We start from the raw sequence: 72,089 nt of genomic DNA, 5'->3' as shown, positions 1-72,089 counted from the left end.
ACTTCATTAGGGAACATGTCATGCTGAAGCATATCCGGTTGGAATATGTATCAACAGATCAACAAGTAGCCGATATCTTCACCAAGCCTCTACAGGAAGCTAAGTTCTCTCAATTCAGACTTACACTTGGTTTAACCGATATTAGTCAGATCATCCCTAAGGTTGCTTAAAAGGGAAACCAGTTCGGACAGACAAAACCGGTAGTTCCTCCTAAACTGTCGGACTTCAAATTTTCCAAGGTATCTATGAAAGAACCGACTGGTCTATCAGACAGAGTAAACCGACCGGTTACTTAGTGCACGCACCAAATAACCGCATCAGGACGAACAACTGATAACTAACCGGTTCGGAAATAGGTTATCTTAGATTATTTGATCTTCGAACAAAAGTGGAATAATTATCTGTGTTTAAATTTATCTGTTCTGAAACATTGCCTTTTCAAAGTAAAATGGTCGCACCTAAAAAGACGTGAAGATCTGATATCTTTCATAGTCCAGGTCTATGACCAACACCCTAGGCTGTAGACATGCCTATTTCATGCAAAACTCTTTATCTTATGGTTAATAGACATTATCACCTGTGATATATCGATAATAGGCTTCTCTCTCCACTAGTATATAAGTTGAACAAACCTTAAACAAAACAATCACAACCTGCATAACTCTTTCTCTCACTAAGAAAAAATGTCTCAGTTTCCAAACATCCTTCAAGTGGATTTCAACTCTGCTCAAAGTACTGAGCATTATGAGGTCTTCAAGATGATCAAGTCACTTGAAGATACTGGTCTCCAACACTTTTTAGATGACAAACATGTCATCTATTCTGAGTCTGTCCTGGAGTTCTTCTATAACGCCAAGGTCTTTCGTGGAACTCCTCACTTTGACACTCACATCCAGCCAAAGGTTGGAGGAATTGTGTTTGACTTTACAGAAAATGACTTTTCCAGATGCTTTAACCTACCAAAGAAGGGGCTAACCGACCTCAACATACCGGCTGAACTAAAAGCCGAGATCTCCTTAGCCTTTGCCCGGTCAAGCCATCTAGTGGATGACCACGGTGCTAAGTCACTATTGAAAGCTGAATACCAGCGTCTCAATGATGTAATCGGTCGAGGCATCCTGGGAAGGGATGTGACCAACACATACTGCACCACTGCCTTCAACATGATGACTGCTATAACTACTAGCACACCGGTCAATTGGTCGAAGGTACTGTTCGACGTCCTAGTCTGGATGATTGGTGTTCAATAAGTCGGCCTCGTTCCTCAAATAAGTTGTCTGCTTCTAGATCTTGGAGTTCCAACATGACCAGGGGAATGGCTGAACCAAGCCCAAGTACTTACCAAGGAAGTAACCGACTCCTTCTATGAGCGGTTTGAGAAGGCGTGGAAGAGGAGGAACCGTAACATTCACTCCAACGGTCACACCAATTCAAGCGGATATTAGGTCACTCCCTCCTACAACCGGTCATTTTGCAGCACGCACCGGGTGTATCTTTGTTCAACCTCCTTATGATCATTTCGGTTTCATCTATGTTTTCTTCGGTTCAGTCTAAGCTATCTTCGGTTTCTATCGGTTACTTTTCAGTGTGTTGTTGCATTAGTCATTAATGAAAAGTAACATTTAATTAATGAGGTAACCCCCAACTACATGAGTAATCAATACCCAACTAACTTGGTTACTTTTCAACTAAATCCTACCTCGAGCTCCGCAATTAGTCAAAAACAACCTCTTCCCAACACACTTTGGAAACATAAATATTCTCTTCTCCAATAAGACAAAACTGACATTCAATGTTGATGTTTCCCTCCAAAACCGGATCTATATAAAGAGACCCTTCCTAATCAAATTAACACATCTCAAATCATAAATCTCTTAAACTCTTTCTCTCTCTAATAGCAAAGTTTGAATCATGCCGAGCAGAACTCTAGGAAACTTCTTGAGCATCAACTTCGATTCATGTATGGAACATTGGGACATAGAAACAAAGGAGGTCATGTTCGAATCTCTCATTGACACCGGTCTTCGAACCTTTCTCGAAGAATCCGGTCCCATACTTCTTGAGGATGTCTTGACGTTCTTCAGAAGTGCTTGCATCAGAGGAAACTATATCGTTTCCACGGTAAGAGACCATACCTTCTGGCTAGATGAAGCCGAATTTGCCCAGATATTCAACTTGCCCACAGAAGGGTTTTCCGACTTCCCAACCTGGGTGGGAAGCGCCGCAACCAATCACTCAATATTCTTCTCTGGAACCGATGTACCGGTGGAAATAATGGGTTAAAAACCCGCCTTGCTCACCACATTCAACTCCTTCTTGAGATTGTAAACTGCTCTATCATTTGTCAATCCCCGAATCAGCGTTACTCCAAGAAAACATTCGACATGATGACCTATATTGTTAGCAACACGGCCATCAATTGGTCATCGGTCATTTTTTAGAACCTGAAAACCATGGTGCTAACCAAGAAAGGTCTCGGTTATGCTCCTCATATCAATCGGATTATTCTCAAGTACCACCCAGAATTTGGACCGGGCACACCGGCATCTCCTTCAAACATCTTTGACATAGATGGAGTGGAAGAAAAGCTTTTAAGAGTCGTTATCACATAAGTTATCTTTATTTCTTATGTATTTCTATTTCCAAACCGATCCATACATCGGTTTCTATCTTGTACCTTCATTCAATGAAACTCTATTTCAGTCTAAATAACCGGGTCAACATAACAATCAGAATATCCATTTAAGTAACCGGTTAATATTATCAAGTAACCACTTTTTCATTGAAATATCCGATCAATATCAGAGAAACCGCGTCTTCGCAGTTAAGCACGGTATAAAAAAGAACCGCTTAATCAAGAGTTGTAAACAATTCAGGACATACTTCTAAATAACCGGTTAACTCGACAGACAAACCGGTGTTCATAGAATTTTCCGGTCAAAGTCAAAACACCGCATCACTGCGGTTCACAATACGGTTTCAAAAGGGGGGATTGCGTCATCAAAATCAAAATCTAAAAATTTGGAGGGAAATTTCCCGCCCAAAGAGCTCCCGCTCAAAATTCCCGCCTCTGATTTGGCGCCCATAGTTTGCCGCGCTTTTGGTTTACCGCCCACTGCTTCCCGCCTCTTGGATTACCGCCTTTTGGCTTCCCGCCCACTGTTTGCCGCCTTTTGGCTTGGAGGGAAAAATCCCGCCAAAAGTTGATGGGACGGTTGGGCTCCCAGACCGCGCCTATAAAAAGGGTCCTTGGCCATTTCATTTTCCTCTTACGCGAAACAGCTTTCTCTCTCTAAGTTATTAAACTCTCTCACATCGGTTATTCTCTTGCTCTCTCAAACTCTCTAAATCACCAACAATGGGTCGTGCTTCGGCTTTGTTCAAACATATCATTCGGGTGGATTTTGAGAAGATCCGACAAAAAGGGTCGGCTGCGGCAAAGGAAGTCATTACCCGGATCTCTGAAGCCGGACTCGAATATTTTCTAGGCGGTCCCTTTGTTCTCTATAGAGAAGCGGTTGAAGAATTCTTCAAAACCGCATCTCTCTCTGGCGACAAAATAACCGCAACTGTTGGCGGTAAACAATTCGAGATAACCGAAGAGTCAGTTGCGGAAATTCTACGTCTACCAACAGATGGCCGCAACGCTTCGATTGAACTGGATCCATCAACATTCGAGGCGGCTTGCCAGATTCTCTCGGCAACCGGGGATCCGGTAAAGGTATCCGGTAAAAAGTCCTTAGTGCGACCGGAGTATATACCGCTTTGTGACATCTTCACTAAGTCGGTTCAAGCGAGAGGTGGAAATTACGACAACCTCACCAAGGCCAAAATCGAGATGCTTATCGGTTTGCTGCACGGTATGAACGTCAACTGGGCAAAAGAGATTTTCAGAAATCTACAAGACATGGTGAAACCGGACTCCGCCCGGTCATGGGGATACGCCATCCCACTTGGAAAGATCATGCTGCATAACAACATTAACACCGGTCTTGGTGTTCTTCTCCCCTCAAGCAAAATAATAAGATCCAAACAATTTCTGGAGAGGAAGCAGCCGGCCCCCGGCTCTACAGGTGGCCGAAGGAAGAAATCTACCACCAAGACACCGGCTCCGGCAAAAGACAAGTCCGGAAGCAAGGATAAGGAACCGATAGTAGATGAGGAAGACTCGCCTTCCACGTCTGACCGAACAGGATCACAGAACACCGATGACAATCCATCTAATAAAGAAGGACCGAATGAAGAAGAACAATCTGCTACAAGTCCTGCCAATACCGGTGCGGCCGCAAGCCTTGAAAACACCGATGCCGATGCAGACGGCCGTGGGGAGGAAGAGGTTACCGCTGACAACGACCAGAAGATGGACGAAATTATAGTGCGCAGAATTATGGAGGAAATTGATCTGCGAGCTCAGGCGGCTGCTGAAGTATACAGTGAGTGGTTGGGTTACCGGTGCAACAAATTCTTCAAGCATATGCTACCGGGCCTAACCGATGAACAAAGTTTCAAAAGGCTGAAAGAGATAGAAGAAGACGTCATCAGCCTGACAAACGCCGAGAATCTTAACGAAGCCATGGACCGACAGGCATTAGTGGTACCGCATGCTCGGCTTCAAAAGCTAACCGTACGTATACGAAAGCTTTCAGAAAGGTATGTTGCGGGAATACCGAAGGCTAAATTACAGCTCTTGGTGTTGGATAAGCTTGAAATAAAGAAAGGAGAATTCACTGAAGAAATAGAGCGACTTGAAGTGGTGCACAGACAACAAAACACACCGCCCTCTCCAGCTCTTGAGACCGGTGACGGTCAGAATCCAGGAAATACATCTCCTCTGGCGGATCCGGTAATAAACGAAACCGACGAAAGGACGGAGACTCCTTTCACCGGGCCACTTGAAACCACTCAACCTAGGGATTCAGAACCGCCCATCATAGAAGAGAAAATCAAGACTCTTATTAAGGAGTTGGTCAAAGATGCGGTTAAATCCTTGAAGAAGAAGGCTAAGAGGGTCGCGGTTCAGGCATTCCAAATGGCCGAAATAACAAGGGATAATCTTGTGAAGACAGAGGCCCGGATCACAGACATCGAGGCCGACTACCGGGACGACACGGTTCTGCACAACGATCATCTTCAGCGAATCGAGGACTTGAAAGATAAGACCTCAAGGATAGTGGATAACATGGGTCGGTTTGAAAGGGAAACCGAGCAACAGCTCACAAAGGTCGATGAAGACCTGGGGCGGTCAAGCAACGAAGCCGCTTTCACACTCAACAGAGTCATCAGCCTCGAGGAAAAGAATGCAAGCCTTGAGGACCGGAATATCCAACTTGAAGCCGACCTCAAGGCGCTCACCGAACAGGTAAATGAATTAATCAAGACCAAGATTAATGCTGATACAGCGGTTGAGGAGGCAAACGCCTGAGCGTCTAAGGAAGTTCAAGATGCGTTGGACGAAGAAACGCGGAAAGCAAAGGAGGCACCGCGACTGTCTGAAGAGGAAATAGCCGTACGCGAACGAAACACAGCGGCTAGATATCCGGCACTTGCAAAGTCCATGGCAGCTCAAGCAGCCAAAGATGCAGAGCGGTTCAACGCACAAAAACAAGGGCTCGAAGAATATGCCAAGGCTCACAAGAAGACCAAGGCGGTTTCTTCCTCTTCGGTTCCGGCAAAACGAAAAAGGAAAACACCATCAAGGAAAGCTCAAGTAGCCGGGATGCTGGAAAGGATTACCGAGACAATCATTGAAACTCAACCGAACCCAGCTATGCACAACGATGATGAACTCGAAGAAAACCTCGAGCCGCGATCTACAAGACAGCGAGTCTCCACTGCAGTTCCAATTAGCACGGTCGGTCAACCGCAAGCTGGACGGTCATCTTCAAGAACGGCTCCACCGGATGAGGAACAACCAACCGCTGACATGATGGAAGGGTTCCTGCCATCCGAATCAGAATAGTGGCTCTCTTTTCTTAATCTATGCTTATTTCGGTGTCTATATATATAATATTTTTCCTTTCTTCGGTTAATTCTATATATATAAAGTTATTTTTGAAACCGGCATATACTTGCATTCTTACATGGTTTTGATAATTTTAAATAAAATAATCAAAAAGGGAGAAATTGATAAGATAAAAGATGATAATTTACAAAAATTTTCTCAAAATTTTTCCAAATTTTTTCGAAAAATTCTCCCAAGTCAGTTTCAAAAATCCGGTCAAATAAAGAAGCGGCCTACGTTTGCAATCTTACATGATTTTGATAATTTTAAATAAAATAATCAAAAAGGGAGAAATTGTTAGATAAAGTTAGACCGGTTCACAGAACTTAACACAAATAAACCTTCCATGCAGGAACAAAGAACCGGACCAGTCAAAGTACCCAACCGGATTGAGAAAACCGGCCGGTCAGATCACTCAACCGGTTAAGAAGATCCACCGGTCAAGTTATCAAACCGACCTGAAACATGACCGCTCAAAAGAAGGCTGGAAACACCAGAAAACAGTCAATAACCGGAAGTCATCAGGCTAAGTCAAATGACCGACCATCATAAGAAGATACTTCGGGTATCTGTTGAGAACGATATCAAAGGAACAGACTGAACATTGCCATATTCATACAAGTCTGAGGACAGTCTGCAGGCTGCAGAAGACCGTCTTACAAGATCTTTCTACTTCAGGATAAATCAGAAAGGAAATCTTCCAAGTATAGACAACTGTCTAACCAACAATCACCATATTGAGTAAAAGACAAACCTAGCAGGTTTGTCTTACACACTGGAAGAACAGACTACCAAGTCTGAAAGGTTGACCGCCAGGTCTGAATCACTGAACCTCTGCTCAGCCAATCAAATTCAAGGAAATGAAATATGACCGTTGGCATATTTCACCTATAAAAGGAGCAGCTGAAAAGGAGTAAATGCGGGATATACGTGGGACACAAAAGATTCTAAGGGGGACATAGTGAGCAATTAATCTACAAGTGATAAAAGTGTGTTCTCTCTCTAGAAAAGCCTAAGTGCTAAAGTTGAAGTGTGTATTTACAATTTCGGTGTAAATTGTACGGGTATTATCGAGCAGGAAATAAGTCTCGATTGGATTGTATTTGTATTCCTTAGTGAATAACCTTCTCACGGTTTCGAGAGGAAGATGTGACGTAGGAGTTTTATCTCCGAACATCCATAAAACCTGTCTTGTCATTTACTTTCTGCTGGTTCTACATTCTAACCGACCTGTACTAACCTACATACACCGCTTTAACCGACTCTACACCACCTAAACTGAATCACCAAGTTACAAAACCGACCCAGCAATCTCCAAACCTGTCCTATTCAAAAACCGGTTCTGCCTATTTTGTGAGTGTGCCACTTCAACCTGAAACAAACCTCTTCCGCGCTTGAACCTGGTTCAAGGGTTTGTGACAGTTTGTGTAGTATTGAAACCCCGGTGTTAATCTCTAACCGGATTAATCACCACCTTTTGAGTGAGACGCGCTTACCGGCCCAACCCCGGTCCTCCAGCCGCGACCTAGATCCTAACATTAGCCGTATTGTTATACAACACAGAATTAGACGTATGCGTCTAATAGACCCATCCGTCTAATAGACGTTTAGATATATGGATTTATGCAGTAAGAAAAACGTCTAACTACGTGCCAATTAAACTGATCAAGGACAGCTGTCCCACGTTGAGAGCTATTCATTTTTTCCGCTCAAAACATTAAACAGTCATCTCTTACCAACATGAAGACACATGTCTTTCAAGTTTAGAGAAAATGACTTATATACCCTCACTTCTAATGATGACTCCTTGAAAAAGGACGTCTAACATTTATTGATGGGCCATACCCTTAAGAAAAGTGACAGTTGTTCTGCATAACTTTTCTGTCTATATAAGGATATCCTTGCATGATTTTGAAAGCTTTTCATCTCTCGAAATCCTTAAGAACCCTAGTTTTCTTTGCATTTCTCTCTCTAAAACTCTCTGAAATCTTGTGTCTGTTCATATTCCTTCAAAATGGTGAACAAGAAAATCACTCTAGGTCATTGTACATTGCAGGTGGATTTTCCATCAGTCTACACTTTCGATTAGCCAGAAGTGGTGGATATGTTCATAACCCTAGAGTATTTTGGGTTGGGGAAGTATCTTGGTGGTCCTTTCATATTCTATGAGAAAGAAGTTCGCGAGTTATTCAAATCTACAACAATGGTGGGTGAATCCATCATAGCAACCTTCAACGACATGGAATTTTCTTTCGATCAATCTATATATGCGGAGTTCTTTGAACTTCTGACGGAGGGGCACACTCTCGACTTGATTCTTTCATCAGAAGTCATACTAGAGATGAAGAAGACCTTTTCTACCGATGGTTCGATGATCCATGTAAATGGAAACAAGAAGGTCCTTAAACCTCATTTCATTCTACTAAATGACGTGGTAGCAAAAGCGCTCCAAGGGAAATCTGGATCCTTCCAACTCTATAGTCAAGACTGTTTCGACTATATGTGCGCCATTTCAAAGGAAATCCAGGTAAACTGGGCATCTACCCTTTTCCAGAACCTCTACTTTTCTATCTGTCAAGCAAACAAGGAAAGCATAACGTATGCGGCTCAACTGAGTCGATTGATGGAGCATTTGGGGGTTCCAATAGGTGAAACTGAGCAGATCAACTCTCCGAGGGTATTCTTTGCCCTTACAGTTTCTAGTACCCTGATAAGGATGAAGAATAACATGAAATGTGCCTCTGGTGCATCTAGTTATCAAATAGGTGGTAAGCCTTCTACTCGATCAAAACAACCGTCTACTTCTGTTATGTCAACATCGGAGATCGAAAATAGTGAATGAACTAGGCGTACTTGCTGTAAATCCCATGTCCTCTAGTCTAAAAGGCTCCACAAAGAAGGACTCTGAATCAGTCAATTCAAGGTTAAGGCAAGATCTAGGCATACTTGCTGCAAATCCCATGTCCTCTCTGTCTTCTCCGGCAACCATCCTGAGAAAGACTTAGAGATCCTGTGTCTCAAAGGAAAAGAAGACGAAGGCGCCCCGCGCGTCTAAATCATTGAAGGTAACCTCCACTAAATCTTTGCCCTATGTGCCTAAGTTTGATGTTCCTGTAGTGGAACAAGATGAATCTATTTTTTCTCCAATAAGAGAATCTGCTGAAGGGCCCGCTGTTGAGTCAGCTGGTCCAAATGATGAAAATGCTAACAAGACTGTGTCTCCTGTTGTTCAACCCGATCAAGTAGCCGCTGGTGCTACAAAAAGTGCTCAACCAAAACAAGGTGTTGTTCTTACCCTTGTTGCTGGTGAATCTACTGAAAAAGATTCTTTAGTATCCGGGAAGGTTACTCGTGTAGAGCTCCCCGCCGGGCTGTGTAAGAAACCCAGATCGGCATACGAGTTGATGCGGTCCGTAAGGCTGTCGGGAGGAATTGTGTTTAGTGAACCCAGCCCTACTCCAAAACCCGTCGAGGTTGTTGGAAAAGATAAAGATATTGCAACTCCAGTTCGTGAAGAAGTATCGGAGGCAACAAACATTGTTGACCTCATGTTAGATCAAGTTAAAGCCATTGCGGCTGAAAAATTGGAAATCTTTGAATCATGGTCCCTAAAAAGATTGTTTGTTAAGTACAACGAAACCCTATCAAACTCTGCAATAGCCCATGAGTGGAAGAAACGTGTAGCCAATGAGAAGAAAGTTCTCAAGTGGGCTAAAACTTCAGAGGTGGCTGAGGCCCTGAAGATAAAGGATCTCGTTGAAGCTTGCTTATGTGGAAGGGCTTTATTCCCAATTCTTGAAGCCAGAAAGACTAATTTTAATCCTGTTGAGAAAGTCTCTGAGGTGGAAGTGAAAGTGTTGAAGAGGCTGGATGACATCATGGATAGCTACGTCTCGGTGGCTAACTGATACGTTCATGGTGTTAATTGCTCTAGTGCAAAACCTTTTGATATGATGAACCGATGGACATCCTTATGGACATCCTTGATGCTGATGATGATGCCAATGAGCTAGATGCTGCTCTCTTGATTGAATTCAGGAATCTTTCTGCTGAAGAAAGACGTATTCTGGATCAACCCATTCAAGAGAATCCTCATGAAGAAGAAGAAGTAATTGTTCAAGAGCCTGAACAAGCTCTTGTAACGAATGAAGAAGAAGTTTTTGAAGAAGATATTGTTGAGGAGGCTTCTCAAGCTCCTATTGAAGAAAATACTGTGATATCCTCTGTTGTTAGAATATAGGAAGCCCAAGAGAAGGTGGTTGAGGTTACTCAGCCAGAAATTATCAGATCTTAGGGGGAACTATCCAAAGATAAGGATGTTGAAGAAGAAAGTTTCTCATCTGATAAGGAACATGATCAATACGCAAGTTATGCAAGTCCCCTTCTATTCCCCAACACCATTGTGGGAAGTGTTCATAAAAATGTCAACAATCCTCTCCACTACTCTGGAAATCTATTTGAGAGATTTCAGAGAGCTGAAAATGAAATATTAGAAGAGGAGCAGAATGAAGCTGCTAAGGTAGCTGAGAAGGATCAACCGGAGCAATCCATGCAGATTCATACAAATTTTGAACCCATATAGAGTATGGCAGCAGAGTCTCAAGAGAATTCATCAAATGAAGAATCCTCTGCTGAAGGTAACAAGCTTTTAAAGTCTATGACTTTTGTGCTCTCATCTCTTCAGAAGAGCATGATAAAGGCCTTGAACACCCAGGAAGAAGAAAGAAAGGATTTTGCCGAAATTATCAAAGTTCTTACTGAATTGGATAACACTCTGAAGAAGAACACATATGAGACTCACGTCTCAAATTTAAACTTATCTAAGTTTGAAAAGAATCTCTCCAGCCGTCAATCTGAAATGATGGACCTTGAAAGGCACATCAATGATGACCGTCATAGGGAGACTTTGGATCAATTCAGTCTGGTGAAGAATCAGATGGTGGAAATTCAAGGTTGTTTAAGAAGAAATGATAGTGAACGACATGAATTTGCTGACTCTATTGCAAGGAAGTTTCAAGCAAAGGAGAACGCAAAAGCTAATGCTGAAAGAGATCAACCTCGAATCACCCAAGGCGAGCCATGTAGAAGAAGTGACGGTGTGTCAACCGACACTAGATCTAGATGAGCTCCAAGCAACGATGATAATACTAGGCCAACCAAGAGAGGTGGAGGTCGAAGCAGTGGTGGTGGTCGTGGTAGGCAATCTGGCTCTGATCAAAGAGGTCGTGCTAGTGGCGGTGATCGTGGTGGTATATCAAGTGGAAGAGGTCGTGGTGGTCGCAGTTTTCCTCCTTTTCTCAACATGTTAACCGGCTAAGACATGAGCCCAACCGATCCTCGAGTAAAAAGGGAAGAACAATAATTTCTTTTCTTCTACTTTGTTTAAATCTATCAAACAATGTTTCTTTGATAATATTCTGAATATTGGTTTTTGGAAGTTTGATGTAAGTGAACAAGGGTTTGTTTTTTATATTGAATGCATATTTTGGTATATATATGCAGGTTTTCAATTTTTTCATCAAAAAGGGGGAAATTGTTGTGTCAAATTATTTTGACTAAGTATTGAAATAATTTAACCATTGGAATTTTGATGATGAAATGATTTATGCGTTTTGATGCAGGAGTATCGAAATCATATTTCATGAGACTTGGATCTAATGAGGCTCATTAGACCAATTTTGACATTAGATGCACAGAATTAAACGTGCAGTCTAACTCAGCGGAGTTAGACGTGCAGTCTAATGAATGCAAAGAATTAAACGTGCGGTCTAACTCAGCGGAGTTAGACGTGCAGTCTAATAGATCTCAGAATTAGACGTGCAGTCTAACTCGTGGAGTTAGACCGTGCAGTCTAATAGATCTTGGAATTAGACGTGCAGTCTAACTCAGCGGAGTTAGACCTATAGTCTAATATATTTGGAATTAGACGTGTAGTCAAATGTATACGGAATTAGACGTTCAGTCTAATGTATACGGAATTAGACATGCAATCTAACTCAACGGAGTTAGACGTGCAGTCTATTGGAATGTCAAGGTTAAACGTAAGTCTAACTCCTTCAGACAATTCTGAAGTAGAATCGGAATTAGACGTGTAGTCTAACTCAGTAGAGTTAGACATGCAGTATAATGGTTATTGGATAATTAGACGTGTAGTCTAATTAGTGAAGGTTAGACGTGAGTCTAACTCCTTCAGACAAGTTTGAAGTAGAACCGGAATTAGACATGCAGTCTAACTCAGTGGAGTTAGACGTGCAGTCTAATGGTTATTGGATAATTAGACGTGTAGTCTAATTAGTGAAGGTTAGACGTAAGTGTAACTCCTTCAGACAAGTCTGAAGTAGAATCGGAATTACACGTGCAGTCTAACATAGTGGAGTTAGATGTGTGGTCTAATGGTTTGTAACAATTAGACGTGTAGTTTAATTAGTGAAAGTTAGACGTAAGTCTAACTCCTTCAGATTAGTCTGAAGTGACTATAATTAGACGTAAGTCTAATCCCATTAGACCAGGCGGTCTAATAGATTCTGCTCTTAGACGGGGATGTCTAATTTCATTAGACTGGTTTTCACAATCCGTCTAACTGAAATACGTCTAATGCTAAGCTTAAGCAATATGCTTGAAGCTAGCCCCCGCCTACCCACGTGCTATAGCTGTACCCTACTCCTGCTCCACTTTCTAGTGAACATCAGTACAACAACTATATGCAACCAACCAACAAATGCCACGTAAGAGAATTTTCCTCATATTACTTGTTTTGTAGGTACATCTCTGATAGAATATTCGGCGCACTACTAGTGGTGTACGACCACGATCCTTGTGCTCAGAACCTGCTGTGTACAATGGAGGCTTTCCAATGGAAGAGTGCCACGTATTATTCTAAAAGATTCAACAGTTAGCCTCTGTACAGTATTTATCAGATCCTAAGGACAACGGACGAAGCACTTGTTTTTCACAATCTTCCTAACGAACTGCAAAATTTACAAAGAGTCAATCTACAATTTTTCTTGCTATTCCAGAGAGAAAAATCAAGCCTTTTACTGTGAAGCTGCTTTCCTGATTGTATTGTGTGTGAATCAAGAGAGAGCTAGAATCAAAAACACCTTTAGTTGAGTGATATTCTTTATCTTGTAAATTGAACAGAGTGTGTTCTGTTCAATAGTGAGCTAAGTGTGTGCAAACTGTATTTGATTCTAATCATATTATAGTGAATCCTTTCGATGGTTGGAAGAATGGGTGATGTAGGAGAGTTTCTACGAACATTCATAAACAAACTGTATTTGATTCTAATCATATTATAGTGAATCCTTTCGATGGTTGGAAGAATGGGTGATGTAGGAGAGTTTCTACGAACATTCATAAACAAACTGTTATGTTCTTTCATTTCTGTCATCTTTTCATCATTCATCTTGAGCTTCAAACACAAGTAAACAATTCCTCTTTGAATCTGTTTCAAGTGTTTACAAGTGTTTGCGTAGAATAGAAAGTGAATTAAATCCTTAACATGATTTATTTCAAACCGTTTTTCATAAGCCTTCATCAATAGCCAGACCCCCGTCTGTATCGATAAAGCCGATCCTATCATGATGATCGGGCAAGAGATTGCTCGCGGTTTCGGGTTTGTGAATGATTTTCTGATCAATCAGGTCTTTACACTGATGTTTAAGGGCACTACAATTATCAGTAGAGTGCCCATTCATTTGATGATATGCGCACCATGCCCCTTCAAATCTACCAAGGGACTCTACCCTTCCCAAGGAGCTAAAGGCTTGATGAGGTTCCTCTGATGAAGGAGGGTAAAAGCTTGACTCAAGGTCATGCCTAGATCGTCAAAAGTTCTAGGAGGTCTTGGGACCCTCGGAATTGGCGGCTTAGGCGTCGTCGGGACATTTGTTTTGGCTAATACCGATTTGGTAGGATTGGGCTTAGGAGGAGTAGGGGCCTGTCAGGCCGTTGTGACTTGGTGAACTTCGGTTTTGTCCTTCCTCCGAGGTCGTGGAGGAGGAGCATAGGCCTGCACGTTTTTACCCTCTTTCCTTTCCTTGTCAAAGTCTTCGTGGAAGTTACTGCCTATTTTGAGGAGCTTCTTCATGTTTTGGAAAGTCTTGACGGAGAATCCAATAGAATAGCGACCGTTAACATTATCCAGAATCATGTCGATATATTTGTCTTTGTTCGCTAGGCAAGGAATCAATCTCTTCAGCAACCGCTTTCCAACGTACGATAAAGACCGCGAATTTCTCGTTTTCGCCTTGCTTGACATTCTTGAGCTTCTTCTCTGGCTGCTCTAAGCTGAGATGCATGCTGAAACGTTCTATGAAGGCTGACGTGAGTTCGTCGATAGTCTGAAGATAAACTATCTTCTTTTGGTGATACCAACGTAGGGCCGCACCATCTAAATATTGGGGAAATAGATGGAGGACTGTTGGTTCTCCCAGATATAAAGGTGTCATGGACATGGTGTATAGCTGGAAGAAAGTAGCAGGATCAGTCTTGCCTACATACTTTGATATAGAATGTAGCTTTATCCCGAAAGGGATCATTGCTCGTTCGGTAGTTTTCATGGAGTTTTTCCAATCATGGTGTTCATCCAAACTGCATTTGGTCAATTGATTGAGTTACTCTTGGAACTTGGCCTGGTTAGCATTTAATTGAGCCATTTGGATCTTGTATCCCATAGGAGGGATGATCGAAGGGTTTTCCCCTTCTTGGGCGTTGGGGTTGTCAGCAACTTCTGGTTGAGTCCTTGCTGGCATGTTATCATCTTCAGGAGGCTCTTCATAGAGAGAGGCTTCTTCCACACGACGATTCTGAGGATTGATCCTAATCGGAGTGGCAATAGGTGTAGCTAGTGGAGGCTGTCGTGACAAGGATGGTTGTTCCGGGACCGGGATGGCAGGCTTAGTCATCAAGCTCGTTAATATCACCAACTGTTTAGTGACTTGCTGAAGAATAGCTTTTATCTCAGCAAACCCAGTTGGGGATACTGTGTCCTTAATGCTCTTTGGAGTTCCCTCGGCAATGACTTGACGCACAAAACGTCAAGTTCTTAGATCTCTTTTCTGTGAAGCCGTACTTGTACGAAAGTGACTGGCGTACTATTAAGAAGATAGAGATAGATGAAGCTTTGTAGATGTAGTACAATACAAATGCAAAATGTGACACATGAATTTAGGAAAGCAAGGATCTCATTCATGAACAAACAGACAAACATAGAGTAGTATATAAACATACTCGCAACATTTGTTACAAAGAGACTCTCTTATTTATATTTTACAAAAGAGTCTAAATGGGAAAAAGTCTTAGATGAAAGTGAAAACTTCCTAAGTCCATACATAGTCTAGTTCGATATGAGCATTCTCCTCTGCTTCAACTTGGTGAGCTCTCTCATACTGGTTGGTGATAAGATCCTTGTATTTCCTACGTCTTTTCATGACATTGAGATGGAAGGCATTGTGCCACTAACCGAGGTACTCTACGTGGAATCTTCGGGTTATAGGTCTATCTGTTGCAACAGTAGGTTCGACATGGCTGTAGCCAAACTGTTTGAATAGTTCATGGGTATAGTAGTAGGTTATCCATTCTAAACCCAAAAGTAGGACAAGCGCCTTGTCGTTCATCATGAAGGTCATCTTCTTGATGGGGTACCATAGAAGGATGTCCCAGGCTTCATTATCATCCAGTATCGGGATTTCATGGAGAGCTTCCCTCATCCTTTGGTATTGAACAAAGGGGGATAGAGTGTTTCCATATAGGACTGACGGTAGACGCTTGAGCTTGTCAAGCAGCCAGATGTATAGGATCAAGGGAGAGCCCCTCTTACTCATGGTGGGAGATCGATATGAGCTATTCAGACCCATGAGTGTTTTTGCCAGTATAATGCCAGAAGGATCTTTGTTTCCTTTTCGCAACTGATGTGCCACCTCGATGACCCTTGAAGAAAGATTGTTGTTCGCTGGCCTAATGAAGTGGTGAGCAAGTAGGATAGACATCATGATTATGGATGATCCTGCTTTTATCGGGACTTCTCCGTCCTTGATCTCTAGTTCAGCCCAAGCCGAAAGTTGATGCTCATGCCAGAGATGATAGCATCAGAGGTTTCTTCAAAGTTGTGGTACTCCTTTTGCAGAAGTCTTTCGATAGACATTGAGTCTAGGAATGGCTTTAGATGTATAACATTCTTGTTATATATCATGAGAATAGCCCGGAATTCTTCTATAGTGGGGCACATAATAATGCTACCGAGGATGTAGGCTCTTTGATCAGGATTTCACCTTTGTTGCATTTCCATCATGAACTTGGGATTGACTTCGTACTTTAGAAACTTAAGGATGGAGTTGAGACCATAGTCCTTGAAGTACCACCGATTTTCACGAAAGTGCTTCGCCCAAGGGAGCAACTCGGCATCCGTCAACATAGACATCGTGGATCACTGTGACAGTAGGAGAGAGAAGGTATTGTAATTGTAACAACAAAAGAAAATGCGTATGCAAATAACATGACTTATAGATAAACATCCCATAAGGTTTTATACATATTTGCTTTCAAAAGAAAGAACTTCCGATGTTACATTTCAAACTTTTGGAGTTCTTTAGGGTTTGTCTAGTTGACTATACTAGGTCGCTTTGTGCAAAAAGGGTGAAACTTGGGGCTCCTCTTCAGGGGGAGCGGGTTCGACTACAGCGAGTGGAGGTAACAGAGTTTCTTCTTCTACTTGCTGGAGGTGGAATTCTTCCATGATCTTGTCGATGTAGTCCTTGCGATCCTTAGGGATTCCCATCTTGACACAATTATTCCAAAGATCCAGATAGTCGGAAAAGTCATTATGCTGGATTGGCCTATCTACGGATACCGCGCAGTCAAGGCCAGGGGGCATGTATTCGCGCCCGATCTGTTTAAACAGTTCACTGGTGTAGTATGAAGTAATACACTCAAGGCCCATGAGTATGATGATGGGTTGGTCGCTCATCAGATGGACCATCTTCTTAATATCGTACCTTGGTAGAAACTCTCGAATGGGATCATCGTCGTGGACAGAGAGCTCTGGTTTGATGTGTCTGAAGCGTCGATTCTGGAGGGCAGTACCCATCACGTTGTCAAGAAGTGGAGGAGGAATACTGTCCATCTTCTCTAGGAGCCAGATGTAGAGAATGATAGGAGCTCCTCTTTGATTGAGAGAGTATGAATAATATGACTCGTTGAGACCCATCAGTGTCTCTTCCAGAATGATCCCAGTAGGATCCTTATTTCCACCTCTAAGATTATAGACCACTTCTAGGATCCTTGCGGATGGAGGGAGATTGCTCGAAGGAGCGAGGAGAAAGTGAGCTACCATGATGGACATGGTGAGCAGAGAAGCGTCGAAGCTTAGTGGAGGGATTTCTCCGTTTTGGGTTGCCACTTTGACCTAGCGAGGAAAGTCCAAGTGAGTTATGGCGAAGATTTTGTTTACCACGGTTTTCGTGTATCAAGCTCATCTTGGAGGAGTTGTCTGAGAGACATGGACTCGGCCGAGGGTTTGAGCCTTAGGATGTTCTTGCTTCTGATCATCATGATGGCCTTGAACTCTTCAATGGTTGGGCAAATCTGGAGATCCCTAGTATAAAGGCGCGGTGCACCGGATCCCATCTGCGTTGCATATCCATCATGAAGTCGTGATGGAGACGGTGATTAGAGTAGTTGAGAGCGGTGTTGATCTCAAAGGAGTCATAGTATCATAGATAATCATTGAAGTGGTGAGTCCGCATGGAGAGGTCCTCGTTGTCTAATAAGGCCATTCTGCGCACATAATCAATTTTTACAAACATGTCGAGTGATTTTGATGAAAGCAAACATGCTTAGAGATGTTTTAGTATATCTATTATAAATGTATGCATGTATACTAAATAAGCACGTACTGAGTTGACTTGTCAAGCCCTTGCTGTTTGGGCACGTCCAAACAACGGTTGGATAGAGTAACTAGGTTTTGTGTGCTAAGGTTTTCTGTCGAGGTTTGGGTGGGAATCTCTCCCCATCATCGCTAAGATCGCATCCCGGATGATGTATCAAAGCCGACAGGAAGGATCCACTCCGGGTTCCTAGTTTTTCCTCACGCAACATCGCTCGGTCACAGACCGGTATGATTGGTCTTCACGTAATTGTAGGAGTACAAAATTCCGATCTGGTACTCCTTCACGTAAGTCTGGGTGATGTACCCATCCGATGCAAATATTAGGGTAAAACATAAGTATAGGGTAAACCCTAAGTACTTGTTGGGGTGATGGACCCCATGAGGTGGACTATTGTGAGAGTGGAATGTTATAAATATCAACTTATAAATAGCCAGAACTTTGTTTATTTTATTCATTTTACAATAACAAATTATCCCAGTAGAGTCGCCAAGAAAGCTGTAACACCGTTTATCCCCCCGGTCTATGTCCCGTTTCATAGCTTATCACGTGCTTGTGAGACACGTGGCAATATGGAAGGACTACCGTGAGGCAGCTCGAGGTTCAATGATTTCAACCTTGGTTTGCGTGTCAGGCATCTTTTAAAACGAAACATTTAGTTTTTAAAATATTTTGAAAATACCTGGAGCAGTATGAAATTATTTATGTAAAATAATTAATCTTTTGTTCAAACATTAATAATCTAGGAGGCTAACCAACAATTTAACCTGACCCGATTTAAATTAATTAAACATAATCAATTTAAAGATTATTCATTTGAAAATCAGAGTCGCTAAGAGATTTTATGAAAATCAATAAAATGATACGTGTACAAATGTATTTATACTAGAGTTTCTGAAAAAAGTGGTTCGTTGTCTGTTTACGTTCGGGAAAGGGATTTCGCGTTATGTCCTCTACGCCCGCCTAAGGACGGTTTTCAAAATCCTTCAAACATAGACATAGTCTGACTTCTATAAATCTAATTATAACATTCCTTATCTTTAATTAGTAGTCCCGGGGTACTAAATCAGGATATACTTTAAATAATTGTACAAAATTATTTAAAGGAGGTGTGTACCTGTTGCGTTGGGGTTCAGATTTAACAAAACCTGAAAATATCAGAAAAAAATGTTAGAGAGTATAAACAAACAAGACCTAGAAAAAGAAAATTACTTTGGGAAACATCCTAGAGAATCTTGAGAGTTACTTTATGACCCTCAAAATACCATTTTTTAGAAAAATGGGAGCTTGGTTCCAGAATAGTTTTGGATTTTTGAAAATTGGGACCAAACGAGCCTAAGGATTAAACCCTAGGTTCGAGTCCGATCTTCTCAATTTGGGTTTAGTAAGGTTAAAGAAGTTCAATTTTGAGTGAGGGTTCGGACTTAGGCCTAGGGCTATAATGGTCTTAGGCTAAATGGGGGTTTGATCCTAGGCTAGGGCTAGGGTTTGGCCTAGGCTAAGATGAGGCTAGGCTTAATTGTTGGTCCTAGGTTAGGTGTCAAGGTCAATCTAGGTCAAGTGGCAAGGTTTTTCCTAGGTTAATTTGGTCTAGGCTAGTTTTTTTGGCCCTAAGACAACTCTTTCGGTCGGGTGGCACGGTCCTGGGCGGTTTCCTCGGTCGCGCGGCTCAGTCCTGACTGTTTTTCTCGGTCCGAAGGAAATATTTCAGGGCCTGGTGGTTCGTTGACTGTTTTTCTTGGTCCGAAACTTCAGAAGGCCATAACTTTTGATTGGGATGTCTGAATCACAATCCGTAAGTTACAGTAGGTTCATATAATCATGAAGAACAAAAGCCCTAATATAAATTACGATTTTGAAAATCTTAAGAGGATAATTTTTAAACCACCATTTCTAGGTCAAATTTTGGGATCTTTTAAATTATGCCATTTCAAGGCCTGATTTTTGTTCATTAGCTTTGAAATGATGAATATATCTAATCCATACCAAAACAAGAACATCATTGCATCATTAAAATGGTTTTTGAAGATTGAATCAAAATCTAACTTTTTTTTTAAAACCAAATTTGATCAAACATGATCAAAAGGGTGAAACAATTACTTGGAATTCATCCCTATATGTTAAGAATCATGTATAGCTACTAATTGAATCAACAAATCCAACTTATAAGCAAGAACATGAAATTTCAAAAATCCAGATTTTCAACATTTTTTTCCAAAATTTCAATTTGATCAAACATGATCAAAACATGATTACAGTTACTTATAAATCATCTAATCAAGTATACAAACATGTAATATAACTAATTGAACCAACAAAATCAGATTAAATGAATGAACACAAAGTTTTAAAATTCAAATTTTCAAGCTTTCTTTTCAAATTTCAATTTTGATCAAACATGATCAAAACTTGATTACAGTTGCATGGAAATGATTCAAACATGTTTATAAACATATATAGCAACAATCTGGATCAACAAATCCAAGTTTAAACCAAGAACACAACATTTCAAAAAATCAAATTCTCAAACTGATTTTTGCAAAATTTTGTTCTAGGTTAATTTGATCGGTTTTCTTTCAACAAAAAGCTTACACATGATATATAATGATTTTCTATAAAGAAATCACACAATCAAGCATAAGAACACGACCAAAGTGATCAAACAAGAAATTTTGAAGAAATTCAAAATTTTCAATTACAAATCAATATTCAAGGCTTCTGGAATCATACCAACTGCTGGAAAATATTCCTGGGAGTTGTTGGAAGTGATCCAGAAGCCTGGATCGAAGCTTGGCTCGCTTGAGAAACTTTTGAAAAAAAATTGTTCTTCGTCGGAATCTGCAGGTCTTCAATGGGATTGAATTGATGTGTAATTCTTGGTTATTATTTGATGGATTGGTATTAGGAGGATAGGGGAGTATTTATAGGGTGGAAAGGTCGGTTGTAGAAGGCCAATTCAACTTGATTTTGATCGTTGGCGTTCTTATCCCTAAAATCTTATCCAGCAGCTGGCAACCTTATCTCGTGGAAGATAAGGCTTCTAGATAAGGGGGAAACGTAGGCGCTGACGAGGGGATCACGTGGGTGAAAAAATCAACGTATTTGATCGCGTATAGCCGAAGTTAGAGCTTCTGGAGGTTTGACGCCGGCGATGATCGCGAATCCGGCGACCTTGCATCCCAACGAAGAAGATAAACAAAACGGCGTCGTTTTGAGTAACGGAACGCCGAGTTCCGTCTGGTTCCGTCAGCGGTCAGCCTGTTTTACTAACGGGGTTAGGCTGTCCCGTTAGTTGATCCGATGCGGGCAACGTGTGGTTCTGGTACAGCTGGATTTCTAGCGCGCTCTAGGCTGTTGGATGAGATCTGGGCGCTCATCTGATGATCCAGGATCCTGCTGCAAAGTTTGAACATAAAATCAGCCACACATGATTATGCAATTTTAATTTTATTTAAAAGGTTTTTAAAAATCGAATTTAATTCCTTTTAAATATATTTTTTCACCAAAAATTTCACAAAAAATATTTCTAGATTCATAATAACAATTATGATCATATTTTATTTTTTACGAATTTTTGGGAATTTTGGGTTATTTTATTTAATTTGTTTAAGTCATGAATTAAACATAAATCATGAATAAATCATAATTAAATATTTTTAACCCCTTCCTTGGTCTAGTTTGGGTAAAATATATACAAATATTTTATCCTCAAATTATTTTTTGGAATTTTGGAAAGTTTCTTTAATTAAGGTTTAATTATCACAATAATTAATCCTTAATTAGGTTTTAATTCCTTCTTTCAAGTTATTTTAAATATAAAAATTCCAAATATTATTTCAATATTATTAAACATAATAATATTATTTTGCAAATAAGGTAAGTTAAATTTTCATGCTTATAAATTCCTACAGATTATATTGACTTTTCTAAATGAATCTTAAAAAACGTCATAATAGTAGTACTATGAATTATATGAACTTGGCGACTACGATCAATAAAAAATCACTAATTTCTCTCAAACCAGATAGTTCGCCAAAAAATAATTGGTATGTTAACCAAAATATGTAGGTCTTCTATATCAGTTGCAACAATCCAAATTAACTTCCCAACAATTAACCAATGACTCGAACATTATCCAATGAATCCAAATAATATTACACAAAAAACTCCAAATATTAGTCATCCCTCGACAATGCAAAAGAAACAAAGTTGTCGATTCAATCTCTTCGTGATACATACAACTAACCATAATACAATTTTTTTATGCACATATCATCCGTTAGAATTCCTCCATGAATAACGCTTTATCCAAAGAATGAGATCTTGGATGAAATATTTGACTCCTAAAGTTTTCCCCAACAAAAATTATATGGAATCATCTTATCGAACAACTTGTATCAATGCCCCTACATGGAAACTATCCATATTTCGGCAACACATAACGTCTTGTTTAGACGGAGACACTTGTTTGCTTCCTACCAAAAGTAAACTCTATTATGGGACGAAGTCTCTATAATGTTTAATATCCTTTTATATCTAATCCGTCTAGCAAAATCACTAAACCGAAGATCAAACATGTCCTTAATTATGGTTTTTCTATATATAGAAATTGAAGCAAGCTTAAAATACGTCGTAGCTAGACTTTTGACACTACACCAAATATCGTCTCAAAATCTAATCGAAGAATCATCCCGCACAATAAATCTCGAATGCTCACGAAAACTTTTCCACATAAAATAAATTTCTCTCAAAATGCTATATTTTGCTGGATAATTAGACATTTTGGTGAACCAACCAGACCAATCATTATCATACATACATCTGATTATCGATGTCCAAAGACTATTTGACTCTATTGCGAATCTACTACATCATTTTGATAGAAGAGTCTTATTTAAAGAAATAAGATCTTGATTATCTAGACCTCCTTGATCTTTAAAACATTTAACCTTATCTCGACTAATTAAATGACAAAACGATGAGTTAGAAGATCCCTATAGAAATTTACACATTATTCTCTCAATTTTCACTACCACACTCTTGGGGAAAATGAATAACGATATTATATATGTGGGCATAGATGACAATACACTCTTAATGAGGATTAATCGACCCCATTTTGAAATTATTTTACTTTTCCATCTAGACATTTACATTCAATTTAGATATAATCGGGTCCCATTGGACTTTAGATCATAATTTAACACATAATGACATACCAAGATATGTTGACGGAATATCATCTATTCTAAACCCCAACACACTTATCAACCTTATCATTCTTCTATTCAAAATATAGTGTAAAAAAAGATGTCTAACTTATTAAGATTAACTCGAAGATTAGAACATACACTGAATAATTATAAAATATCCCGAAGGTGTTTAAAATTCATATATGTAGACTGAACTATGCAGACTGTGTCTTTAGTGAAAAACAAATGTGATATGACAAAAGGATATTTTCTTGACCCACAACTCACTTCACGGATGAGTCTCGAGTTTTCTGCAAAAGCCATCACTTTTTAGAGAGCTTTCATAATAATGAAAAACAAAAAAAGAAGAGAGTGTATCATCATTTCTGATCCCTCTAAAGCTCACGAAAAATTCTCAAGAGCTCCCATTAACAATAATAGAAAACTTAATCGTGAAAAGACAAAATTTAATTCAACCAATTCATTTCACATTCATTCTCAAATTGTCCATTACATCAAATAAAAACTCTCAATTGACATGATCATAAGCTTTTTCGATGTCTAACTTGACAAAAATACATTTTTCACCTCTTGAATTAATTGAGTCATTGCACTCATTGCCTATTAATACGGCATTGTATATTTGATAATCTTTGATGAACGTCATCTGATTATTAGATATGACAGTCTGTAATACCCTCCGCATCCTATTTGCCAAATATTTTGCGACAATATTAGAGAATGAAGAAACGAAACTGATAGACCTAAATTTCTTCACACCAATAATTCTTGGAGCTTTACGAATGAGACATATCAAAATAGAGTAGAATTTCAACTCTTGTTAAATGATAAAAATCGATAAAAATGATCAACTTTTTCCATAATTTCAATGTTAAAGAAATGCCACACCTTCTTTAAAAAAGCCAAAATAAACTCGTCACATCCCGACGCTTTATCACTTCCACACCCCTTAATGACCTCATCAATCTCCTTCAACGTAAAACGAGCCTCAAACATATCTTTTTGTGTTGTTTTAATTGAATTATAAGTTATACAATTCAATTTAGGTTTGACCTTAAATGGATCCTTAAACAAACCCTTATAGAATTTGAGAATACTCGTAGAGATTTCAGGTTCACTATCACAAACTTTCCCTGCGATCGAGATTAAATTAATCACATTATTTACTGCTTGCGCGTTAGATATCCCATTAAAAAAATTTGGTGTTTCTATCTTCGAGTCTTAACCTTGTAGCTCTATTTCGCTAGTGTGCCCCCAATTTCTTTCTTCTTACACATATCGAGTAACTTACTAATAATGTGAATCCGAGAACTAACCTCCTCATCGAAGAGTTCACGAATTTCCTCATCCCTTAAATGACATTAATTTCATTACACAATTCATTGATTTTAGCACAAAATAAAGTACGATCCCCCACAAACCAACTTTTGAGAATTTTACGCAGATTCCTTAAGTTCACAAAGAGATTACTCGACGAAGAACCAACCGATGATTGATTCACCCACCATGATTGCACACGCGGTATAAAGTTCTCTTTGATCAACCATTTATTTTTTAATCTAAATGGTCAACATGTTCTCTCCATCTTCCGTTGTTCCATCAAGATCGGTCGGTGATCTGAATAACTCTCCATAGAAGGACCTTTAGAAATATCAAGGTTGCAGTAATTGGTAATCGGACATTAATCGACACATACAAATTAATGATTAATTGGATTAATCGGGATTAATTGAAATTAATCGAATTAATCATTTTTATCCAAAACGCATTATTTTGAAAAATAATACTAAATTTCATTCATTAAAAGTTAAAAACGCACCCAAATTCATACAGAGTCGCATTGAATACTAAAATTATCCTCCAAAAGCATATAAAGTTATAAACTAAAGTCTAAAAGTCTAAAACACATCCACAAACACATCAATCTTCATTCATCCACACTCATCATCATTATTTTCATCAACGTCTTCTTGTTCCGATACAAAATTTTCTTCTTCGCAAGGTTCTCTCAATTGGACATCATCGTCATCTACATTCTTGCGCTCCTTCTAGGTTGAAGTATTTCATTTACAAGTATGTCACCAAGCACCATCTGCGTCACTCCGATAATGGGATCAATCTCCTCATCAACATCCGACTCAATATCTTGTGCTCCATCAACCATCATATGTTGAGTTTTGTTGTAATCACTAGCTTCTAGGATGTCATTCTTTTTCTTCTTACAAAATAACTTTGAGTTAAATTGGACATAAACCAAATCGTTCAACTTTTCGGTCGTAAGTCAAGGCACACAAAGGATTATTAATGTAAATTCTAAAATCTAATCACCTTGATATTTTTTCATAAAAAAATTTGAATTGAGGCTTTAAGTTAGTAGAAATTTTCAAACAGCACTCCCCACGTTTTCGATCCAGAGAATGCTCCTAGCCTTAGGCTACTATGCCTATTTACGCATTTTCTTTTAGACGGGAATTTAACTTCGTTCATGTCGCTCGCAAAAACAATTGATAAGTTGCAGAGACTAGCCACGTTTTTTATCTCATTAAAGAACACTGTTTTAAATTTTGAAAAAACCGGTTCATAGATAGTAGAAATTACCCATTAGGAATTATCCTCCCGATTTCTTAATTAAACGTTAACCGAGTATCTACCTAAATTAATATTCATTTTAGCATATATGTCATCATTCAATATAATAAGAATTTCAAATGACGCCCCTATAAAAGAGTCTCCCACCAAATACATAAATTATTAATGACCCTCTAATCCATCTTCCAAATTTTAGTCTCATTAAAACAATATATACTACCATCAAATATTCTCATTAATTAATGACTTAATTTCATTTTATATTGTTAAATAATACTTTAACTTTTTAAACTTTTTTTTATTTATAAAAATTTATGTTCTTAGTCCATCTTGAATAAATAAACCAAGATTTTATATGACTACTTTCACACTATAGTGAAAGTCTATTGGATTTGATTTTTCTAATGATCCATATCTTATTCACTAACTTCATATATTATTACATTTATGGTTGTTCATAGATTGATTTAAAATGGATCAATTGACTAATTGAGTCTATCATTCCTTATCCCATTATAACATTGTTAACCAGTTTTTTTTCATAATTATTTTAATCAGTCTCCATATAATAATCATCCCCTTAAATCAATCAATAGCCATACTTATATGAGCCTTGTATTATTAAATTTATAACTAAATTTTAATTTAGAAAAAAAAACCAATTTCTCATCTAAATTCAGACTAAAATATATCCACCTAAATATCATTTTAAGGATTTTCAAATGACCCAAATTAAAATAAATTAAAATTATTTCATATATTTTTTTTCACAATATTCACCCATGCAAAGATCATCTTCTCCCTCTCCCACTTTCTCCACTTCCATAAAAAAATGGCAGATTAAAGATAAGAACACCATTAATTAATAAACTCCATCAGTGCTGCTCATGATAATGGATTCCTTAGTGCTTCAACAGCCGCCAGACATCTCACCATTCATTCAAATTAACTCGATTTCTCTTCAACATTTCTTCAAGAAATGCAAAAAAATGGAGTTCTCCTCCTTTTTCCTTCTCTTTCTCACATGTTCAAGTCTTCTCCACCTTCCTCTTATCACAAGTCAAAACCAACAACCCATTAAAACCATTGTCGTTCTGGTTCTCGAGAACAGATCATTCGACCACATGATAGGCTGGATGAAGAAATCCATTAACCCATCAATCAATGGAGTCACGGGTCAAGAATGCAACCCGTTTTCAACCAAATCAAAAGAATCCGAATCCATCTGCTACACAAACGATGCAGAATACGTTGATCCAGATCCGGGTCACACCTTCGAAAACGTCGAACAACAAGTATTCGGATCCGGATCCGAATCCAACACCTTCCCTTCAATGTCAGGTTTCGTAGAACAAGCCTTATCCATTTCAAAAAACCTCTCTGAAACCGTCATGAAAGGATTCAAACCAGAATCCATACCCGTTTACACAACTTTAGTAAAAGAATTCGCAACATTCGATCGTTGGTTCTCATCTCTCCCGGGTCCAACCCAACCCAACAGACTATTCGTTTACTCTGCAACTTCATTCGGATCCACCAGCCACGACAAGAAACAACTTACAATAGGATACCCACAAAAAACCATTTTCGATTCATTATACGAAAACGGTTACAATTTTGGAATCTATTTCCAAAACATACCAACAACGTTGTTCTATAGAAACATGAGGAAACTTAAGTATGCTTTTAAGTTTCATTCTTATGATTTGAAATTCAAAAAGGATGCTCGAGATGGGAAACTACCGAATTTGACGGTTATTGAACCGAGGTATTTTGATTTGAAGGGATTTGCAGCAAACGATGATCATCCGTCGCATGATGTTGCAAATGGTCAGAAACTTGTGAAGGAGGTTTACGAGACTTTGAGGGGAAGTCCTCAATGGAATGAGACGGTTTTGGTGATCACTTATGATGAACATGGTGGGTTTTATGATCATGTTCAAACGCCTTTTGAGAATGTTCCAAATCCAGATGGGAATATAGGACCCGACCCGAATTTCTTTAAGTTTGATCGACTTGGAGTTCGTGTTCCAACCATCATGGTTTCGCCTTGGATCAAGAAAGGAACTAGTAAGATTAATGCTTATAATCATTAAATTAATGGTTTTATTTAATTATAAATTAGTTAGATAATTTAAATGATTTTTTTTTATTGATTTAAGAGATTAAATATCTCAAAACCAATTTTAGATCACTAATTAATAGTTTTTTCTTTATGAATTAACTATATTTATAATATTATAAATAAATAATTTAACAAAAATAACTTATTAATATAATTTTTATAATTATAATCAAATATTAAATTTTTTTTTATCATATAACTCAATTAATTAAATATACTTATTTATTTATTATTATTCATTATTACCCTTGAATTATTTTACCATAAACAAAACTTATCTGTTTAAAATTATAAGAATCAATCTTTTTAAATAAACTTAAATTTGTTTAAATAACTCAACTTAAACAGCTGATTCTAAAAATAAAATGTGGACAATAATTATAGAGTGTTTTATGAAATAATTATAATTATAATTTTTTTTAATATAATTGCAAATAAATAATAAAATGATCTTATGTTTATTTCATTTGTTTTACAAAAATAATAATAAATTAATAGTAGTACGTAGTCTTATTTTTTTAAGAAAAATATTAGTACAATTATTTGAAAATATAAATAATAAATAATAAATAAATACTCATTTGATAGTTTAAGCTAAATATTTTTTCAGTTTTAGTTTAAAATATTTAATAATTAGTCATTTTTTAGAGAAATCCAAAATGACTTAATTGTAATGTTTGAAGACTTAGAGTCCTGTATATATACATATACATAAAATAGGTAAACGTAGGCAGTACAAAAAAAACAGAAAATTGATAATTCAATCTAACCGATTCTATTTTAATGGTTTATTGGTTAAACGGTCCTAACGGTTCCGATTAACCTGTTTTTTATCAGTTAAACGGTTCGGTTTTCGGTTTACCTATTTTTCTAACGGTAGTTTAAATCGGTAATAATTTAATTATATATTTTTTATTTTATAATTTGTATTAGTTATTTTTAAATAATAGATATATTAAAAATAAAATTTAAAAATCTATTAATCTTTTTTATTTTTAAATTTTAAATTATAATTTTTATAAAATTATTTTAAAAAATATTATAATTTATATAAAATTTCACAAAAATAAATTAAATACAAACTGAAATAATTGATTCAGATAACCATTATTTTATTATAACGAACTGATTTCACTACCCGTTCTATCCGTTGAGAAGGAGATTCAATCATATTTGTTTATACTTGTTTGGTCAAAGACTAATCGATATAATGAATTTAAATTTTCTCAAATAATATATAAAAAACTAATAAAATATTTATAAAATATATTATATTATTATAATAAAATTATATATTAAAATATATTATAATAATAATATATTATAATTGAAAACAAAAAATCATTTCATAAATTTATTACTTAATTTAAAAAATTGAATTATCGGTTTCCTGATTAAACCCGATTAACCGACCGGAACCGACTAAAACCGGTAAAACCGATACCATTAACATCCGGTTAACCGGTTTGTAAAATAAAAGACAAAACCGGTCTTAACTGGAGCCGTTTAACCATTTAATCGGCCGGTTGAACACCCCGTAAACTTAAAAATAGTAACGAAAATTTTTTAAATAAACGAGGATGAATAAAGATAAGTTTTGTTTTTTTTTTTCAAAAATATAGATAAAATATAATATATTAAATTAAAAATTTAAGAAACTAAGAGGTAATTTATTTTATTTTTTGGGATAAATTTCAGCACACCCCGAGTCTCACGAGTCTCAGGCAGGGTTCTTAATGACTTTTTGTTCGCCTGTGCCCCCACACAATGCGGCAGATGGTTAAAGAGGACCCTAAATAGATCTGCCATGTGTATAACACAATTAAAAATTGAGTCTCGTTTAATTTTGATTGAGACAATATTTAAGATGAAACCATAATTATGAAAATACTAAGTTAATATATAATGATAAAATTATAATTATTATGATAGTATTTGTTGGGTAATTTCAGTAATAAGTAGGCCAGAAGGACCAACTCCTAACTCAGAGTATGAACACTCATCAATCCCAGCAACCATCAAAAAAATCTTCAACCTCTCTTCCGATTTCCTGACGAATAGAGATTCTTGGGCAGGCACGTTTGAACACATCGTGTCCGAATTAACTTCTCCAAGGATAGATTGTCCCGGTCGGTTATAACCCCAAAACCAAACTTATTCTTAGTTCAATTAACATGGTTTCAGTCATAATAGAATTTGAGATTTTTTTTTTTTTTTGGTTTATGCAGAGAGTCTTCCGGAAGTAACTCCGTTGAGAATGACCGAAGCCGATGAAAAGAGGGGGCTGTCGGGGTTTCAAAAGGAGGTGGTTGAGCTGGCCAGTGTATTGAATGGAGAGCATTTGCTGAACAGTTTTTGGCAGGAGGAGAAGAAGAAGACATTAATGTCCGTGAAGGAGGCGGAGGAGTATACAAGAAAGGCTGTGTCTAGATTCTTAAGAGCTAGCAAACAGGCTTTCAAGATGGGTGCGAATCCGTCCGCCATTGTAGACATGAGATCTTCTCTTACTACTAGATCAAAAACTCTTAATTAACTATCATTTCATCTTCAAGCTAATAAATGAGGGAGAAGACTATGTATGATATTGATTGGGATAATATAAATCTTCTCCATCAAAAGATCTGTTTAGAATGGAGGACTGTCATTACTTTTACTTGGTCATCATCATAAGGTCAATCACCCATCCATTTCCACTTCTTAATTTCTTGAAGCTCACACACAAAACTGAAAATTCTACATTTGCTTCAAACTTTAATGGAAACAAGAGCAATTACTTCTAAAATCCCGATCTTTGGTTGGAGTCATGTGATTAATTCATAGTAATATGATCCGTTGTTGTTGAATATGTCTTTTAAAGATTGAAAGAACTTCTCATATGTGGGTGATGCATTAGTCTCAGTTATTTAGGTTAAAAATAAAATTAATTTATAATTGAAAATGAGACATTATTATCTTTTGTGTAATAAGTGTCTTAATTAGTCTTAAAAGTCTAGTTAATATTAGACATTATTATCTTTGGTTAAATATATTTCTTAATTATCATTATTTCTTATTGTTTAAGAGCATGAGTTTTAGAAGTTTAAGAGTTTTTTTTGTATAAATAGAATAGATGTATTTATAAAAGAAGATGAACTGAAATAAAATCTCTTCCCCTTTCTTTTTAATCTTATCTTGAGTTTGTGAGTGAATACGTCGATTGTCCACTAACGTTTCTAACAAAGTGATAACAGAGCAATGATCTCTTTGATGTTCTAATATTCGCGTCTTACGAAGGACAACTATGATAGTTGGTCTATCCGAGTAAAGACGTTACTCGGTTTCCAATGTACATGGGAAATTGTAATCTTGGGATTGTCGAACCTGTTGAGGATACGACGTTGACCCTGATTCAGGCGTTCGAGAAGATCAAAAAGAAGGATTAGCATGTCCTTTCTATCATCCACTAGTGTCTAGATGATGATGCTTTTGAAAAAGTAGCAAATACCTCAACGTTGAAGGAGTCATAAGAAATTCTAGAAAATTTCCAAAAATGAGTTGGTAAGGTAAAAATGGTGCGTCTTCAGATTTTGCGGGGAGAGTTTGAAGCTCTCTTCATCAGGAAGTATCTGAGTCTATTTTAGACTATTTCACGTAGATCTTATCTATCTAACCAGATGAAGTGAAATTTTGAAAGCATAGAAGACGTTCGAGTAATCGATAAAATTTTACGTTCTCTACATCAAAGATTTGACCATGTAGTGATTGCAATCTAAGAGAACACAGATTTGGAGAAAATCTCAATCGACGAATTAAATGGATCGTTACGGGTGCATGAGGAATAGATGAACAAACATAAGAAGGAGCCTTTGGAGCAAGCTAAGGGTGTAAACGAGTCAAACTCGAGTTCAGCTCGACTCGTTTTTTATTGGCTCGGCTCGAGCTCGACCGAGCTTTCTATATTAAGCTCAAACTCGACTCGATCATATAACCATAGGCTCGAGTTCGGCTCAAAAGTCTCAAATTTAAATATATTTAAATATTAATTTCTTAAATTAAAAAAAACTTAAATCACAATTCATTAATCATCAATTTACCACACAATTATTTCAAATCCTTAGTTAAATATTAATAAAAACAAACCATAAATCAAGAGTTTTCTAAAAAATAATACTTTCAAATCGTGTATTGTATTTGAGATGAACTTGAAAATATACTAGACTCCGTTAGGTTTATTTTAAAAAATAAAATACTTTATATTGAAATAAAAATAGTTTTATGTTATAAAAATTAAGTAAGTTAATTTTAAACGGGCCAAAGAACTTAATCAATCTCAAACGTTCTTGTGCAGGTACAGCTCAAACCGCACCGGACCGGTTGAGGCACTCTGTCTCAAGGATCCCGACATAATCAAGTAAATCAGTTTTGACTCCTCTCACCGGATCGACTGAGATATAAACCGTATGAAGTATCATTTCTGGATGGCTCATATATTGAAGATCTTAAGGCCAACGGGAAATTATTTAAAGTGATGAAACCTGTGAAGATGACGTAATAAAATGATGAAGATATTTCTTGAAAATACACAGAAGAAGGATCCGAATCAGAAGCATGCGGCAAAAGAAATGATTACTGATTATCCAAGATTACAAGCAACTTCTAACACAGGCGACCGACTAATGCATGTCTACCATGTGTCCAAAATGGCAAGGCGTGCACACTATCTGGCTCTGACTGGCACGACTTCAGATAACCAATCCGATGGAGAGAGAAAATATGACCGTTGTCATATCTTTATAAATAGAAGCTTAAATGTGCTGAATCAACAGGCGAGACAAGATTACAACAAGATAAATTTTACGTGCGACCCTGAATATCGATTGAAATCCTTGAAAATGTTGGAAATATAATTGCGAGAACTCTGTGTATTTTACCTTGTGTAAAAGTATTACATCATTTGTGAGTGGTGTAACCGATGAGCAGAAAATAAGACTTGGTCGGAGTGTGTTTGTTGAATATTTCAGTTAGTGAATATCCTTCTCACTGTTTGAGAAGAAGGGGTGACGTAGGAGATTCAACTCCGAACATCCATAAAAAATTTTCTTGTGTTCTTCATTTTACTTTCCAGCTTATTTACTCTAACCAACCTAACTGAAATATCTACTACCTCAACCGAAATAACTTGTACTCCCCTTAGCCGAACCGGCTTTCCCCTCATTCAAACTGACTTCTCCTAATACCTTTCAAACTGAATTGTGTGAGTTGTTTCAGATTAAAACAGACATTTCCTCCCTTGAATTCGGTTCAAGAGTCTGTGAAAATCTGTGTAGTATTAAGAGCGGTTCTAATCTTTAACCGGATTAGGACCACTGTGTTGTGTGTGTTGTTGTGTAAGCGATCTACCTTTAGAAGGACCCCAGTCCCCTATCGGCGATCCCGATCCTAACAAGTTGTATCAGAGCAAGGTTCTTAACATTTAAGCAACCGAAAGAGATGGGAAGCATGACCCACAGCGATAAGCCACCCATGCTAAACAGTGAAGCGTTTAGCGACTGGAAGGTTCAGATGTATTTACATCAGATCACTTTGGATGATGAAATGAGCACCATCCTAAAGGAAGGACCGATAAAGATTGAGAAGGAGAAAGGAGTATGGACGGATGAAAATGGGAGAAGAAGTAACCTGGACAACCATTGCATGAGACACATCTTCAAAGTTGTGGACGACAATACGTTCAACAAAATCAGAGATTGTCAAAGTGCAAAGGAAGCATGAGAAACTATCATTCAGATCCATGAGGGAAACAAAAGAATTAAGGAGAATAAAATCTTGGTGGCAACTCAAAAGTATGAGAACGTCAAGATGAAGCCCGGGAGAGAACATGAAGGAGTTCAGTGATCGGTTCACTAGCGTGGTCAATGAGCTATACACACTTAGAAAAAGATATGAAAACTGGGAGATCATTGTAAAAGCATTGAGATCTCTACCAAGTGCATGGGACATAAGACCATGGTGATGAGGGAATCAAACAACCTCGGGCAGATGAAGCTGCACGACGTGTTTGAGGACTTGAAAGCTTACGAATTCGAGATGAGATCTCGGATCGAAGACGAAGCAGCAACATCAACCGCAACTAGAGCTTGGTGACGTCGGTGGAACCATCAGTTTCTGTATCAATCGCTCCGGTTCCTGTCAAAAGCACTGATCAGATCAGTGAAGATGTGATGGCCATGCTAGCACAGAAATTCGGAAGATTCATGAAGAAAAATCATCCATCTAACAACTTTAACTATAACTATGTCGACAAATCCAATGTAAAATGCTTTAACTGCAATGCTTTGGGTCATTATAGGTCAGAATGCAGGAGACTGAGACGGGATGACTGGAAACCGGATGACAACTACCAGAGAGGCGAAAGGAGTAACAGCCAGCAAACCGGTGAAGGAAAAGAAATCCAGAAGGCACTCATAACATCTGACGGAGGAAGCGACTGGGTCTACTCCAATACGGAAAATGACGAAGAAAAAGAGTCATCTGCTTCATGGCAAATGAAGAAGACATATTCGACTTTTCCTCTGAAGAATTTACTATAAAAAACTTGGTTATTGCACTCAACGACATGGTCGTTGAGTTCAAAAACTTGTCTGCTCTTATACCGACCCGGTTAAACTACGAAACTGGAGAGTCAAGTGGTACCGCTAGTGAGCCAAGCAAAACCTTGGTATATGAACCAGTTGAACTATCCTTGGAGAATGAGAAGCTCAAGGAGACAGTTCAATCGTTAACCGAAGAAAATGAGATACCCAAATATGTCACGACCGCCTGGAAAAAATGTAGTGAAGCGATGAGCCAGATGTCTAATTATTAAAGACATCCCAAATGCAAATTTGGTCTTGGATACAAAAACAACAAATCCGCCAACCAGAACTATTCCAACGGGATGAAACTCACAAAAGACAATATTCCCTTTGTAAGATTTGTCAAGAGCTCTTCAACCTACAATGAGGCAGAACGTGACTCAAAACCAAAAAAAGAAATAAAATACATAAGTCCAACTAACTCGGAAAAATGGATTCATCCTGAGAGAAGGAAAGCCAACTAACCAGTAGGTAAACAAACCGATACACACTCACATAGAACTAACCAACAATCACCACAACGACAAAATAAGGACAGAATGATGTCAAGCCAAGTACCGATAAATTTATTAGAACTATCACTGGGAAAGTTATCCGACTTATTAAAGTCTGGATCCCTAAGAGACTAATCAATCACGGACCCAAGTAAATGTGGGTACCAGAAATGCGTAAATATTTATTTTTTGCAGGATAGGAGGTACAAGCGGCTAGGAAACTCGGAATGGTACTTGGACAGCGGGTGTTCAAGACACATGACCGGAAACACTGGACTACTAGCTGATATTATTTATGAAGCCGGAGCAATAATAACTTTTGGCGACAATTCAAAAGGTAGAGCCGTGGGCAAGGGTAAGATTGTCCATGGCCACTTGTCTACAAATAACGTGCTCTTAGTAGAAAACTTGCATTTCAACCTATTAAGCATTAGTCAAATGTGTGACATAGGGTACACAGTTGAATTTCATCAGCATGCATACTTAGTTAAAAATCATCAAGGTGATACACTTCTAATCGAAAATAGGATAGGAAACATTTACAAAGTGGACTGGAAAACTAAAACTGAGAACCCGTTACGCATGATAGCTAGGAACGATTCGAACTGGCTCTGGCACAAGCGGCTAAACCATCTAAAATTCAAAACCTTAAATTTCATATGCTCTAAAGAATTAGTTCATGGCTTTCCAAACATCAAATTTTCCAAAGATAAAGTATGTACTGCATGTCAAATGGGAAAAAAAATAAAATCATCCTTTAAAAGCAAATGAAATTTCTAATCCGAACGATGCTTATATTACATATGAACTTGTTTGGACCGGTTAGGGTGACAACCCTAGGAGACATGCATTATACTATGGTAGTCGTTGATGATTATTCTAGATTTACTTGGGTAACATTCTTAGCTTCTAAAGATCAAGCTATACCGAACCTGATCAAATTACTTTTAAGAATACAAAATGAGAAATCTATCCAAATTAACAAAATTAGAAGTGATAGAGGAACCGAATTCATGAACAGTACTTTAACTACTTTTCTTGACGATTCTAGTATTAGGCACGAGTTCTCTTGTTCCAGAACACCTCAACAAAATGGTCTGGCAGAGAGAAGAAACCGAACTCTCAAGGAAGCCGCAAGGTCCATGATAGTCGATTCGGATATTTGCTAAAAAAATTTGGGCTGAAGCTATCAACACTACTTGTTAAACTCAAAACCGGTCTTTAATTACTAAACGGCTAACTAAAACTCCATTTGAAATATACCATGACAGAGTTCCTAACATCCGGTATCTTAGGATCTTTGGCTGTAAGTGTTATGTTCACATCAACGACAAAAACTATTTGACCGCGTTTGATGCTAAATCCGATGAAGGAATAATGTTGGGTTTTTTCAGCCGTTAGTAAGGCATATAGAGTTTATAATACTATAACCATAACGGTTGAAGAATCTTCTCATGTTGTTTTTGATGAATCGATTGAATGTAACACTGCAGCACCCTTTAACCTTCACAACAGAATGAAAAATTTCAATATCTATTCTGATGATGAAGATGAGGTTCCGGTCTATAGACGGTTTGTCAATGATCAAGCGGTTAATGCTGAGATTCAGCCTGATCAAACTGCTTTACCGCAGAAAGTTGACGCCTCAGTGTCCACTGAGGAAATCGGTCGGTCTGACTCTGATCAGCCTATCGATCAATCTAACCTTGATCAGTTAACCGGACGCTTGGAAGACACTACTAGAATAAACCTTAGAAGGAATAAAATCATTCTCTTGAACTTGCAATAGGTAAACTCTCATCACCCGTCCGAACTAGGCAACAAATTTTAGAAGAATATGAAAACTCAGTTTTCATATCACAAATTGAGTCGAAAAAGGTGGATGAAGCATTGCTAGATCCCGATTGGATATTAGCAATGCAAGAGGAGTTAAACCAGTTTGAGAGAAATAAAGTCTAGCAACTAGTTCTAAGACCGAAACAACAATCTGTCATAGGAACAAGATGAGTGTTCAGAAATAAACTCAACGAAGACAGTTTGGTTACGAGGAACAAAGTTAGGCTAGTGGCTCAAGGATACAAACATGAAGAAGACATTGATTTTGAAGAATCATTTTCTCTTGTGGCTAGACTTGAAGCCATTAGAATATTTTTGGCATTTGCGGCTTTCAAAAACTTTAAAGTTTTCCAAATGGATGTCAAAAGTGCTTTTCTAAATGGTAAACTAAGTGAAGAAGTGTATGTTGAACAACTTCCAGGCTTTAAAAATCCAGAACTAATAAGTCTTGTATACCGGCTGGATAAAGCCATTTATGGTTTAAAACAGGCTCCAAGAGCCTGGTACGATACTTTAACAAAATTCTTATGTTATCACAACTTCACAATAGGCTCGGTTGACAAAACACTCTTCAAATTTGAGAAAAAGGAACATTACTTGTTCAAATATATGTGGATGATATTATTTTCGGTTCAACAGATCCGAAATTATCTGACAAATTCTCAAAGTTAATGACTGACATATTTGAGATGAGTATGATGGGGGAATTAAGTTTCTTCCTAGGTCTCTAGGTTCGGCAAATCGACACTGGAACGTCATCAACCAGCCTAAATACACAGCCGAACTGCTTAAGAAATTCGGAATGGACACTATTGCCGAAGCGGCTACCCCAATGAGCTCATCAGTAAAACTAGATAAAGACGAGGACGGTCAAGGGATAAATATAACAACCTACCGAGGAATCATAGACTCAATCCTCTATCTAACAGCCAGCCGACCGGATATCCTGTTCACGGTCGGAGTATGCGGAAGATTTCAAGCTAATCCAAAACAATCACACTATACCGCGGCTAAGAGGATATTAAAATATTTGAAAGGAACTCAAGAAGTGGGACTATGGTACCTAAAAGACTAAAGTTTTAACTTAATAATGTACTATGATGCAGACTATGTAGGCTGCAAAATTGACCGAAAAAGTACCAGCGGGACATGCCAGTTTCTAGGAGACTGGCTCGTCTCTTGGTATATCAAGAAACAGACCTCAATTGCAACTTCAACCGCAGATGCGGAGTACCTAGAAGCTGGAAGCTGCTGTGCACAACTCCTCTGGATCCAACAACAACTAAGGGACTTCGGTGTAACTGCTGAAGAATCTCCGATCTTCTGTGACAACACCATCGCTATAGCAATCACATACAATCCGGTGTTGCACTCAAAACAAAACACATTGATATAAGACATCACTTTATTCGAGAACATGTTCAACAAAAGCACATCCGGCTGAAATATATCTCAACCGAACAACAAATGGCCGACATTTTCACAAAGCCTCTACAGGAAGCTAAGTATTTCTTCTTTCGAATCATATTAGGACTTGCTGATAACAAACAAATCCTGCCTTAAATGCATTTGCATGTTTCCAAAAAAAAATATTCATGAAAAACTGGGACATGAGTTCAGGGAGAAACTCACGCTTCTCAAACCATGTTATGTGAGCTCCCTCTTTTTGAAATCCAACTCGGCTGCCATAATGGGAAATTAAACGATCAAGAATGCTAACCGGACAGATGTCTCCGGCTAAGCCTAACAAAATCACTCTATCAAATTATCTGTGCATAAATCGAGCGGTTCAAATGACTCAGATAAAACAGATGGCTTACTCCTCAAATTTGAATAAATGTCGCCTAAACTCGATATTTACTCAAACCGGAATAGGCTATCTCAATAGACCAATCATGGAAAACCAACCGATAAATCACACTATAATTTCGGTAAGCGAATTTTCGGCTAACTTGAGATAACTGACAATTGTTGTCATGCACGCCTTGATAATTACCCTATACTATAAAAACAGTCGAAATCTAAATCAAAGTGAAGACACGTGTCTATCACTGAAAGAGAAAGACTAACATTCCTTCCATATTTTCTAAGCCATAATGAATATCTTTTGCCATCATTACTTTCTCATTGGAAATAACCATTATACACTTAAACAAATTAACTCTACCATAATTACAAAGATGACATCACTAAACATGCTAACCATCATCTAACTATTTAAGCAGCACATCTAATACTATCTCAAAACACTATTCATCACAAGAACTTTCTCTAAAGCAAAATTATCAAGAAAAATGTCTTTCTCTCTCTCTAAGAAAGTTCCTCTAGCCTATCTTGAATCGGTTGCTCATTCCGAGGACAATAAAGTCTAATGCATCTTTCGAGCTCTCGAGAGCTCCGATCTTAGGAAATTCTTGGAAAACCGCTATGTCATTGACTACACTGTAGTCAATGAGTTCTTTGAAATTGCAAGGGTGATACACTGAGATATCATCTTTGCCCAAGTTCATGGAAAATCTTTTCTTTTCGGTATAACGGACATCGCAACTTTTTGCGAACTACCTACTGAAGGTGTCATCGATCTTACCTACTCCTTAGTGTACATCGACGAGATGCGCTACCATTTCTCTGGCTCTATGGTCCCGGTTAACACTTGGGGACCTAAGAGTCTTCTTGCTAATGAATACCAGATTCTCAGTGAGATTCTGAGTAAGTCCATCCTAGCTAGGGACAAATTTCAATCCTACACCCAACGTATCTTCGAGATGATGATTGTCATCAACGAAGTAACTCGGGTAAACTAGTCCTGGATCATCTTTGACAACTTGAAGAAGTTTATCACCTCCAAGAAAACTGGCTATGCTCCACAGCTAAGCGGCCTATTCAATGAGTTCTACAATTATCACGGCTCGTGTATCACTCTTCACCCGAACCAACTACTAACAAAGGAAATAGTCCAAGAGCAAATCGACTGATGGAACAAAGCCAAGGACAAGAAGGCTCCGACAATTGGTCCATCTCACTATTAGATTTAGGCTCTTTCTATTTCTAACCAATAATTTTGCTGTAATATCGGTTAGAGATTCTACTTAATAAAACCAGTCTACTTTCCGATTTAGTTCAAAAGATGTCTTAAAATTAATTCTGTAAAAACCGACATCATCCCAAGGAGAAGCTACCTCTTCTCTCAAACCGAAATAGTCCAAGTCAATCAAATTCAAATTAAAACATTGGGAAGGGGCGCTCTCAAAGGTCGTGCCTACTCTACATCGTACCTTATCAAGATATTCTCTTGATAATGTACAAAATATTCATAATAAACATTCAATTCTTAGCTATGACAACACATAACGGTCAAAAATATTTTCATTTAATAAATCTCATTAAATGACAAGTAACCGTTCACCTGTATAAAGATCCCTTCTCTTCACAAAATAAATTCACAAACTCTTTGCTTCCTTCTCACTAAAAGCCTAAAACTTTTTGTGTCTCACGAACCTCCTCAAGATGAATGCCCAACTCCGAAACTCAATCATCATCAATTTTGAATAAGTTCTTAATTCTATATTCAACAATGTTCTTATCCGACCATTAGCGGAATCCGGCTTGCAAACTTTTCTTGAAGGCTCGGACTCCATCCTCGAGGCGGAGGTAATCGAGTTCTTCAACAAAGTAGAGGTGAGAAGTGATGGTAGCATCACCACCTACATCGACTGCGATTTCTACCGGCTCACTAAAGAGTCATTTGCAATTTCTTCGATTTTCTATCCGAAGGATTTTCGGATTTCTCCACTCCCTTCATTCGAGCAAATGAGCGTTACTTGCTCATTTTCTCCGGTAATACCCATCCGGTTGAATGCCACGGTCTGAAAAATGACCTGACCCCTCATTTTCAAGTATTTCAGGATCTCATCCAGCGTTCAATCCTGGGACACATGCCGAATCACTGTTACACTCGGCAAGTGTATGACCTTATGATCTCACTCACAAAACTCTCACCATAAATTGGGCCACCTTTCTCTTCAACAATTTGAAGGACCTTATCACGATCCCCAGAAGAATAATCAACTTTGCTCCTTAGATCAGCTGATATATCTGCTCCATCATCTCCAATCTCGGACCAGGAGTCTCGGTAGGCCCGGCTAACACGATGACCGAAGACATGTTGGAAAGCTAGATTGAAAAAATCGAAGACCGGACCGGCTACACCGTGGAGGAATGGATCTTGAGAATGGACGAAGGGAACTTTCTATAAAAATTCACGTTTTAATCGTATCTTTAAATTTCCGGTCATCTCAGTCTTTTTGTTGTATGACCGGTTGACCATTCTATAAATATGCATGTTTGAAATTCAATATCTCAAAATCGGCTAAAACTTTTTCCAGTTAAAACTTTGGTTAACCTCATAATCGACTAACTTTTATATCGTCTAACTTTAAATTCCGGCTAGCATAAAAAATCAAGTATAATGTCAATCCGGATTAAAAATTCAAAAATTAACCGAAATAGCCTCCCGCCCTGGTTTACCGCCCAAGGTTTACCGCCATGGTTTACCACCCAAAGTAACCGCCAACAGTTACCGCAGTATCTTTTGGAGGGAAAATTTGGCGCCAAAAATCCAGAACGACGTGACAGTTCGGTTCCTTAACCTCCAAGAAACCACTCCCTATATAAAAAGGAAAGTTGGATCATTCATCCTTTTACGCCTTCTCACTCTAAAAATCTCAAATCATTATCACCTTCTATCTCTCAAAATCTCTTGATCCTTCTTCAAAACTCCTTTCCAATCCACAATGGGATGTGATAGCGCACTGTTTACACATATTTTGCAGGTCGATTTCAAGGACATTGAGGAGAACGGAACTAGTGATTACAAGACATTGATAGGCTCCATCAAAGACTCTAGTTTAGAGACATTTCTAGGTGGTCCATTTGTTCTTCATCAAAATGAAGTTCTGACTTTTTTCGACTAGGCAAGTGTGAAAAAGAGGGTTATTACTACGACTGTATGCAGCACAACTTTTGACATCAACGAAGAAATATATGTTGCGACTCTTGGACTCCCTACTGAAGGACGTGACTTCCAAACTTGCTTACCTGAAGTCGATGTTGCGGCGGCTCGGCAGACCATATCAAATGATCTGGCTGACTTGGTGGATTACACCAGCAAGAAAATCAAGTTGAAGCCGGAGTTCCGGTGGCTGCTAGATATTATCTTCAAATATCTATAGGGGAAAGGAGGAAATTTTGACAATCTAACTCGGCTGAAATATGAAATGATGATCGGAATAGTTCGAGGCGACAAAATCGACTAGGCCGGTGTGCTCTTCGAGCAACTGTGCGAGGTGGTTGCCGAAACAAAAGACCGGGTTCTAGCCTACGCCATGCCGATCGGGAAAATTCTACGTCATTTACAGATCTCAATTGGGGAATGTACTCCACTATCATCTTCTAAAATCATAAAGTCAGATAATATAAATGTTAGGACCGAGAAACCTCCTAAGGAGAGAGCTCCAAAAGCTAAAGTTTCTAAAGAGGCCGAACCGAAAGTCCCAAAAGACAAAGGTCCCAAAGAAGACGAGGCAAAGGCCAAAAAACCTAAGGCCAAAGAAACCGAAGTCAAAGGCAAGGAGCCAAAAATCAAGAAAGCAGATAGGAAGAGAAAGCCGATTGGGAAGAAAACGACTAGCCATCCGAAAAGACATTATCTCTCACGCCATCCGGCCTGGTTATTATAGCACCTCCACTAAATGTGGTGATTCCAATCCAAGTCCCATCCTCTTCTCCGGTAAAAGAGAAGGAAGCAGCCGAAATAGTCCCTTCTTCAAGGCAAGCTGAATCCTCGGGGAGCCGAGCCACCAAATCTTTAACGAAGAAAGATAAAGCTGAAAAGGTTAGTACCCATACTCTTCCCACTAATCCTGAAATTAGGAAATCCCCTCATAGAACTATTGAGTATACGGTAGAGAAAGTCCGTCTAAGGACTTCAGACGTGATTGTCAATGTGGTGAAAGATGTCACTCAGACAAATGATGACGAGGCGACAAGTAAAATTGTGGAAGTCGGTCAGGCTGTTGAAACTGACCGGTTAGATGATGATCCGACCAAAGAAACGACCAATGATGAAGCAGAAATACAGGCTGATATTCCACAGGTGTAAGGAGGCAATGACATAGAAAGAAGTACCGCAAGTCCGTTTGGTGGAAATCCTCTCCCAACCGAACATGCATCAAAACCGGCTCATGTGGAGTTGGTTATTCCTGACAACCGACTGGAATCTCCAAAACCGGCTGATGAAGAAGAAGAAATCGTAGTTGAAAATCCTCCGGTGTAAGGAGGCAATACCACATAAAAGAGTTCAACAGGTCCGGTTGGGGACGATGCTCTCCAAACCAAAAATGATCAAAATCCGGCTCATGTGGAGTCGGTTATTCTTGACACTCCACTAGGACCTCCAAAGCCAACCTACCAACCCATCGAGGATACAACCAATAACCACATAAGAAGAATTCTCAAAATGGTGGGGGAACGAGCGCTCAAAATTTCCCATACCTTCTACGATTGGTGGAATATCAGAAGTGAAGTTCCATTCGAGAAAATGATAAAGGATCCCTCTTAAACCGAATAGTGGTTGAGACTAGCAGACCTAGAACGAACGGTTTTTCAGCTGGCCAAAGTAGAGTACATTCCTCTAGTTATGTCCAAATGCGAGCTAGTTGAAAGAAACACCAAAGTATGGGCGATAACCGACCTATTGGAGGCATCTAAAGATATGGTTCTAAGTAATGAGCAAATGAGGGCACGAGAATCTATGTACGGGATCATTACTAAGATTGAAACCGAAATATCTGCAATAGAAAAGACAAAGGCGGAAGAGATCAATGAACACTATAGGTTTCCAGGACCTGACAGCTACCAACTACCGCCTGCCTCGCGCACTTTCGAGGTCGGTCAATCATCCAAACACCCTTTATCTCAGCCGGAAGATGGTCCAAATTCTAATCCAGACAAAGAAGATGGTCGTACGACCTCTCCCTCATCAAGTAAGTCTCTCATGCACATTAACTCTGAAAATGTTAATCCAATTAATTGGGAACAACCGAAAAGATCAATGTTGGTTCACACTCCTCACCTTGTTATTCCGGTTTCGGACGAGATGAAAGATCTCATTGACGCTGCGGTTGAGAGATCAATGGCCAAGTGGCAGACCAAATTTGAGGCGAGGGCCTCCTCATTAGACAATAAGATCGAGAAAGTTGAAAATAAGATTGAGAAAGTTGATAACACTACATCCTAGATGCTGCAAATGATGCAGAACTTGACTGTACAAATTGGAGAAATAGCAGAAGTAAAGGCCATGGAAACCGAGGCCTAGATCCGAGCCGACGCCGAAGCGGCTAAATAGTTCCAAGCCAACGAGGTCGAGAGGGAAAAGCGGTTGAAAGAGTTGGAGACAAGTGATTTCCGTTGAGCCTCAGAACTCGTAGAAGGTGAAGTGGCCAAGGAGAATGAAAACAAGAAAGCCAACGCCTCTACGGCTAATGTTCATCAACAACAGTTTATTTTGGAAACCACGCACGAGGACAGAAATGTCAAGAAACGTCCTCCCTCAGGAGTAACAACAAGGGGCCAAACAAGTAAACAAAAGAAGAAAGCTCAAGTACTCAAGCTGATAAACTAAGTCACCGATACGAATGTCCAAACGGCTGCGACCCGGGTCGGTAGCCAAATTCAACCAATAGCCGAGACAAAAGAAGAAGATGAAATTACTCTCAACCGTAGAAAACACAAAGCTAGACCGGAATCATCTTCCTCTATTCAAGAAGGCAAGCGACTGACTCAAGAGTCTTAGGAGGACTATATCAACAACTTCATCCATAATACTCCAACCAGAGGTCTTGGCCCCCAAACAACACTCAGTTTTTCGGCCAGTTTCTCAAACTTCGAGCGCTCTACCGGACGTAAAAATTCTGTAGAGAAGGTTCTCATGGACATAGACATAAGGGAAGAAGAGCGGCAGGAACAAGAAAGGGAGCGACTCAAATGCCTAAAAGAGCAGCTTGATAAAGAACTGGAGCGGCGTGAACAAGAAGATCAAGACAAGGGAGGATCATCAAACTCTTAAAATATCTATTATTTTTTTTACTTTGAACTTATTATAGCATATTATACTTATGCCTTTTTGAATTTCGGTTTTTGGAAATTTCAAAATCTCAAAATCTATACTATTATCATAACTAATTTTGATATTTTTCAGTTAAAAGTACCAAAAAGGGAGAAATTGATAAACCGTCATTTTCAAAAATAATTCTCCAGAAAAACGGTCAAATAAAGTTAAGCTCTTTCAAACCGGCCAACAACTACTAGTTTTGAATATTTATTCTAAATAATCAAAAAACGAGAAATTGTTAGAAAAATTAAGTAAGTTAACTTTAAATCGGCTAAATAAAGTTAAACTTTTTCAAAACGGCCAACAATTACAAGTTTTGAATATTTATTCTAAATAATCAAAAAGGGAGAAATTGTTAGAAAAATTAAGTAAGTTAATTTTAAACTAGTCAAAGAACTTAATCAGTCTCAAACTTTCTTGTGCAGGTACAGCTCAAGACGCACCGAACCGGTTGAGGCACTCGGTCTCAAGGATCCCGATATAATCAAGTAAATCGGTTTGACTCCTCTCACCGGATCGGCTGAGATGTAAACCCTATGAATTATCATTTCCGACTGGCTCAATATATCGAAGATCTTAAGACCAACGAGAAATTATTCAAAGTGATGAAACCTGTGAAGATGACGTAATAAAATGATGAAGATATTTCTTGGAAATACACAACAGAAGGATCCGAATCAGAAGCATGCGACAAAAGAAATGATTAATGATTATCCAAGATTACAAACAACTTCTGACACAGGCGGCCGACTAATGCATGTCTGTCATGTGTCCAAAATGGCAAGGCTTGCACACTATCTGGATCTGACCGGCACAGCTTCAGATAACCAATCCGTTGGAGAGAGAAAATATGACTGTTGTCATATCTTTATAAATAGAAGCTCAAATGTGCTGAATCAACAGGCGAGACAAGATAACAACAAGACGAATTTTACGCACGACTCTGAATATCGATTGAAATCCTTGAAACTGTTTGAAATATAATTGCGAGAACTCTATGTATTTTACCTTGTGTAAAAGTATTACATCATTTGTGAGTGGTGTAACCAACGAGCAGTAAATAAGACTCGGTCTAAGTGGGTTTGTTGAATATTCTAGTTATTGAATATCCTTCTCACTATTTGAGAAGAAGGGGTGACGGAGGAGATTCAACTCCGAACATACATAAAAACCTGTCTTGTGTTCTTCATTTTACTTTCCAGCTTATTTACTCTAACCAACCTAACCGAAATATCTAGTATCTCAACCGATATAACTTGTAATCCCCTTAGCCGAACCGACTTTCCCCTCATTCAAACCAACTTCTCCTAATACCTTCCAAACCGAATTGTGTGAGTTGCTTCAGATTGAAACAAACATTTCCGCCCTTGAACTCGGTTCAAGAGTCTGTGACAATCTGTGTAGTGTTAAGAGTGGTTATAATCTTTAACTGGATTAATACCAATGTGTTATGTGTGTTGTTGTGTAAGCGATCAACATTTAGAAGGACCCCGGTCCCTTATCAACGATCCTGATCCTAACATTTTATATCTTATAAAATATAATACATTGAGATTGCGTATATTAAATAATATTACAACATAATTATATTTTGGTTTGATTTTTATTTCTGTAATTAAATTAATATCAAATATATTTATTTCTTTATAAGTATTATATAATATATATATTTTTAATTTGTAAATATTATTTTGGTATATATTGATTCTTGATATACCAAAATATTAAAAATCTCATACCTTTACCGTACCAATAATTTTTGTATCGATATCATACCTTATATTTTTTGGTATTCCCAAAAAATCGATATTCGCGATATATTGTGGTATAATATTTTTGATATACCTATAATATATGTAATATTTCTCACCCCTATGTATATTTTATGTTATATTAAATAAATGTAATATTTTTGTATAGTGATTAACAAAAATAATATTGTCGAGTAGGGTTATATATTTTGTTAATATAAAGTCTATTCCAAAATTTAAAACTTAATAGTATATTTTTTCTAGCTAGTTCAATTTATCAAAATGTACAAATAACAAATTGTATGGTTACCCCCGGTCTATGTCTTGTTCCATAGCTTAGCACGTGTTTGTGAGACACATGGCAATATAGAAGGACTACCGCGAGGAAGCTCGAGGTTCGATGCGTTTCAACATGATTTGCGTGTCAGACATCATTTTAGAATAAAACATTTAGTTTTTAAAAGAATTTTAAAATACCTGAAGTGATAAGAAATTAATTATGTAAAAATAATTAATCCTTTGTTCAAATTTTAATAATATGGGAGGCCAAATAACAATTTAACCTAAGCCCGATTTAAATTAATTAAACATAATTAATTTAAAGATTACTTATTTAAAAATCAGAGTTGCTAAGAGATTTTATGGAAATAAATAAAATGAACGTGTACAAACGTATTTATACCAGAGTTTCTGAAAAAGGTGGTTCATTGTCTGTTTATACTCGGGAAAGAGCTTTCACGCTATGTCCTCTACGCCCGCCTAATGACGGTTTTCAAAATCCTTCTAAAATAAATAAACTCGGGCTTCTACAAAAATATAATTATAACTTTCCTTATATTTAATTAGTAGTCCAGGTATCCTAAATGAGGATAGAATTTAAATAATTGTACAAAATTATTGAAAGGATGTGTGTACCTGTTGCGTTGATGTTTAGATTTAACAAAACTTGAAAATATAAGAAAAAAGTGACAGAGAGTATAACCAAACAAGGATTTAGCAAAAATATTTTCTTTGGGAAACATCGTGAAAATTTTTTAGAGTTATTTTCTGCCTTGAAAATACTAATAGGATCGGCTTTATCGATAGAGGCGGGGTCTGGCTAAGGATGAAAGCTTCTAAAAAACGGTTTGAAAGAAATCCTGTTAGGGATTTAATTCGCTTTCTATTCTACGCAAACTTTTGTAAACACTTGAAACTGATTCAAGGCAGAATTGTTTACTTGGGTTTGAAGCACAAGATGAAATATGAAAAGATGACAGAAATGAAGAACACAACAGTTTGTTTATGGATGTTCGGAGAAACTCTCCTACGTCACCCCTTCTTCCAACCACCGGAAGGATTCACTATAATATGATTCGAATCAAATACAGTTTACACACACTTAGCTCACTATTGAACATAACACTTTCTGTTCAATTACAATATCACTCAGCTAAAGGTGTTTTATTCTAGCTCTCTGTTGATTCACACACAGTACAATCAGAAAGCAGCTTCACAGTATGAATTCAGTAAGCAAGATGATTGAGTAGTTTCTCTCTCTGCAAAATTAGATTGCTTATTCGTTGTATGATGTTTGTTCATGAGGCAGATTGTCCGTTGTCCTTTAGATTTGTTAAATAATGAGCATGAGCTAACGGACGAATCTGTTAGAATGATACGTGGCACTCTTCCATTGGAAAGCCTCCATTGTACACATCAGGTTTTGAGCACAAGGATCGTACCATTACACCACTGGTAGTGCGCCGAATATTCCATCAGGGATGTACCTGCAAAACAAGTAATGTGAGGAAAATTCTCTTACGTGCCATTCCTTGGTTGGTTGCATATAGTTGTTGTACTAATCTTCACTAGAAAGTGGAGTAGGAGTAGGGTACAACTATATCACGTGGGTAAGTGAAATGCTAGCTTCAAGCATACTGCTTAAACTGAACATTAGACGTATTTCAGTTAGACGGATTGTGAAAATCAGTCTAATGAAATAAAATATCTCCTTTTAATAACCAAGTCTATTAGACCGACTCGTCTAATAGAATTAGACTACTCGTCTAATTACAATAACCATTAGACTGCACGTCTAACTCCACTAAGTTAGACTGCACGTCTAATTCCGGTTCTACCTCAGACTTGTCTGAAGGAGTTAGACTCACGTCTAACTTTCACTAATTGGACTACACGTCTAATTATCCAACAACCATTAGACTGCACGTCTAACTCCACTGAGTTAGACTGCACGTCTAATTCTGGTTCTACCCCAGACTTGTCTGAAGGAGTTAGACTCACGTCTAACTTTCACTAATTAGACTACACGTCTAATTATCCAACAACCATTAGACTGCACGTTTAATTCCGCTTCTACCTCAGACTTGTCTGAAGGAGTTAGACTCACGTCTAACTTTCACTAATTAGAGTACATGTCTAATTATCCAACAACCATTAGACTGCACGTCTAATTCCGTATCTACCTCAGACCTGTCTGAAGGAGTTAGACTCACGTCTAACTTTCACTTTCTATTAGACTGCACGTCTAACTCTACTGAGTTAGACTGCACGTCTAATTCCGCACAAATTAGACTATCCATCTAATTGCAAATATATTAGAATACACGTCTAACTCCGATGAGTTAGACTGTACGTCTAATTCTGAATATCTATTAAACCATCCATCTAATTACAAGTCTATTAGACTACACGTCTAACTCCGATGAGTTAGACTGTACGTCTAATTTCAAATACATTAGACTTACGTCTAATTCCGTGTACATTAGACTACACGTCTAACTCCGATGAGTTAGACTGTACCTAATTCTATGCATTCATTAGACTACACGTCTAACTCCGATGAGTTAGACTGTACGTCTAATTCTATGCATCTAATTGCAAAAATCAGTCTAATGGTCCTCATTAAAGCCAAGTCTTATGAAATATTGTTTCAATACACCTGCATCAAAACTCATAAGTCATTTTTCATCATCAAAATCTCAATGGTTAAATTATTTCAGCACATAGTCAAAATAATTTGACCCAAAAATTTCTCCCTTTTTGATGAAGAAATTGCAAACCTGCATATATATCAACACATGCATTCATCATATAAATAAACTAAAACTTCACATGCACATTCAGCATAAAGATATCATCTTAATAAACAACCAAACGTGAGTGTTTTCAGAAGAAACACACAAAACATTGTTCAAAGTAACCAAAATAAGTTTATCACAAAAACATCATCTAAATATTCAAAATAAATTTCATAAAGAAATTTAAAATCTATTCTTCTTCTTCTTCCTAGACTTTACTCTGGAAAGGATAGACTTCAACCTAGGAGATCTCAAAGATTGTGGTTAGAGGGGAGTTGGAGTCTTCTCTTTTCCTTTTCTTAGATTTGAGCGTCTCCAACCTTTGAATGTAATCTACAACCTTCTGGAAGTTCAGGATTTTAGAAGGAAGGGGAAAACTCTTACCAGGTTCATTTATAAGGAAGCACAGAAGAGAGCTAAGAGGACCGTCAAAGCCAAAAAATTTCTTCCGAGCAACAACCATCCTGACAAGATTTCCGAAGAGGAAGCTTGTCCAGTTGACAGGAACACCCCTAGTGATAGCCACCATTATCTAAAATACCTTCGTACAATACTTGTAGGAAGACTTTTTGGAGAGAAGAGATTTCGAAATGATATCGCTTAACAAGGCAAATTCAACTTTCAGGAGGTTTTTCTTTCCATGAATGTCTACTAGAGGGGAATCAGAAAAGACTCTTATCATTGTAATCATTAGATCAGGATGAGTGATTAAGAAATCATCAATACCTACTTTTGGAAGTTGGAAAAACGCACCAAAAGACTCTTCTGTAATGGAGATCATCTAGCCCATCACAACCCCAACGATAACTTTATCTTGATAGAACCCAGCGGTTGCGAAAAATTCATGAACCAACTGTTCATGATAGATTTCATGAGGGGTGAGGAATTTTCTCATCCCAGAAGCTTTTAGAGATTCAAACATCCTATTCATTCCCGGAGATTGTAAAGTGGATACGGATCTGAAATCCACCTGAATCGATTTTGGATGGAAGGACGACATTTCAATTTGATGAACAAGGGTTTGAACGATTCGAATTCTAGAAAGAGAAATGGATTTCTAAGAACTCTAAACTTTATAATGAATAACCTTATAAATGTCAAGGTTTAATCATGTAAGAAATAACTAATGATTACTCCAACCGTCAAGAACTTCAAAAGTCTGTTCCTAATAAACGTGTCATTTAATGTTAACATGAAACTGAACATTTAATACTATGTATACAAGGAAAAGTTGTCAGAAATATTAGTCATTCTTTGTATATTGAGAGACATGTGTCTTCAATTATTTTGAGGAATGACTGATTTGATTTTCGGCGGGAAAAATACACTTGAGAAGAAACTAGCAAAGGACAGCTGTCCAATTAGCCAGAAGATGAAGAGTCTAATTACAACAGTAGTTAGACGTTTATTCTCCTTTTCAAATTTTCAACTTCCTTTTGAGAATCAGTCTATTAGACGTATACGTCTAATTATGCAAAAACATCATGTGAGACACGCGTGTTTGGTTAGATGTGAGCATCCTCTTGCTCATGACGTAAAAACGTCTAACATCCATTAGACGTGTTCGTCTATTAGACGCATCCGTCTAACCATGCAGGTTAGAATAAGCAAGACGATTATTTCAGATGAAGATGAAACTGCTAAAGTAGACGTACGTCTAAGTATCTTTGTTTCTCAAACTCTGAATCCTTAGGACAAATTAAGACCTCTGTCTTTCATGTCTGTTCAGTTGCGTTTTGAACAATACATTCCCCCTTTATGCACGTAATCACTTCAATCAAGATCAACAAGACCTAACATGTTTCTAAAGTGAGAAAACTTAACTTCCGGTAGGGGTTTCGTGAAAATGTCTGCAATTTGTTGATCTGTAGAAACATGCTCAAGACGAATATACTTCTGATTGACGTGTTATCGGATGAAATGATGCCTGATTTCAATATGTTTTGTCCGAGAATGCAGAACTGGATTATAGGTGATTGCGATAGCACTTGTGTTGTCGCAAACAATTGGAGATTCATTAGCCTCAATCCCATAGTCTCTGAGCTGTTGTTGAATCCACAGAACTTGAGAACAACAACTTCCAGATGCAAGATACTCTGCTTCAGCTATAGACGTGGCGACCGACTTCTGCCTCTTGCTGAACCATGTGATTAGACAATCTCCAAGGAACTGGCATGTTCCACTTGTGCTTTTTCTATCGATTTTGCACCCTACATAATCTGCATCTGAGAAACTGGTTAACTTGAAACTGGAATCCTTCGGATACCACAGTCCCACATTTTGAGTTCCCTTTAAGTATTTAAGAATACGTTTAACAGCAGTGAAATGAGAGAGTTTAGGATCAGCCTGAAATCTGCCACAAACACCAACATCAAATTGAATGCCTGGTCTGCTAGCAGTTACATACAACAGAGATCCAATGAGTCCTCTGTATGCTGTTACATCGAAACTTTGGCAACCTTCATCTTTATCAAATTTAGTTGAAGAGCTCATTGGAGTAGCTACTGTAGAACAGTTCTCCAAGCCAAAATTCTTTAGCAATTCTTTGGTGTATTTGGCCTGGTTGATAAGAGTTCCATTTTCTAGCTGACGTACTTGAAGCCCAAAGAAGAATGTAAATTCCCCCATCATGCTCATTTAAAACCTGTTCTGCATAAGCTTAACAAACTTCTCACACAATTTGGGGTTAGTTGAACCAAAAATAATGTCATTAACATATATTTGAACAAGTAGAATGTGAGAATCTTTAGAAAATCTAAACAAAGTTTTATCCATAGTTCCAACAACAAAGTCATGATCAAACAGAAAGTTGGTTAATGTGTCGTACCAAGCTCTAGGAGCTTGTTTAAGACCATACAATGCTTTGTCAAGCCTATAAATATGATTTGGCAAAACATGATCTACAAAACCAGGGGTTGCTCAACATATACTTCTTCACTTAATTTTCGATTTAAAAATGCACGTTTCACATCCATTTGAAAGACTTTAAAATTCTTAAATTATGCATATGCTAGGAAGATTCTGATTGCCTATAGTCTTGCAACTGGTGCAAAAGACTCATCAAAATCAATACCTTCCTCTTGTCTGTATCCTTGAGCAACTAAACGAGCTTTGTTTCTAATGACTAAGCCATCTTCACTAAGCTTGCTCCTAAAGACCCATCTTGTTCCTATGACTGACTTGTCAGTTGGTCTAGGAGTAAGATACCACACTTTATTTCTCGCGAATTGGTTTAACTCTTCCTGCATAGCATTGATCCAATCTAATTCAACTATAGCTTCACCAATTTTCTTGGGTTCAATTTGAGAAATAAATGTAGAGTTGGCCATTTCATCCATCAGTTGACGTCTTGTCCTTCGAGGAGAAAAAGGATTTCCGATTATCAGTTCTGGTAGATGATTTCTGTTCCATCTGAAGTTGGAACCAAGGGGGTTGGTCATATGAACTGGTGACACCGCGACATCCAAACTCTCAACTTCTTGTTGAACATGAGTTTGAATATCTAGTTGAACTTCAACCGGATAAGCCACTGGATCAGACAGAGCCATCAGCTTATCCAAAGATTCTTCTTCTTCACTTACAGACTCAAGACTAGTCGCTTTTAGTCTGTCAACAAGATCAATGGGTTCATTAGATTTGCTCTCAACAGGCTCATCAAAAACTACATGGAGGGATTCTTCAAAAGTCTGTGTTTTTTTGTTGTATACTATGTAAGCCTTACTTACTGATGAGTATCCCAACATGAATCCCTCATCTACTTTAGCATCAAAAGCGGTCAAATAAACCTTTCCATTGTTATGGATAAAATATTTACACCCAAATATCTTAAAATAAAACACTGTAGGAATTCTCCCATAATACAATTCATAGGCAGTTTTATCAAAACGTTTGTTAATTATTGACCGGTTTTGTGTATAACAGGCAGTACTAATGGCTTCCGCCCAGAACCTCTTAGGTACATCTGATTCAGCAAGCATAGATCTCGCTGCTTCCTTCAGAGTTCTCACTCTTCTCTCAGCAATGCCGTTTTGCTGTGGAGTTCTGGCACTAGACAACTCGTGCCTAATTCCAGTCTCTTCGAGATAAGATGATAGGTATCTGTTAGTGAACTCAGTTCCCTGATCACTTCTAATGCACGTGATATTCAAAGATTTCTGATTCTAAATTATTTTAAATATCCTAATCAAATTTTCAGCAGTTTTATCTTTTGATGGTAAAAATGCAACCCATGTAAAATGAGAGAAATCATCAATAACAATTAAGGAAAATCTCATTCCTCCTATACTCTTTACAGGAATTGACCAAATAGATCCATCCATATGTAAAAGTTCTAGGATACGGCTGGATTTTGATTTCCCTTTGCTTTTGAACGATGATCTGCCATGTTTGCCTAACTGGCAAGCAGTGCATATCTTGTCCTTTGAAAAATGAAGTTTGGGCAAATCAATGAATAAATTGTTTGAACAAATGTTGTTGATGGTTTTAAAATTCAAATGGTTCAAACGTTTATGTCATAACCATTTCTGGTCCTTCTTGGCAATCATGCACATAGGATCAGAAGACTCTTTTTGCCAATTCATTTTGTATGAGTTTCCTACTCTACTTCCAGTCAATAAAATGTTTCTATCTTGGTCTTTAACTAGACATGCATGAGTTTGGAAAAATACTAACAAACCATTATCACATAATTGACTAATGCTGATTAAGTTATAGCACAGATTGTCAACAAGCAGCACGTCATTAATAGTTAGGTTACCATGGATAATCTTACCCTTACCCATGGTTTTACCCTTCTTGTTGTCACCAAATGTGATCTTAGGTCCAGAGCAATCTGATATATATGTGAGAAACCGTCTGTTTCCTATCATATGCCTGGAACATCCGCTATCAAGATACCATACAGATTCCTTCAGTCCTTCGTTTATTTGTACCTACATAAATAGATATTTACAATCTTTTGGTACCCACCTTCAATTGGGTCCTCGGTCAATCAGTCCCTTAGGAATCCATATTTGAGTTATTTTGATGGACTTCTCATTTTGTGTTGTGATTAATGCGTATGTTTTTGACTTAGCAGACGACTTTCTGCTAGCCACTGATCCTTTAACTTTTGAAGAAGATTTTCTTTTAAAACTCCTTGACTTAGAGTCAGGTTTTAAGTTTCCAGACTTATTAGCTGCTTCTAGCTTATTCTTAAGCCAGCTAATAGTATGTGGAACATAGACTATTTCATTTTTGAAAGCAACTTCTTCATGAATGGGATCAGATTCAGTATCAGTCATACTTCCTTTGGCAAAGTTTATAGGCTTAAACTTGTCAGTTGGAGGATTTGACTTTTTGCAGGTCAGATTAGGGTTATTGCTGTCATATCCCAATCCGAATCTAGATCCAGCAGGTTTCAACATGCTGATCTGATATTTGACAGCATCTCCCGACCTTGTCCATGCACTAACTACATAGTTTAATCTCTTATTTTCAGATAAGAGAGTCTGAATCTGTTCCTTGAGCATCTCATTCTCAGATGAGATCTCTGTTAAGTTTTCATAAAAAACGTTTAATTCAGATTCTTTGTTGGAGGAAAGAATAGTTGATTCATATTTGACTTTCATTTCATAAAAAGTGTCAGTTAACTTCTTGTACTCAATAGCCATTTCATTGAGTGCATCAGTTAACCTCTCGTTTGTAAATTTTGGTGCAGAGATATCATTACCTTAGATTGGTCATCTGCCATTAGACAAGTTACAATTTCGTTCTCTTTTTCAGTAGAGACTCCTCTGTATCACTATCAGCCCATCTAGATTAGTTCTCACTGCATATGAATGCTTTCTGGTTCTTCTTAGCTTGAGTATTTGTACCATAGATCTGATTAAGTTTGTCCCATATTTCTTTAGCAGAGGAACAAAACTTGATTTCATAGAACACATTCATGTTGATCGACTGGTACAGAATGTTCCTTCCAACATTATCCAGGTTGTTAGTCATCTTATCCTCAGTAGTCCACTCACTTCTTGGTTTCGAAACCTTTATGGGGCCATCAGTAATGACGCTCCACATATCACAGTCAAGAGTAGCCAAGTGAGCTTGCATCCTCATTATCCAATACTCGCAGTTGTCCATTGACAGAATAGGGATTTCATTGATGATAGACATGCTTCATGTTCTTGCTGATTGAGAATAAAAACAAGGCTCTGATACCAATTAATAGGATCGACTTTATCGATAGAGACGGGGGCTGGCTAAGGATGAAGGCTTATGAAAAATGGTTTAAAAGAAATCCTATTAGGGATTTACTTCGCTTTCTATTCTACGCAAACTTTTGTAAACACTTGAAACAGATTCAAGGCGGAATTGTTTACTTGGGTTTGAAGCACAAGATGAAATATGAAAAGATGACAGAAATGAAGAACACAGCAGTTTGTTTATGGATGTTCGGAGAACTCTCATATGTCACCCCTTCTTCCAACCACCGGAAGGATTCACTATAATATGATTCAAATCAAATACAGTTTACACACACTTAGCTCACTATTGAACAGAACACTTTCTGTTCAATTACAAGATGAAGAATATCACTCAACTAAAGATGTTTTGATTCTAGCTCTCTCTTGATTCACACATAGTACAATCAGAAAGGAGCTTCAAAGTATGAATTCAGTAAGCGGGGGCTAGGTCCTAGTCATGTGTCCTAGACTAGGCTAGGGATTGATTTTGTTGGTCTTAGGCTATGATGAGGCTAGGCTTAATCGTCGGTCCTAGGCTAGGGCTAGGGTTTGGTTATGTCGGTCCTAGGTTAAGATGACTAGATGAGGTTATGTCATAATATTAGAAACATCAGTCCTAGTGATATGGTTAGGTTTTGGTTTTATCGATCCTAGGCTAAGATGAGTCTAGGTCCTAAGATTGGAAACATCGGTCCTAGTGCTAGGGCTAGGGTTTGGTTTTGTCGGTCCTAGGCTAGGTGATGCCGTTCATAGGTTAAGTGTTAGGTTTTCTGGTCTTAGGTCAAGTGGCGAGGTCATTCCTAAGTTATTTTGGTCTAGGTTTACTTTTATCGGTCCTAAGTCAATTCTACTGGTCCTCGTTTTACGGTCTTGGGCAAATTCTATCGATCCTAGGTGAATTTTGTCGGTCCTGAGTGAATTTTGTCAGTCCTCGGTCTTGAGTGAATTTCCTCGGTCTGGATCCACAGTCCTAGATAAATTTCCTCGGTCGGGCTCCATGGTCTTAGGTCACTTTCCTCGATTCTAAGCTAAAATCTTAGGATTAAGTGTTCTTATTTTGATCTGAAACTATAAAAGCCTATAACTTTTGATGGGGATGTCAAAATCACAATCCGTAAGCTATAGTATGTTTATATGATCATTAAGAATAAAAGTCCTAACATAAATCACAAGTTTTAAGATCTTAAGAGTATCAATTTCAAAACACCATTTTTAGGTCAAATTTTGGATCTTTTTAAATCAGGTCATTTCAAGGCTTAATTTTTGTTTGATTCTCTTTAAAATGATGAATATAGTTGATCTAAACAAAAACAAGAACATTACAATAACATTAAAATCGTTTTTGAAGATGGAATCAAAATCAATTTTTTTCAAAAACTCAATTTGATCAAACATGATCAAATTGATGAAACAGTCACTTGAGATTTATCCCTACATGTTAATAAACATGTATTATAACTAATTGAATCAAAAACTTCAAATTAAAAGCAAGAACATGAAATTTTAAAAATCCAGTTTTTTGAACTTTATTTTTTTCAAAATTTCAGTTTGATCAAACATGATGAAAACGTGATTATAGTTACTTAGAAATAATCCAAACATGTTTATAAACATGTATTACAACTAAATGAATCAACAAATCCAGATTAAATATAAGAACACAGAATTTTAAAATCAAGATTTTCAAATTTTTTTTCTCAAATTTCAGTTTGATCAAACATAATCAAAACTCGATACAGTTGTTTGGAAATCATTCAAACATGTATATCAATTACTTGAATCAAAAAATTCGAATTTAACTCAAGAACATAAGATTTCAAAAAATCTAGTTTTCAAGTTTGATTTTCTAAATTTTTTGAATCATATAGATTTGATCTAACTTTTTTCAAAAACTCTAGAACACTCCTGAGAGGTGTTTGAAGTGATCTAGAAGTCTGGATCAAAACTTGTCTCACTAGAGAAATTTTTGACAAAAATTTTTGTTGGCCGGAATTTGCAACTTGTCGTCTGAAGTGAATTGGGGTGTAATTGATGGCTATTGATTGATGATTTGGTAGTGTAAGGCTAGGGATATTTATAGTAGGGGAAGGTCGGTTGAGGAGGGTTAATTTGAGATAAAATTAACCTCCGGCGAGCTTATCCCTAAAATCCTATCTATCAGCTGGTAGCCTTATATACATCGGGTTAAGGCTTCTAGATAGAGGGCTATCATAGGTGCTGATGAGAGGGACATGCAGGCAAAGAGATCAGTGGATTTGATCACTTGTGGCTGAAGCGGATTTGATCATTTGTGGCCGAAACTAGAGCTTCTAGAAGATTGGACGCCTACGAGGTCTCGATTCCGGTGAGCGCAACGTTCCAGCGAAGATGACAGCCTAAACAATATAGTTTCGCCTAACGTCGTCATCGTTCCGTCTGCGGTCAGCAGTATTGACTAACGGGGTTAGTCTATCCCGTTAGTTGATCTAATGCGGGCGCGCGCACGTGGCTTTGTTACATCCGGTTGTGTGGGATCGTCTGGGTTGTTGGATGAGATCTGGGAGCTCATCTAATGGTTCAAAATCCTGCTATAGAATTTCAGCTACACAAGATTATGCAATTATATTTTTATTTAAAAGGTTATTAAAAATTGGATTTTAATTTCTTTTAAATCTATTTTTTACCAAAAATTTCACAAAAAATATTTCTAGAATCATAATAACAATTATGATCATATTTTATTTTGTTTTGGAATTTTTTGGAATTTTGGGGTATTTTATTTAATTGTCTTAAGTCATATATTAAACATAATTTATGATTTAATCACAATTAAATATTTGTAACCCCTTCCTTAGTCTAATTTAGTTAAAACATATACAAATATTTTATCCTCAAATTATTTTTGGAATTTTGGAATGTTTCCTTAATTAAGGTTTAATTATCACAATATTTAATCCTTAATTAGGTTTTAATTCATTCTTTAAGTTATTTTAAATATAAAAATCTAAAATATTAATTTTATATTTTTAAACATAATAATATTATTAGAAAATAGGGTAAGTAAAATTTTCATGTTTACAGAATGTCTCTTTTAAACCGAGTTTGAATAAAACAAACTTAGTTTTTGGAAAACGTGTGTTCGAGGTTTGTTCATAAAAATTTGTACCATAACCTACAGTGAGGTAGAAGGATAAAACCTGGATGGAAGTGGCTACTAGTGGGGAGTCATCACAATGACTCATGGTTGGGGAGATTACGTGATCTTCCTTTGCCCGATGTCTTCTGTCGGGGATATACTATATCACAATAGTCTTATCATGTATCGGGAAGATGACAAGGTGTTGTTGGGGGATGATTCATAATAATGGCTCATTTTCTTCTTTATTGAATCTTGCTGAGGATAGACTATGACAATATGCTTATATTATTGGGGAGTAAATGAGACTCCAACTAAGAATGGATTACTACAATAATCCTATCATAACAATGACTGATGGGATTTACCAATAGATAGGACACACCTGGGATTAAAAATAACTCTTTGTGCGGAGGAGTCTTATACAATTAAGACTACCTATTGAGAAGTAGGACACTCCTAAGGAATGCTCTCTTGGGAATACAATCCCACGAGGATAGAGGTAAAACTCTTAGAGATAATGATAACAATCATACCACGTCCATCAATAAATGGAATTCGCTACTAGAGAGTAGTCATTACAATGACTTTTGAGGATGCCTGTAATACGATAGGACTTACTATATAAGATGATATCCAGAACTAGAACTTTTCTGGGGAATGAAGAGAATTCTCCGTTGAGGATGAAGGAAGACCTTTTGGATGACGTGACAACAATCACGTTGGGCGGTGATAATAATCACGCCATTTTAGGGAATGTAGCAACTGTCGCTCTATGGGGATGATTACAATCGTGCGAATAATATAGGTTATAACAATAACCTATGGACAAGATGAGTGACAACAATCACTTTAGTGGGGAGTGGTCATAGTAATGAACAGTATAGATACCTATCAAGAAATAGAGCTTACTCTTGCAGGAGATATGCGAAAACATTTTCTTTGAGAGGAATGGGTTATAACAATAACTCTTATGGTCGCCAACTTGTTGGGGATGGGTTATAACAATAACCTATGTGGACACCAATCTGTTGGGGATAGGTTACGACAGTAGCCTATATAGATGCCTATTAGAATAGGGCTTAAGAATCATAACAATGATCCTCTGTGCCTATTAACTAAGGCTTTAGTGATGTCTTATATGAAGTGACCTTCACAGCTAACTGAGCATCCTGCTTCCGCTGGGGATTGTTCATGAGAGGATCTGTCCTGATTGGAAACTTTATCTTTCTTGGACCTAACAAAGTGTCCTTTCGCAGCTGGGTGAAGTTGTCAACTCTTTGGGGAGTTAAGGGAATGGTTCAACAGAAACATTTCTCTTTTTGGGCTTACAAAGTGTTCTTCATACTTGGTCGACACATCCACCGGTTGTTTTATTACTATGTAAGGTGGGAAGTTTTAATAAAAAGTTATTTGGATAACGAACTATTCCCAATTCAGTCTTAGACAAGGTTTAAAGTAGAAGAAACCCTAATCTTACAGGCCAAAATTTAACCTTAATAAAGTTCATGGTATTTTGACATGAAAGAATAGTCTAGTGGCTGATATAATTTCAAATTATTTAAAATAATTCAAAATTAGAAAATAAGGGTTAAAATTGAACGTGAAAAGAATCTCGGGCCAATTTGGACGTGAACAGATTGTCTAAGGCCACATAATTACGGATGAAATAAATAAATTCATAATTATAAGATTGAGGCGGAATGTAAATGCTATAGGATTTAAAGGGTTAATTTGGACAAAGAGAAGAAGTTTGGGGGTCTAGAAAATCGGAAAAAATGGAAAAGGTGCTTCAATCATCGCCTTCGTCTTCCTCCCGAAAATTTTCCTTTTGCCAATTTTTAATGTTAGGGGATGTTTGGTACGTGATTTTTGTACTCATATATGAAAAAGGGAATAAAAATGCTTATAATTAATAAATATATAAAAAGTCCAGAAAGATATTAGAAAATTATAAATCATTATTATTCTTTTTATTAAAATAAAACTTATCCATATTCTTAATTAAGAAGGGATTACATCTATATAAAAAAAATTGGACAACGGATTAAGTAGGTAGCCAGCAAACACACTTAATCGTTTAACTAGACGCAGAACTTGACGTCTGACGGGCTCGAATCCAGAAACTTAGGATTGGTATCCACCTCTTTTTTCCGATAGGCTAGAAAAGGGGATTACATATATATATATAATCTTGATCATCATTTTAGATATTGATTGATTTAATGGAGCAGTTATACTTTTCCATTTCCTCATATTTTATTTATTTTTTCTTATTTTCTTATTTTTATTTTTCTATTTTTATTTTTGATAGATTTTTTTTCTTCCAACATGTTATAGCTCCTCATCCCTTCTCATAAGTAGTGTGTGATGACTTCTTCATCGTTAGGATGAAATTAGAATCTCGACGGCAAATTCACCGTCAACTCTTCTTTCTTTCCTCCAATAGAAGAAGAATCAATATCCGCCGCCATCACTGATAAAACTCAAATATTAGGATCTACAACAAACAAACCATTAATTCAATTAATTAAAAAAATAAAAATACCCCACAGTTTCAAACAAGCTAGAAATTTCTTAAAGCTTTTGAGATCGATTGAGAGAGAGGAAGAATACGCTTGATAACAGAAGGCCAAAGATCTCTTTATATATAGCGAAAAGAACGCCTCTTTGTGGATGAGAGAGAAATAAAAAAATAATATTAAAAAGTATTTCATATCTATCTCTAAATAATATTAAAGAAATATATAGTAAATATTTTAATATAAAATTTTAAACACTTTAATAAAAAAAAAACATTTTTTAAATTTCATATCTATCTCTAAGAGACTTTTTTAACAGTAGATAAGATCTTTATTATTTTTTATTATAAAAATGAATTTAAACTTTATATTGATAATCTTGTGTTGATGATAAAAACAATTTATAAGAAAATTAATGAGATTCTCAATATCTCTATTTCTCAATTTTTTATAATTTTTATATACATTAAAGTTCATCTAAAATATCTGTCAAATTTTCAGCTTCATTCCTAACAACAAGCGTTATAAGTAAAATTTTATCAAAATCCAATCCAAATTCTTTGTTAAATGTCTAATTGGTGTAACACATTTGAGTATATTTGTTTTCATGATTCATTATCTCGGCTTCTTGTCTTCTCAAAGTATCTAGCATTTTGTTTCTATCACATTTGTAGATCATTTCTCAAAACCTCATAGATGTTATAGTAAATGTTTGTCTTATGGACGAACTAATCATGCAGGCCAAGACAATATCTTGGAACTCTATGTTATGCATATACTTGTTAGTTTTTTTTTCTAGAACCAATAGTCAATTAAGTTCATGAACGAGTATCATAATGAATGGAACTTCCTCTAACAAATTATGAGTTCTTCTATTGTTTCTTTTGTTACTTCTTTAGTTTAGGAGAGTTTTTCTCCCTAATATAAATAATAGTTTAACCATATATCTTAACTACCTAGGTAGTAAGAGTGTAAACTAATTTAAATTTTAGATGTTAGAGGTCTGAAATTCGATATTTACTAAAACTATTTTGATCCACGTGATGTTATAGTTATGAGATGCTATCCCATAATTTTCTGAAGAAAAAATATTTATCTCTAAAAAGAAGAAGATAACACTAGTAAAATAATGATTTTTAAGTAGAGAAAAAACCCTCAGAGAATGAGAAATTGTCTTCGGTGATAGTGTTAACTGAGGACTCTCGCAGCGTCTCGGTGATACAATTGTTGGTGAAAGAAAAAAGAGTATTTTCGAGATATTTTGTATCTCTCGGAAATAAATTATCACCAAGAGTAATGAAAGGCTCTCGGATAAAATGTTAACTGATTATCGAGAGATTTAGAAACGCCCTAAGGAAAATAAGTAACAAATGAGGTGAAATAACACTTCTTGGCCTAGGCAATTTATGACAGGGTTGGGTTTCAAATGAGAAAGATAGAACTAAATTCAAATACAGAGGACATGCCAATATCTTCAATGGCAGATTTCAATAAAGTCGACAAAACAGTTCTAAAATTGATTAGTGAACTACAAATAGCAGTACAATAATCATCAGATCCATAATCCAGAACAAATTCAATGCTTATTGTTAGAAAAACAATTCAAGTATGTACTATAACTATCCCTAACAATTGAAACTACAAGTTCTATCCTATCTCAATGCCATGATTTCTATTATCAAACAAAGGAGAGAAAAGATTTAGAATTAAGAGTTAGATTAAAACATATTTATCAAAGTTCCATAATCTGCATAAATCTGAGTGGTTCAAATTGACTTTCTCTAAGGCATTGCATAATCTTAAGTAAAATTGGAGGACAAAATTCTGTAACACTAGATAAGCTTTACAAAAGTTACAGAATTATGTAAAATAGTTTGCATAGATTAGGTGCAGAATAATACAGGTTCACTTGAATTAACACCATGATTTATTTCACAATTTAGCTAAGATATACAAATTCTCTAAACATAGTATAACAGCGTATCTTTAACTATCTGAAGAAAGATAGAGTAGATAAATGGAAAAGAAAGTTAAGGATCACAAACTATGACCGACTTCAGCTTCTTCTTAGCTGAACTTCCTATGGTTCTACTTAGATACATTGCGTGAGAAAATGAAAAGGCTATGGTTACAAAAAGAAGAGGTAGATAGAGAGGGCTAAAGAGAAAACATTTACCGATGAAGTTTGATGGAGGAGCAACCAATGGAAAAAGCAAGCGACTACAAAAGGATGGGACACATCGTTGTTGTTCTTGTGCGATGGATCAAAGTCTTCAACGTGAAATGGAAGGAAGAAGATCTCTGAATCGGAATCGGAGCGACGGTGAAAGGAAGAAGAGAGAAAGAAGAAAGAAAGAGGCGATCGTGTTTATGGAAAAATTAAAAATTGTCCCCGAGAGAATTAACCAATGACTCTTGATAATAATAGTTATTTCCGAGAGCAAATGAAAGCCCTCATTGATAGTTTAAATATCACTGAGAGCTAATGAATGCCATCGGCAATACCAATATTTCCGAGAGCCTTCATTGGCTCTCTATGATATTTTTCGATAATTGTGTATATAATACTAGTGTATGTTGCATATCCCATATTATATTTTTAAGTTGTGATGTTCATTCTAGTTTTTCTTATATGATTCGTAACATTGATACCACAATTCATATTTAGCAAATCTTAAGTAACATGTTCGAAGATTTGTTGGTCAGTGAGTTTATGCATGTAATAATAAGACTTTTCAATACAAATATATCAAATTTATCAATGAAAGGTCGATATGTTCAAGACAAATGTAATGTGTTTATCGTCAGTTGTACCCAATTCTAAATTTGATGAAATTTGTTTGACTTTTTTTCAAACAATTTTAATGTTTTTAGGATCTTTTTGAATTTTAAATGGATCTCATAAATTTATTTTATGAATAAATATCATTTTATTACAAAATTGTTGAAACAATGACAAAAACCTTATTATAAACAAAAGCATAACAAAATTGAGCAAATATTACAGACCAAACAACATAAAATAACATAGGAACAATTTTTTATCCAAAAAAAGTCAAGATCAATCCGAAACACATGAATTCGATTGCCCCAAAGAACCATCATCAACAATTATTTCAAAATGCCATTAAAAAAACAACAACCTCTCTAGTCCCGACTATATGAGCCCAACGCGCAAAATCAACAACATATCATTTTAACAGAAAAACAAAACTAATTGAGCATCAATCCCAATAACTCTCAATTAATCCAAAATATATTATAACATAAGGAATATAGTATTACACTAACAATATTTGTTATGAATAAAAAAAGAAGCAAGAAAAATAAAGAATTTATAAGCTTGATAATAGAGAATATAAACCTTGAATGAGGGGTTGACAATATAAACACAAAATAGGTATTAATATTTGTTTTAACAACAAAAGAAATTGGTAATTTATTTTTTATTATCTGAACCAACTAATTAACTTTCTATAATAATAATAAAGAGAAAAATATTTGCTTACAAGGAATGAGTTTTAATTATATTTTTTCTTTTAAAATATTAACATTAAATATTTTAAAACTTTTCTATTATCATTAATTTATTATTATTAAATTATTTCATATTTTAATTAAAAATATTAATTTTAAATGTTATTCTCTATCTCCATCTATTATTAAATTGTTTCAATATTTAAATTATATATAATTAGATTAAAAAATGTATATAATCTTGTAAAATTATAAATATATATATATATAGAAAACTTAAATATTATTTTAATTATATATATAATAATATTATGATATATATATATATATAAAAATATATTAATATACTTAAATATAAATTTGTTATTTTTAAAATTATATATATTATTAAATTGTAGATATATATATACATACATATATTTGTTATAAATATTAATTTATTTTTGAATTAAATTGAAGTAGTATGAAAACAAACAATTATGATTTTGTTGAGTCTTTCAGACAAAATAATAATAATAAATTATTATGATTATATATACTATGTTTTTTTTATTATTTTAAAGGATTATATATATTTTTAATTAAATTTATATATATTTATAAATCAAGAAAATATTGAAATATAATCTTTCTTTTTCTCTTCATTAAATTATTCTCTTGAAATATAAAAAAATATTTTAATAATAATAATAATTTATATTAAAATAAGAAGTGGTTAAATATGGTGTAATTGGATCAAAAACTTACCTACATTACTTTATTTTCTCTAGTATAAAAAAGTCGCTATTATTTTGATTACTGTCGCTTAAGGACAATAGCCACAGAAAATGCACTTGTGGCTAAGTGTCGCTATTGGTTCCGTAGTTAAAATATGGCTATAAGAATAAGTACTGTGGCTAAAGAATTGGCAACAGATATAAATTACTGTGGCTAAAAAGTGGCTAAGGGAATAAATTACTGTCGCTATAAAGTGGCTAAGGGAATAATTTTTTGTCGCTAAAAAATGGCTAAGGGCATAAATTACTTTGGCTAAAAGGGTAGAAGCATCCCCTTAAATATATATATATATATATATATTAATATTTTTTTTTAACAAATTTACTATGAACCTGAATAAGAATAAAATAATAAAAAATTTAATACTAAAATAGATCATTTATAATATCAAAACAAACAAATATAACATTTTATCAATTACAAATATTATTTCTCAATCTTAAAAATGCATACAAAATATATCAAATATTAATTTGAACTCATAAAACATAAAACTCTCATCCGTTTATCAAAGAAAATACGTCATAATATAAATTAGTTCATACACATTCATCAATTTAATGTGCAGATGAAATGGACCAGCTTTTCATAAATGTCTTTAACTTCACTGTATATTATTTTATATCTCTCTAAATGCATGAAGGTTGGTGTTGTTCTTGCAATTCATCAACATGTAACAAATAAACAAAGCAATGAAGGACATGTGCATGTCTAAAGTTTTAATTGAACAATTTTCAAGTTTCCTAGGTACTCTAACACATTCATGTGATTGCGACAACAAGATTAAATTATTTTTTATTTAAATTGCAGCTATAATATTAACCATGAGATACTACTAAAAACTGGAATCTCAACATTAACATGTCATACAACAAGCCATACAACTGAAGACTATCACTATATTAACCTTTAAGAGACAAAGAGAATTTTTGAAATCAGTTAAAAAGTTTTGGAAACCAGATCAAGGAAATGATAGAAATATGAAGTAAGAAACAAATGAAAGATACATGACCTTCTACAATAGCTCTTTCCTCTTGATGATGATGGCTATATCATTTCACTGTCTATAACTACAAGACAATAACACAAATTTGTAACACAAATGAGTAATCAAATTATTATTCTAGGAATCCAGGTGAGGAAGGTGAGGCCAATGCATGCAAAAAGGGTTGAAAGTATCAAGTTAATTACTGTAACATTGACTTGACTAGAGAGAAATCATATATCTCAATACAAGAAGATTTGACTGATTATTTTAAATGGATTACAGTTTATTGTTATGCCTACTAAATAAGAGGTATATCTAGAATTGCTTCCTTAGAAAATGATCAAATGAAGACAAATTTGTGTAGCCTAGATTTTCAAATCCATAGAAATGAAAGGTGTAGATATCAAACAGAAAAGCTAAATTTACATACGGAAAAATAGAACAAAACTATTTCACAACAATATTAAGAGCAATTTATTCTACATTTCCTCATCTTCTTAAACATAGGCTTTTTATGTAAATTTTGTCTTAATATAACTTGAGCTACAGTCTACCATAACTAGTCAGGTCAATTATAACTCAGACATATCGAAATTATATAGAAGAAATGTAAACAAGAAGACAATGAAATATCACCAATATAAGATGGAAAACATGTCATGCCTTCAACAACTTGGTATATAAAAACACAAAATGTCAATAATTTTATTACAGTCTAAAACCAGATTTCAAAAACTTCTTCTACATCTAAATGTTACCATATACAATTGGTTAATGTCCAAATCAAATCAAAATCAGAATAATTTCATATAAGCCAAATATTCCCCTATTTCAACACTTTTTTGTTTTCATTAGTAATATGTTAAGAACACTAAGTAAATAAACTAAGTAAAAGTTTATAATTTGGGCCAAAATTATTTATGAAGAATAAAAGCTCTTGGACAAGTTATGAATTTTGAAGTACTATTTATGCATATCTGACCAAATCCATCAGGATTACTTGTTAATGATTGATCAAATTTGATAGACTCGCACTCTTTTATCAAATAGTGTTTTCTTATCTCATATCAAAGTGATTGTTTCCTTCCTTAAACAGGCTCTTAAGCATATTGGGAAGAAAAAGGATGTACTAGTAATGCAGACAAAGTATATTTTCCACAGCCACTAGTTCCACACAACAGAACAGTCACTGATTGCTTCCTTTCTCGTATTCTGAATCACATCAAAGATAAATAATATAAGGGTCTTGAAGTGATAGATCTATCAATTGATTCATAAGTGTGATTCTAAAGTTGAAGATGATGAACATATACATACTTGCAAGCTAAAATTAAGTAAAAAGAAATGTTAAGACCACTAAGCAAATAAATTAAACATATTTTGTATTTAATCTTTACAATGACATGTGGAATGCAAGGAAAAAGAAATGAATTTATCATACAAAACTATGTACTTACATCTCTTTGAAGTTTCATAGTTGTCCAATATTTGCCTTACAATAGCTGGAAAAAAGAGGCCTAAAATTCAAGTAAGTAGAAACCAAATAAGTATAGTAAGAGTCAATTAATTGCAAATAATTGATAAGATCATGTCTCGTTCATCTTCAAGCATATCGGTTCAAAAAAGTACAGTAAGGGTTAAAATCACGCAGAGGACAATAATTACCTATATTAACACATATCGGTTCAACAACAATCTCATTTCATTGATTTATACGTAAACAATGAGAAACATAAATCAAAAGGAACTAATAAATGATTTATGATAAGCTTAATGAAACACTAAAGCAATGCTTTACTAATAATTTATTGGTTTAAAAAGTGATTACATTTAGACAAAGTTTTTACAGTATCAGATCTAATGTATAAGACTGGACAAAGATTCACAATGTATTTAAATGATTAATGATGACAAGTTTAACCAACAAACAACAAATTATGGATAAAAGTTTTAGCAAAACTTAATCCTATAATTAATTGATACTTTGGAGGCAAAACAATTTTATATCCTCTAGATATCTTATATAAAACAGGAAAAGATAAGAGTATCACCTCTTCCTTCTCCAACTATAAGCTAACAATGTTTTTGTATCCAGCGACGAGAGCATAGAATAGAGTTCATTTTATTAGTGTTTATATTTAAAATACAAGGGAAATGATACAGTGTTCTTGTATAGTGATAATCAATTAAGAACTTGAGAAACGTAGATAATATATCAATTAGCCAAAATACTCACACATGCACTATAATTACCTTCAATTTTCAGACGGATCTTCGACTTCTGATCAACCATAGACACAACAAACGACCTTCGATTTCTAGCACACCGAAGACGGCCTTTGATTCTTGAGAAGTGCAAATCTGCGATTTGAGAATGATAGTTTGCTATTTGAGAAAATGACAACAGATAGTATCCTAGAACAAGAGCGCACAAGAGAGACGTGGAGAAAGAGAGACATGGAGAGGGAGAAATGAAACCCTGGAGTGTTGAAAGTTGAAAGAGATGGTCGATTGCCGGCTGGTTAAGCTGGGTATAAATTATTTGATACTAAATTTAGTTTGGGTTATTTGGGATTTTATTTTCAAATAATATAAGTTATTTTAAAAAAAAATATACTTATGAATATATATATATATAATAAAATAATTATCATAAACAACAGTATTTGTTTTTTTAAACTTAAGGATATATTGATATATAATAATAAAATATTTTTTATAAATAAAATATATGATATTTACTGTCTAAATATTTCCAAACAAACAAGGTTCAAGGAAAGGCGAGCTTGGGGCTTCCAATTGACGTTGATAATACATATTACATAGAATAGAATAGGCTATTGATCTGACAACAATTTAAAATCATTAAATTTTGTATATCAAAGAATTTGGCCACGGTACTATAAACTTAAACTTGTTGCTATTTAGAGGTAATTAATCATTATTTTATTAATTAAGTACTCTCAAGATTTTATTTGCGAAGTGGCCACCGTAATTCAATTTTGTCGCTAAATATTGTCGCTATTGTCCTTTTTTTACTACTGAATTTATTAAGTTAACGTATTTTCAAAATATAATTAAATAACAAAAATGATTTTAAAAAAAATATATTTCACATGTTGTCCAAAATAAAGCACAATTAATAAATTTATATATGTAATAAATATTTCGAACATTTAAATATTCCTTACCATATAATATAAGGTGTTTGGTTCCGATTCATGTCATTTAAATAAAGTGGTTATTTAAAAAAGTAATCATTTGTAATAATTTTAAATATGTAAGAATGTTTTTGATAAAAAACAATTCTTAAGAATATTAATATATAATAATAAAATAATAAATAATAATTTTAATATACAATATTTTAATATTTTTGTTAATGAATTGAGTAATGCGATGAAATAAAGTTAAGGGTAATAATTTTTTCTATTTTCGTTAATCAAATAACTCAAACTGAAAAAAGCATAAATGATAGTCGTTTAAGTATAACGACAAAAATAATACAAAAATAAGTGTAACCCATGTAAATCCATTATCCCAAAAAAGCTTAAGGTTTAAGAAATTTCAACATCGGCAAATTTTTTTTAAAAGATTTAGACAAAAATGTATTTTAACATTTAAAATTATAACATTTTTTCAAATTTTAAAAAATTGGTTGAGCTTCTAATTAAAAACACAATTTAAAAAATTAAAATCTCAAACAAATAGGCCTTGAGACCGGTCTCCTCGGTCGTGGGTGTTGGTCCCTTCGCAGACGTTGATCCCTCAATCGGATGCAGGGATACTCGATTGGGTGTTGGAATTACTCGGTCGATACTAGTATTCCTCGGTCGAGTTTAGAGGAATTTTGCTCGAAAACCATGATGGACTGGAACTTCTCGGTCGGGTGCTAAAACTTGATCGGTCGGGCTAGAGTTTTTCGGTCGGGTGTAAGGAAGGGTTTGATTTTCCCGGTTGAAAATCAAACCTTGACAAAATCTTCGGTCGGACGTCAAGAACACTGAACTATAAGTTTGATTATTTTGATTAGAGCCTACGGTCTTCGATCTTAGGGGATTGGGATCTTCGTCTAACATTAATGATCATTTATAACATCATTCAGATACATCATTGGTTCAAGATGATGTCCCATTTGATTCGAACAGTTCTTGAGTAAAAATCGGGATTTTAATTTTAAAGGTTTAATTGGGCATAAAGAGTTTACAAATAGCTCACTTACACATGTTATGATAAAATAAAACAAAAATATGAATACAGACTGTTCATTTTAACCAATCAAAGAACTTGAATTTTTATTTTTATAAAAAAATTAGTTTTTGATTAAACATAATTGGGATTGTCTGAAATTGATGTGAACATACTCCTTATACCTCTAGAAATATGTTAGAAAAGTTTTTAGGTGATTGTTCCTCAAGAATAGAAACCTAATTTTGAACATTTTCAAAATTAAATTTAGGTAATTTCGATTAAAGTCGATTGATTTAAATTTGTTTCAATAGTAAAATTATTGATCTTAGGAACATTTCCAATCAAGAAATTGAACAATCAAGTAATATTTAAAATTGGTCGAACTAAAATGTAAAAATTTCAATTTGAAATCATAAGTTGAATTACAATATGAATTGAAGCTTATTCTGAGTTGGAGAACACTCCTGAACTCTTTTAAAAGTTTTGTGATGGTCCATTACCGAGCTCTAAGTTTTATACATAATTTCAAAATTTTCAAGAAAAGCTTGAAAATTTTAATTGAAGATTTCTATGGAAATTTTTTACGTGAATATTAATAAACCATTCACGGGAGTTCCTATAAAGTAACACTTAGAGAGATAATGTAAAAATGATCATGGTACTATCAACATATAGGTTTAATTTTGGCATGAATGTTAATAAATTATTCACGAGAGTCACTAACAAGTAATGTTTACATCGATCATGTATAAATTATGAGGTACTATCAACACATATGTTTAATTTTGATGCGAATGTTAATAAACTATTCACGGGAGTCACTAATAAGTAACGTTTAGAGAGATCATGTTAAAACGATCGAGGTACTATCAACATATATGTTTTTTTATTTATTATAGACAAGTGATCTAATGTACCTAGATAGGGTTTTGGTTGGATTACACACAAATGATCTCATTTACCTATTAACTAATATGGTTTTGGTTGGATCACAACAAATGATCTCATGTACCTATCAACCGATAGAATTATTTTTGGATCAT

The 72,089-nt window shown here is 36.1% G+C and overlaps 1 protein-coding gene across 1 annotated transcript; it reads left to right on the top strand.

Moving 5' to 3' along the window:
• Positions 1 to 26,677: 26,677 nt before the first annotated feature.
• LOC124930133 (non-specific phospholipase C6-like) lies at positions 26,678 to 30,346 on the top strand. Its single transcript, XM_047470494.1, has 3 exons — positions 26,678 to 27,758; positions 29,766 to 29,942; positions 30,042 to 30,346. Exons 1-3 carry the CDS (start codon positions 26,678 to 26,680, stop codon positions 30,344 to 30,346), a joined length of 1,563 nt encoding a protein of 520 aa, XP_047326450.1.
• The last annotated feature ends 41,743 nt before the right edge of the window (positions 30,347 to 72,089 follow it).

This window comes from Impatiens glandulifera, chromosome 3, assembly GCF_907164915.1.
Source record: "Impatiens glandulifera chromosome 3, dImpGla2.1, whole genome shotgun sequence".
In the NCBI taxonomy this organism is placed as follows: domain Eukaryota; kingdom Viridiplantae; phylum Streptophyta; class Magnoliopsida; order Ericales; family Balsaminaceae; genus Impatiens; species Impatiens glandulifera.
Note: the sequence above shows the minus strand (reverse complement) of the source record. Positions and strands in the feature narration are given on the sequence as shown.

What these genes read in the sequence shown, in the direction of transcription:
- LOC124930133 (XM_047470494.1), top strand. Translation starts at nt 26,678, where the DNA reads ATGGAGTTCTCCTCCTTTTTCCTTCTCTTTCTCACATGTTCAAGTCTT. An exon ending in TTGGATCAAGAAAGGAACTA is followed by an intron (nt 27,759 to 29,765) that starts GTAAGATTAATG and finishes GGGTAATTTCAG; the next exon opens with TAATAAGTAGGCCAGAAGGA. An exon ending in TCCAAGGATAGATTGTCCCG is followed by an intron (nt 29,943 to 30,041) that starts GTCGGTTATAAC and finishes TGGTTTATGCAG; the next exon opens with AGAGTCTTCCGGAAGTAACT.